We start from the raw sequence: 72,089 nt of genomic DNA, 5'->3' as shown, positions 1-72,089 counted from the left end.
TAGAGGCAGATGACGGGATCTTGTGAGAATTAGGGTGTGCAGACCTACCCTATGTGTCAGACCTATGGGAGACGACATCTAGGAGAGTGCCGAGCTGGAAGAGACGTTTGTTATCATTATGGGAGACCCAGCCACCTGGGTCGAGCATGCATAGGACCACCGATCCAGGCCCCAGCTCCTAGACCCTACCGAAGAGGTCACCAAGCACCTCGGGGAAGCCAGTAGAGGAATGTAGCTCTGGCAAGGTTATATTCATTAACGTCAGGAAATGCTGAGGCAGTTGGAGATGTTGTTACAGGTATCTTTACTACTTTTCCATATCAAGTTTTTGTTTTATTTGAGACAGGTGCCACCCATTCTTTTGTCTCATCGGGGTATCCTAAGTTAGCTAGGATTGAAGTATAGTTGTTAGATGTTGAGTTGGGTGTAGCTATGCTGACTAGATCTACTGTGAGATATAGGAAGGCACTTAGGAATTTTCCAGTGGCCATTCAAGGAAAAGTATTACCAGCTGATCTTGTGATATTAGATATGTAGGGGTTTGATGTAATATCTGGTATGGATTGGCTGGTAGCTAATCATGCTAGTATTGATTACCATTAGAAAGAAGTAATTTTTAGACTCCTTGGTGAGCAAGAATACAGATTTTTTTGTTCACTTGTGCGTGCTTCGCCACAGTTAGTGTCAGCCATGCAAGCAAGTAGACTGCCCCTGGATGGAGGTGAGGGGTTTATGTCTTTTGTAAAGGAGGTGTTAGAAAGTGAATCGAAGCTTGAAAGTACACTAGTGGTAAGGGAATTTTCATATGTTTTTCCAGAAGAGCTACTTAGGTTGCCTCCCGATGGCGAGGTAGATTTTTCTATAGTTTTACCTCCAAGGATAGCGCCGATCTCTAAGGCTCCTTACCGTATGGATCCAGCTAAATTGGGAGAATTAAAGGACCAGTTGCAGGATCTATTGAATAAAGAGTTTATCTGACCCAGTGTGTCGCTATGGGGAGCACCAATGCTATTCGTAAGGAAGAAAGACGGGTCTTTGAGGATGTGCATAGATTACAGGGAGATAAACAAGGTAACCATTAATAACATATATCTTCTACGTCATATAGATGATTTATTTGATCAGATTCAGGATACGAGAGTCTATTCTAAGATCGACCTCAGTTTAAGCTATCATCAGGTGAAGGTTAAGGTAACGGACATATCAAAGAAAGCTTTTAGAACCAAATACGGGCACTACGAGTTTTTGGTGATGTCATTTAAATTGACTAATGCACCAATAGTATTTATGGATTTAATCCCAAGAATTAAAATAGCGGTTCATCACTGCACCAGTACTGACGATTCCATCTGGAGGTGATGGTTATGTAATTTACAGTGACGCATCTTTGAAGGGGCTTGGTTGCGTGTTGATGTAGTATGGTAGGGTTGTAGCCTATGCTTCACGATAGTTAAAAGAATATAAAAAGAACTACCCTACCCAAAATCTGGAATTGGCCGCAATGGTACACGCACTAAATATTTGGAGGCATTACTTGTATGGTGAGATATGTGAGATATTCTCTGGTCACAAAAGTTTAAAATACTTCTTCACGCAAAAAGAGTTGAATATGCAGCAAAGGAGATGGTTAGAGCTCATCAAGGATTATGATTGCACCATCAGCTACCACCTAGAAAATGTGGTGGCTGAAGCTTTGAGTCGTAAATTAGGAGGTACAGTGCAGTTAGCAGCAATAATTCAGCACCCAATTCAGATGGGCTTGGAAAGGCTCAACGTGGAGCTAGTGGAGGAGGATCCTCAGGCATTTATTGCTAGCCTGGTTATGTAGCATGCGCTATATGAAAATATTAAAGCCACTTAGGGAGATGACCCAGAGTTAGCAGAGGTAATAGCCAGAGTACAGGATGGTCAGGGAGAGTAGTTCAGCATTTCTAATGACGAGGCTTTGAGGTTCCGTTCCAAGTTGTGTGTGCTTGCAGATGATGATATTAGGAAAACGGTTTTAGAGGAGGCTCATAAATCTCTATACAGGATTCATTTAGGTAGTACTAAAATGTATAGGGATCTGCGAGAGTATTTTTGGTGGAGTGGCATGAAGAGGGAGATTGCCGAATTTGTGCAGCAATGCCCGATATGCCAGCAGGTTAAGGCTAAGAACCAAAAGTCGGTAGAGCAGTTGTAGCCATTATACATTCCTGAGTGGAAGTAGGATCACATATCCATGGATTTCATCACTGAACTACCCCCAGCGCCACATGGTCAGAATGCCATCTAGGTAGTCATTGACCGGCTAACAAAAATAGCAAATTTTCTACCTATTAAAGTTAGCTACCCTATGAACCGGTTAGCAGAGATTTACATTCAGGAAATTGTTCAACCCTATGGAGTGTCGGTATCTATAGTCTCAAATCATGACCCATGCTTTACATCATGGTTTTGGAAGAGCTTGTAGAAGGCTTTGGGGTCTCAGTTAGCATTCAGCACCGCTTTCCATCCTCAAACAGATGGTCAAACAGAGAGAACAATTCAGGTACTTAAGGATATGCTACGAGCTTGTGTATTGGATTTCGGGGATAGCTGGACTCAGTATTTGCTGCTGGTTGAATTTGCGTACAATAACAACTATCAAGCTAGCATTGGCATGACACCGTATGAGGCGCTTTATGGTAGGAGGTGTCGTTCTCCTTTATACTAGGATGAGCTTGGTGAAAGGCGAGTATTGAGGCTAGAAATAGTGCAGTAGGCGTACGATAAAGTCTGATTTATTTGATATAGAATCAGTGCAGCACAGAGTCGGCAAAAAAGCTATGTAGATACTCACCACAAGGAATTGGAATTTAAAGTGGGTGACAATGTTTTTTTGAAAATAGCACTACTGAAGGGAGTCATGAGGTTTGGGAAAAAGGGTAAATTGAGCCCAAGTTTTATTGGCCTGTTTGATATACTAGAGAAGATAGGGTCATTTGCCTATCGGCTAGCTTTACCACCAGCTTTGTTCAAAATACATAACGTATTTCATCTTTCTATGTTAAGAAAATACGTCTCAGATCCTTCTCATATCATCAGTTATGTAGAATTAGAATTTAGTGATGCTCTAACTTATAAGGAAATTTCAATGCAGATCTTGGACAGGAAAGAACAGGAATTACGTAGTAAGAAATATCACTAGTAAAAGTCCTGTGGTGGAATCACGTTGTGGAAAAAGCTTCTTGGGAGCTTGAAGAGGAAATCAGACAGAAATACCCATATTTGTTTAGTGGGGTACAATAGTGATTTGTTAAGTTAAATAATAACAGTTTTATTTTTTTTAGTACATGGTAATGAATGTGTAATTGTAATTTAGAATATAGGATAGGTAGTGTTTTGGTTTTGGGAGAATTTTCTTTTATGAGTATATATGTAATCTCCCAGGACCCTGAATGTAACGACTTGCTTATTTTACCATTTTTTTCATAATAATATCCAATATAATAATTATGGTAAATCATAATCAACCTGAATCCATGAGTACCAAGAAAATACCTGAAACACAACACAGATTTCTAAGCAGCAAAAAACGTAAAATCATATACATATCAAATTGTCCAACCAACACAATACCAGAGTCTTACTACAACTGTCATATACATATACATATCCCAAAAAATCCAAAAGTGGCCCAGGGTCGCCACCTAAAAATCTATCAGACTCTAGCAACAAGATTTACCCTTCAGACAGGGTAAAACAGGTGAACTCTAATGCTGTGGAGTTTAATCCGCTCTTCTATCTGGGGCTCCTGAAATATTTAGATAACAGGGGTGAGACACCTCTCGGTAAGGGAAATAAACTAATATCAGTGTGTGGCAACATGAGTAATTCCATGATATACATATAATAGTATAAAAATCATACTTAGTGAATCTACCAATATCATATCTATGGAAAACATATTTTATCATATCATGGTATAACATACTAGATTTCTAGACATATAAATTATCTCATATAACTATACATAGAAAACGCCCTAGATGGATAGCTAGCTGGTGTCATGTCTTACCCCCAAATGACTGGGTTGTGCGGCCCGAAGGCGGGACCTAGCAATGGCTGGCTGACTACACTAGATTAAACAAAAGTCTGTAAGTACGATGGGTCTGCCCCTCCTGGTTCGGACACCAGAGGGACTCCTGCGCTACAATAAACCACATCAACTGCCAATCTCCCACTGCCCTTTATGAAAAGCGGTGACACTAACATAATCATGATCGTGATCATATAGCTACGGTACCATGTTTCGTGAAAGTTTAAACCAAGCCAACCAGGTTCTGATAGCATAAAACATATTTCGAAATAATGATACATGGCTATTTCATAATAATAACTGTCAAGTTAACATCTTCATATAATTTTGCATAACATATCATAAAAATCTTCGGCCTTACACCGGTATTTCATATAAACGACCCATACACCGACATATCATATAAAAACCTCAAACTGTACGCCGACATATCATATAAAAACCTTGCCCCGTACGCCAACATATCATATAAAATCCTTGGCTCGTACGCCAATATATCATATAAAATCCTTGGTTTGAAAAAAATCCCCGTATCATTTAACATTTTCCCGGAAGCAGTAAAAACATACTTATTTTGTAAACATAATATTCCATCATAAAAATTTTCCATAGTAAATTTTACTCATGCCACACAAAATAGGTATTAACCATATTTCTGATCAACAGCATTATTTCCAGTATAATTCTACAACATACATATTTATCTGAAATTAAATGTTGTAAAATAATAAATACATTTTCATGAAATCCTGACTTAGTTTACCCCCTTACCTGATTTCTGGAGAGCCCCTAAAATAACCAGTCCTGCACCCGCAAGATTCCTCGTTCAACACCCTATAAACAACATCACCCCAAACAAAACTTCAATATTTCTTCAAGTAATACCTATTCTATAACTGTAGGAAAGTCAAAAACTAAATAAAAAGTCTTACCCTTAGCCCCACCGACGATCCACTTCAGCAAACTTAAAGAAAATTTCCCCAAGAGTGTCGTGGCTGCTCCAGATTGTCAATCCGGTGAAGAATAGACCTAGAATCTTAAAGAGAAGGGGGAGGGGATGAACAGGAGAGAGAAAGAGAGAGAGAGAGAGAGAGAGAGAGAGAGAGAGAGAGAGAGAGAGATAGACAGACAGAGGGAAATTCTGCGTGAAAATTCTGCACTAAAATCAAGTTTGAGCTATTTATACACTTGCACTCATCGACGAGCCACGTCACTTCGTTGATGAGGCCATGAAGGAAGTTCATCGACGAATGCTTATTTCTCGTCGACAAAATTCAGGGCTGAAAATAGTCTCTTGATAACTTCTCGTCGATGAGACACGTGTTCACGTCGACGATCCCAATAAGCTACTTCGTCGAAGAACGTTGCTATGACCCCCTTTACAATTTTCTTTTTTTTCCCTCTTTTATTATTTAAATACCGTAATTCTTTGGGTCTCTACACTGAATTTAACCAAGGTATTCCTCCGCCATAAGTGAGGGATAATAATAAAATAAGTAGCCTATTTTATGCTAAGGATAGTGTACAATACAGATAGTAAATTTTGAGGATGAAATTTTTATAAGGAAGGGAGAATGCAGAGACCCAAAGAATTATAGTAATAAAATAATAAAGAAAACAGAGAAATCGGAAAATTTTTAAAGGGAATTTACAGGGTTTCGTCGATGAATATAGGGAGCTCGTCGACGAGCATCCTTCTTGGGTTCGTCGATGGGGACATTCATCTCGTCGTCGAGAAGTTACGGAGAGGGCATTTTCAGGGCCTAAATGTCATCGACGAGAAGTAAGCATTCATCAACAAGACTACAACTTGGACTCGTCGATGAGCCGTCACCTTGTCGATGAGGCCACGTGGACAGCATTTTATATATAGCCCTAAAACGGATTTTTGACAGAAAAATCATTTTATAATTTCTATCTCTCTCTCTCTCTCTCTCTCTCTCTAAAATGATTTCTCTGACTTCTCTTTAAGATTCCGGCTCCGTCTCTCCTTGGTTTGACAATCAGAAACTACCACAGTGATCCTAGGGAAATTCTCTACAACATAGTCGTAGCGAAATGTTGATTTGAGAAGTTTGGGAACCATCCCAAAATCAGGATAAGTATATTATGTGAGTATTTTTCAGTATTACCCAGTTCATTTGAGACCAGATTTTGTATTATATGCGAATATACTAGGGTTTTGTGAAATAAAATCAAGGTATTATATTTCCAAGAATAGGGTATTTTGGGAACCCTGCAGGAATGGGTTGAAGACCCCAAAGAATATTTCAGAACCCAGGTAAAATGATATATGGATTATAACTTAGTAGGTAAGCATATGTGGATTTGGGGAAATATGTATGCGATAATTTGATTGGGGTATTACATGTGTTATTTTAATATGTTGAAATTATGAATGCTGCACACGTGGGACTGTAAATAGTGGCTAGTATTCAGATAGTTAGGTAAGGGAAATATGCTATGCTAGGAATTTTAGCATGATTATCAGTAGAAATTTTATGTTTTACCAGATTATTATTACTTAGATTATAAAATATTTGTATAGCAGAAAATACAGATTTTAGAGCATGTGAATTTATTTATTTAAATCGTGTGGCATGATCTTAAAGCAAATTAGCACAATATTTATGCAGTTACAAATACCATGTTTTACTATATATTAGTAGAAAATATCATGAGATATATATGTTTTATAGAATGATGAATTTTCAGTATATATACAGACGAAAATTATATAGTATATTCCGAAACATGATTTATAGCATATGTATAGAAACATATATTTTTAGCAATTTCAGAATACCATGATTTCAGAACCATAACACCCAAATACTCAAATATTCAGTTATATAGATATTAAATATTCAGTCAGTTATTCATATTCTCAGATTCTCAGATCAGCTTTATAGGGTTATTGTTATTTCAAAATCATGGAAAAAAAATATTTTAGAACTATCAATTACATATATAGTTTCAGACCCTAAAGGACCAGATTCAGTCAACAGAGTACGGTACTGTAGTTATATTCAGTTCAGAGTGCAACCACATAACTCATATAGTATGTGGAATCAACAGTCGATCGTGCCTATGTTATAGATAGACTCCCCCTTAGTTAGGGTTGAGGAGGTCAATCAGACTTTCGGAGTTTAGTTAACTTATCTTGGTCGGCCAGCCAAGATATGTCTCGCCTACGAGCCGCACAACCCTATCATGAGGGGTTAAATCATGACTTTCAGATATCCATCCAAGGAAGTTTTCTCAGTTATTATATATATGTATATTCAAAATTTTAGAAACCATAGAAATACTTATAAATCCTAGAAGTATTATGAATAGAATATTCAAAAAATCAGTTTATGTTAAGCAACTTAGGTATGAGCTATATTGTAATCTTTATAGGTGTTTTCTCAAACTCAATTAATTATGGTAATTCTAAATCAGTTTTTTTTTTTTTTTTTTCCAAATATGTAAACTCACCTGCCACACACTAGTAACGGCATATTTCATCTTACTGAGCGTTGTCTCATCCCAGTGATTTAATATTTTTCAGGTGATCCAGTTAGGCGAGCAGATCAGGCTCGCAGATAGAGGGGACTACAGTATGGCCCTATTCGTAGGGTGAGTGTTTTGGGGTGTTATTTTTTAGTAGTCCTTAGGTTCAGATGGGGTGCTAAGGTAGTTTATTGTGTTCTGATTCCACGGTCTTCATCTAGTTCGTGATGATGGTTTGGTTTATATTAGAAGGTATTAGAGTGGTGAAATTTTACAGTTTTTTTTTTTAAAAATGGCATGAAAAATCAGGTCATTACAAGACATGTGTATTATGTGAGTTTCATTGATGATTGCGCTCATGAAAGGTCTGGGTTTACTTCATGCGTCACAAATCTAGTACGTTTGTCAAGTTTAAGATTTGGAAGGCTGAAGTGAAAAACCTGACAGAGAGGAGAATCAAATACTTAAGGTCAGATAATGGGACCGAGTACGCTGATTCTTGATTTATGAAGTTTTTTGCGAAGCAGGGCATCAAGAGACATTTTACAGTTCTCCAAACACCTCAACAAAATGGTGTGGTAGAACATATGAACCAAACTCTTGCTAATAGGGCTTGATGTCTCAAATTGAATGCAGGGCTACCAAAGAACTTCTGGGCCGACGCAGTTAGTATAACTTGTTTTCTGGTTAACCGATTATCAAGCGCATCACTAGCAAGTAAAGTAGCGGAAGAGGTTTGGAGAGGAAATGCAGTAGATTACTTCGAATTGAAGGTATTCGGGTGTCTAGCCTATGTCTACATGTCTAGTGAGGAGAGATCTAAGCTTGACCCGAAGTCTCATCCCTACATCTTCTTGGGATATCTAGAGGGTGTGAAGGGGTATAAGTTATGGACTCAGTGGCAAACAAGGTTGTGATCAGTAGAGATGTAGTCTTTGATGAGAAGGCTATGGTGAAGCATACTCAAGAGTTTGATGAATAGAAACAGAAGCTAGAAAGCTGGGGCAATGATGAACATATCGTGCATATGGAGTTGAAAGTTCAGGGCAACGGAAATGATCTTAGTCCCATGGTTGCAGGGAGCTCTAGCTTGGAAAGCCAACAAGTCGAAGATATTCCGTTAAGAAGATCCAGATGCACTATTTGGCCTCCGCCAAGGTATGGGTTTAAAGAGTTAGTGTCTTATGCTTTTCTTACTAGTTGCAACGATCCAATTACATTTCAATAGGCAGTGCACGGCCAGGAGAAAGATAGATGGATAGGAGCAATGATTGAGTAAATTGAGTCACTACATAAAAATCAAACATGGGAGTTGGTGAAGCTTCCAGATGGAAAGAGACCGATTGGGTGCAAATGAGTGTACAGGAAAAAAGAGGCAATATCAGAAAAGGAAGGTGAGAAGTTCAAGGTACGGTTGGTGGGATAAGGATACTCACAAAAGAAGGGGATAGATTATGATGAGATCTTTTCTCTAGTGGTCTGACATACTTCTATCAGAGTTGTGTTGGGGTTGGTAGCTCATTTCGACCTTCACTTAGAACAAATGGATGTGAAGATAGCATTTCTTCATGGTGACTTGGAGAAACAAATCTACATGGTACAACAAGAGGGATTCATTGAACCAGGAAAAGAAAATTTTGTTTGCAGGTTGAAGAAATCTCTTTATGTGCTGAAACAGTCTCCAAGGCATTAGTATAAACGGTTTGATTCATAGATGATGAAGATTGGTTACAAATGATGTGAGTATGACTGCTGCGTATATGTGAAAAAACTTGATGATGGCTCACTTATTTTCGTGTTATTTTATGTCGATGATATGTTGATAGCTGCAAGAGATTTAACTGAGGTGAAACAGTTAAAGGACTTGTTGTATAAGGAATTTGACATGACAGATCTTGGTTCAGCCAAGAAAATACTTGGGAGAGAGATTCTTCGAGACAGGACTGTAAGGAGATTATGGCTATCTCAGGGTAGTCATGTGCAGAAGGTGTTTGATAGGTTTAGCATGGCTGATGCTAGACCGGTGTGTATACCTCTAGAGAATCATTTCAAGTTGTCTACTATAGATTACCCAAGTTCGGATGAGGAAATCCAGGACATGTCAAAGGTTCCCTACGCTAGTACTGTGGGGAGTTTAATGTATGCCATGGTATGTACGAGACCAGATTTAGCTCATGCAGTGAGCGTGGTGAGCAAGTTCCTCTCTAATCCAGGAAGGCAGCATTGGGAAGCTGTAAAATGGATACTTAGATACTTGCGGGGTACATCGAGATATGGCATCATGTTCGGCAAGAAACAGGGTTGCTCTTCAGTTATAGGGTTTGTTGATGCAGATTATGCTGGAGATATGGATGACAAAAGGTCTACAATGGTATATGTGTTTACCCTTGTAGAAGGACCGATATCTTGGAGATCCATGGTATAGTCTCTGGTTGCATTGTCCACAACTGAGGCGAAATATATGGCAGTTGCCGAAGCTGCAAAAGAGGCTTTATGGCTTACTGGTTTAGTTAGAGAGGTGGGGTTACAGTAAGATGGTGTGGTGCTGCATTGGATAGTTAGAGTGTCATTTACTTGGTGAAGAATCAAATATACCATGCTAGGACCAAGCACATTGGCGTGAGGTTTAACAGGGCTTGGGAATTGATTGTTTCGGGTGAACTTGTATTGGAGAAAGTTCACACATTTGATAATGTAGCAAATATTCTGACCAAATCAGTTACTTCGGAGAAGTTCAAGCATTGCTTGGACTTACTTCATGTCTCCAAGTGATAGAAGGGAGACATACCCAACCAAGTGTTTTTAAGTTCAAAGTGAAGCAGTTCATGTTTTGAGATTCTCCTAAGGGGCATATAATCGCCAAGGTGGAGATTGTTATTTGTGGCTCTCATACTTCTATTTTGATAAGAAAAGAAGGAAGGAGGAAAAACATGAAGGGGGCAGCACAGCAGGACTCGTTGACGAAGGGTATATGCTCATCGACGAGGGAACAGCAGAGGTTCATTGACGAAGGCTCTGAAACTCATCGACGAATAATTACCAAGAATAGGAAATTTCAGACTTATGGCATCGTCGAAAAGAGCCCTATATTCATCGACAAAGGTTCTTCTTGGTCTCGTTGACGAAGTCTCTGTGTTCGATGACGAAGGGTGCCTAGGTTGCGATAGTTTTCTGAAATTTTGAATTTTTGATCGTTGGGTGGTTGGGAAAACGAGTGAAAACCTCTGAGGAAACTCTATATATGTCATCTAGGCATATTTTGAGAGAGATAGTGATCATTATTGACGTATATTGTGTACATTGTGATTTCCGTAGTGAAAATTATGTGCCTTTTGCTTCTGTGGATGTAGGCTTTGTCGAACCATGTAAATCTTTATGTTGTTATTCTTATTCGTTGTGTTATTTATTTCTTGTTGTTTATTCCACTATGCTATTTCATTATATGATCCATTTCACAAAAAATTCGTATCAGAGCGATTGTTGTTATGGCATCGAGATCGTCTTCTACAAGATTTGACATTGTCAAATTCAATGGAATTGGAAATTTTGGTTTATGGTAGAGGAGAGTGAAAGACATTCTCGTGCAACAAGGAATGGCTAAGGCTCTACTTGATACTCAACCCGAAGGAATGGATGAGGCAACATGGCTAGATTTGAAAGCCAAGGCAGCGTCGACAATACGCTTGTGTTTGGCCAACAAAGTTCTCTATCGGGTGATGGAGAAGGATTCTCCAACAGCTATCTGGCAAAATTTAGAAAGTCGGTACATGTCTAAATCCCTCAATAACAAAATTTTTCTTAATCAGCATTTATATTGGCTTAAGATGGTAGAAGGATCTAGTCTAGATCAACACATCAATGCATTTAATCAAATCATAAGTGATCTTATGAGAGTTGATGTGAAGTTTGATGAGGATGATAAGGCTTTGATGCAATTAAATTCTTTGCCCTCAACTCATACCTACGAAAATCTTGTGAACACTCTTACGTGGGGAAAAGAAACACTTGTTTTGGAAGAAGTAACAAGTGTTTTGTTAAATTTTCATCAAAGGTTGAAAATATGTGATGAAGAAGAAGGACTTGTGGTAAATGGTTGCAATGAGTAAGGCAAAGGAAAGTTTTAGAATGGGTCTAATCAGAAATCCCAGAAGCAATCCAAGAAGAAGAAAGAAATTCGGTGTTATAAATGCAGTAAAAAGGGGCATGTGAAACCGGTGTTCGGATTGGAAAAAAAGTAATGCTAATAAGCATGAGGGAATTTCTAAATCTGTGAATGTTGTTCAAAAAGAGGATTCGGCGGATGGTGATGTTTGATCAATTTCAGTAGAGTCAGGTAATCTAACGGACTCCTGGATACTTGACTCGGCATGTTCTTATCACATGACTCCAAACAAGGAGTGGTTCAACACTTACAAGTTAGTAAATTCTAGATCAGTTCTTATGGGTAATGATGCTTATTGTAAAATCGTTGACATAGGAAATGTAAAGATAAAAATGTTTGATGGTGCTATAAGAATATTGTGTAATGTAAGACATATACCTGAGTTGAGAAAAAATTTAATATCCCTTGGTACTTTGGATTGTAATAGCTTCAATTACAAGTAAAAAGGTGGAGTCTTGACGATATGGAAAGGTAATCTGACTGTAATAAAAGGGCAGAAATTAGATGTAAATATTTACACATTATAGGGAACTACCGTTGTAGGTTAAGTTGCAACCGTGGATGCTGAATTAGATGAGACTATCTTAGTGCATATGCGTCTTGGGCATATGGGTGAACATGGCATGAAAGAACTACACAAGAGAAAATTGTTGAAAGGTTTGAAAATGTTTAAGTTGGAATTTTGTGGGTTTTGTGTTCTTGGAAAACAAAACAGGACAAAATTCAGATCGGCTACTCACAAGACGAAAGGAATTCTTAACTATGTACATTCAGATGTTTGGGGCACAGTTAGAGTTACATCAAAGGGTGGACATGTGTATTATGTGAGTTTCATTTATGATTACTCACGGAAGGTCTAGGTTTACTTCATGCGCCACAATTCTAGTACATTTGCCAAGTTTAAGATTTGGAAGGTTGAAGTGGAAAACCTGACAGGGAGGAGAATTAAATACTTAAGGTCGGATAATGAACCGAGTACGCTGATTCTTGATTTATGGAGTTTTGTGCGGAGCAGGGCATCAAGAGACATTTTACAGTTCGTCGTACACCTCAGTAAAATGGTGTGGCGGAACGGATAACCAAACTCTTACTAATAGGGCTCGGTGTCTCAAATTGAATGCAGGGCTACTGAAGAACTTCTGGGCCGGCGCAGTTAGTATGACTTGTTTTCTGGTTAACCAATTACGAAGTGCATCACTAGCGGGTAAAGTGGCGGAAGAGGTTTGGATAGGAAATGCAGTAGACTACTCCGAATTAAAGGTATTCGGGTATCCAGCCTATGTCCACATGTCTAGTGAGGAGAGCTCTAAGCTTGACCCAAAGTCTCGTCATTGCATCTTCTTGGGATATCTAGAGGGTGTGAAAGGGTATAAGCTATGGGACCTAGTGGCAAACAAGGTGGTGATCAGTAGAGATGTAGTCTTTGATGAGAAGGCTATGGTGAAGCATACTCAAGACTTTGATTAACAGAAATAAGAGCCAGAAAGCTGGGGCAGTGATGAACATATCATGCAAGTGGAGTTGGAAGCTCAGGGCAATGGAAATAATTATGGTTCCATGATTGTAGGGAGCTCTAGCTTGGAAAGCTAGCAAGTCGATGATATTCCGTTAAGAAGATCCAGATGCACTATTTGGCCTCCGCCAAGGTATGGGTTTAAAGAGTTAGTGTCTTATGCTTTTCTTACTAGTTGCAACAATCCAACTACATTTTAAAAGGCAATGCACAGCCAGGAGAAAGATAGATGGATGGGAGTAATGATTGAGGAAATGGAGTCACTACGTAAAAATCAAACATGGGAGTTCGTGGAGTTTCCAGATAGAAAGAGACCAATTGGGGGCAAATGGGTGTATAGGAAGAAAGAGGCAATATCATAAAAGGAAGGTGAGAAGTTCAAGGCACGGTTGGTGGGAAAAGGATACTCACAAAAAAAAAAAAGATAGATTATGATGAGATTTTTTCTCCAATGGTCTGACATACTTCTATCAGAGTTGTGTTGGGGTTGGTAGCTCATTTCAATCTTCATTTAGAACAAACAGACGTGAAGACAACATTTTTTCACGGTGACTTAGAGGAAAAAATCTACATGGTACAGCCGGAGGGATTCATTAAACCAGGAAAAGAAAATTTTGTTTGCAGGTTGAAGAAATCTCTTTATGGGCTGAAACAGTCTCCAAGGCAATGGTATAAACGATTTGATTCGTACATGATGAAGATTGGCTACAAATAGTGTGAGTATGACTGTTGCATATATGTGAACAAACTTGATGATGACTCACTTATTTTCTTGTTATTGTATGTCGATGATATGTTGATAGCTGCAAGAGATTTAACTGAGAGGAATCAGTTAAAGGACCTGTTGTATAAGGAATTTGACATGAAGTATCTTGGTTCAGCCAAGAAAATACTTTGGATGGACATTCGTCAAGATAGGACTGTAGGGAGATTATGGGTATCTTAGGGAGGTTATATACAGAAGGTGTTGAAGAGGTTTAGCATGGCTAATGCTAGACCGGTGTGTGCACCCGAATCATTTCAAGTTGTCTACTGCAGATTGCCTAAGTTTGGATGAGGAAACTCGAGACATGTCAAAGGTCCCCTATGCTAGTGCCGTGGGGAGTTTAATGTATACCATGGTATGTATAAGACCAGATTTAGCTAATGTAGGGAGCATGGTGAGCAAGTTCCTCTCTAATTCAGGAAGGCGGCATTGGGAAACTGTAAAATGGATACTCAGATACTTGCAAGGTACATCAGGATATGGCATCATGTTCAGCAAGCAACAGGGTTGTCCTTCAATTATGGGGTTTGTTGATGCAGATTATACTGGAAATATGGATGAAAAAAGGTCTACAACGGGATATGTGTTTAACCTTGTAGGAGGACCAATATGTTGGAGATCCATGGTACAGTCTCTGGTTGCCACAACTGAGGTGAAATATATGGCATTTGCCGAAACTGCAAAGGAGGCCTTATGGATTACTGGTTTAGTCAGAGAGGTGGGGTTATAGCAAGATGGTGTGGTGCTGCATTGTGATAATCAGAGAATCATTTACTTGGTGAAGAATCAGATATACCATGCTAAAACTAAGATGTTAAAAAGTTATCCATTTGAAAACCATGTTTGAGTTTAGGATTCATTTAACAAGCTCTTTAAGTTTAACTTTGAAAACCATGAAAGGTGAGTTTGTGTTTATAACTTTAGTGCAATCCTATAAACTCATGTGTCCTAGTATGCATGTGCATTGCTACACTCTTACTCACAAATCATGCAGAAACAAAACACAAGAGTTACAAATTGAACCTACCACTCACACAACCCCTATTACAAATAATTCAACAATTATAAATTCAACATCCGATTATGTTTAGGTCCTTCCGGGTATGTGTCCATTTGATCTTTCCTTATTGATGCCTACTTGGTCTGATCTTTGCCTCTCACTCGATACTTCAAGCATTTGCCACTTGATGATGTCTAATCTATTACTAATTTAGCCAACAAGGTTAACATTTTCCCCCCTTTTGATGATGTCTAATCTATTACTAATTTACTTAATCTTCGTGAAAGTGGAATAGTGATCCCAAGAGGGGGGGTGAATTGGGTTATTAAAATCTTTAAGTTTCTTTTACAAATTTTTACTTGCTTGTTTAATACACACAACAAAACTTAAGTAAACCAATCAATTCACAATTAAAACTCAAACAATCCACTAATTAACTGAAAACTTAAACAACCAATCAATTTAAAAGTAACCAACCACAAATACCAAACCAATTACAATTTGAAGACCTTTGTGGAATTTCAGCTTTTGCTTTTGTAAGAAGCCATGTAAGTAAATTGCAAGCCCTATTTTTGAATTGATTTTATTGCATTCTTTTAATTAAGATTTCTGCAAATTAATCAACGTACTCCCTTGTGGATTTCCGCAAACGGTTAATTGAAACGTACTCTCGTTAAATTAAGAGTCTTCTTTTTAATTCAACGTTTGAGCCCTGCAACTTGCACTAAGCATATACACACACAATATATGAAGTACTTAAATTTAAAAAAATAGGGAAAGAAGAACACTGCGTTTTTACGAGGTTCAGCTTAACGCCTACGTCCTCACCTTTGGTCAATACCACCAAACGATTCCACTATGAACGCTCCTTTTTGGGTGGAGCAAACCTTTTACAAAAATCCCTCTTTTTCACAAAGAGAAACCTCTCCAAGCAATCAACCCATGCTTGGTTTAACGATCCAAATCAGCCTTGAACCATCAAAGTACAACAAGAAAGGTACAAGAATTTGTGTACAAGATAACTCTCAAAATAGAGCAAATTTTTACAAGTTAGAGCTCTTAAATATACTTCAATCAAATATAAAGATAGAAAGTATGAAATTCAAGATTAGAGATCACCAACGGTTCTTTAGAGATTGAGAAAACTCAGTATTAGAACCATAGGCTTATGAATCAGCAACAATTTAGATGAATTCTCCCAGATGGAGTGTGAGCGAGAAAGAGCTTTGTGAGAGATAGAGAGTTGAATGCTTGAATGTTGTGTGATTGCTTGGTAATTTGATTTCTTGGGTTTAAAGGAGTATTTATAGACTTTTTAAGATAAGTTTTTTTTTGTTTCCCAAGTTACTTGGAGTGTCCACTAAGTTTTTATAACGTTCATATTTGAAAAACTAATTTTTAGAATTTTCCCATTAAAGTTCAAAATTTAAAATCTCATAGAGTCAGTCGGCTGGACAGGTAACTAAGTAGGTATTTTTACAGGGTCTGTCAGCTGGATAGGCGACTGAGACCCTTCTATCTGCCAAAATAAATTCCAGGAAATTGTCAGTCGGCGGACTAAACTTAGTTCAAAAATGTCAGTCGGCTATCGGATTACAGTTTAAAAGTGTCAGTCGACTGGACAGATATTCAACCTGATGTTTTTGTCAGTCGGATGAGCAAATATAGCCTGTTTAGGTCAGGAGGCTAACCAATTTCATTTTATGAAAAACTTTCATTTTTTTTAAACCCTTGTTATTTGAAAGACTCAAATGCAATTTTTCAAAATCATTTTCCAGGATTTTTAAAAACTTGTCTCTAAGTCTATGATGCATCCTAATGAGCTTCATAATATTAAATTATATTTGAACTGAAGTACTTACAAATGACTTTCTAAACATAAACTCTTTAAGCACTAAGTCTTCAAGCTTTTTGTGCATCTCGTGAGGTTCAACTTGACTTCAAGTCCCAATTGCCTTCAAGCTTTAAGTTTGACATGTACTACTTCTATACTCCGGTAAGCTTTCATTTGATTGGCTTTAATTGCTAAGCTTCCTTCCATGATAACTTTGTTCAATCCTGAAACATTATCACTTAACAACAAATGTTAATATATCATTCATTTGTTATCATCAAAAGAAGATTGAAAAGCCAATTTGGCCAACAATCAGAACCATCCTCTTCTTCCATATTTTCCTCATCTTCAGCATCACTCTTTTCCTTAGATTTCTCATCATCACTCCCATCATTACTAGCTGAAGCAGAATTGATGTCCATGGGATCAGTAGAACGGGAGGAGCTTGCTAAGCTTTTCTCAATATGACTTAAGTGGTCATCAAGTGAAGAGTAATTTGTTTGAAGGGAAGAAAAGTTGGTTTGAAGGGATTGGAGCCTTGTTTGCATGGTGTTACTAAAGGTCGTAAACTGTTGATAAAAAGGATTAAACCATGCAAGAGGAGTTGTGAAAAAAGGTTGATGCACTCGGTCTCCACTTCCCTTCAAAATCCCTCCATCCTCATATTTTTCATACCCCATTAGTTTTAGAGTAGTGGAATTGAAAATATCATAATAGGTTCTTATCACAAAGAAATCAGTAGGAGAGGATACTTGCATCTTATAAAAGAGTTGATTCAGGATTCCTCCATAGGGAAGAGTAACTCGTCGTGCTTCCACACGAGATATCATCCATTTGAGCATTAGACTTGGTAAGTCAAGTTTCTTGCCCTTGAGCAAGCAGTGAAGCACGAAGCAATCCAAATAGGAGATATATGTGTGTGAACTAGCTTGAGGAAGTATATTATAAGTGATAATTTTCTGAAGAATTTGAGCTTGAAGGTTCATATGTTTATTTAAGGGTGGATTTTCAAACGAAGCAGGCTCGATGTCCAAGATTAAAGGAAGAAATTCTTCTAGAGTAAAGCCTTGTTCTAGGATCCATGAAGTTCCAAAAGAAGGACATTCAAAATCTCCTTTGGTGATTTTGAAAATTTTGGCTAGGGAATCGGGAGTGAGAGAAATAGTTTTTCCCATAACCTCAGTAGTAAGCCTGGTTTCTTCCTTAACCAAATTTGCATAGAAATTTTTTACGAGTTTTGGGAAGTGTCCCATGACTTGATACAAAATAAATTTTTTCCATCCTAAGGCCTCAAACAATAGAAGAATGTGAGGGAAATCGGATGTGAAAAATGAAGTGTCAAGAATTTTACCGAGTAATGGATCCGTCGTGCATAAGTGATTTCGGTAGAAATTATTGCCATGCAAAGCTACTAGCCATTGCTCAATAGAAGAATCCTCAGTATTTTGAGAGGAGGTGGAGGGTTTCTTACTTCCAACTGATTTTGTTCTCAGCATTTTTGAATTTCCTTTGGAAACCTAAGGTGAAAAACCTAAGAATTACGTATGGAATGGAAGATGGATGATTAGGTTTTGGTAGATTTGGAGAAGGAAGGACTGAGGAATAGGAGAGAATGAGAGCACGAGTGGAGTACAAACCCTAGGTCAGTTGACTGACCACTCGAAGGACTAAGGTTTTATAAACGAGTTTTGAAGATTTTTGTCAGTCATTTGGTTGACTCCATGGTCAGTTGGCTGACTACATGGTTTGGGCCTTTGGTCAGTCGGCTAGCTGTAACCCTATTAACACACATTTGTTCAGTCAAACTGCTGGGCCTTTGGTCATTCGGCTGACTGTTGATCTTTTCTAAATTTTGATTCTTTACACAATTCCTCTGCTATGTAATAGACCAAGTTCTCTTCTAATGGTTATGAATCTGTCTTCTGAGAGAGGTTCAGTAAAAATATCAACCCATTGATCATTTGTATTGATAAATTCAAAATTTTTATCTTCCTTTTGAATATGATCTCTCAAAAAGTGATGTCTGACATCAATATGTTTTGTTCTAGAGTGTGATATATGATTTTTAGATATATTTATTGCACTGGTATTATCACACTTGATTGGCATTATTTGATATTCTAGATTAAAATCTTATCTTTTAATTGTTGTTTCATATATAGACTTTGTGCACAGTAGCTCTCGACTGCAATATACTCAGTTTCAGCAGTTGATAAGGCTACTGAGTTTTGTTTCTTTGAAAACCATAATACTAAATAACGTCCTAGGAAGTGACATGTGCCGCTTATGCTTTTTCTATCAATCTTGCATCTGACATAGTCAGCATCCAAATAACTAGTTATTTCAAATTCAGTGTCTTTTGGATACCATAGTCCTAGATCGATGGTTCCTAATAAGTATCTTAGAATTCTTTTTATAGCTATTTGATGGGATTCTTTAGGAGCTGATTAAAATTGAGCACATAAGCATACACTAAACATTATATCCGGTCTACTAACTATTAAGTATAATAAACTTCCTATCATACCTCGATTGTATTTTATATCTACTAGTTTTCCCTTTTCATCTTTGTCAATACTTGTTGAGGTACTCATTGGGGTTCCTATTGGTTTACATCCTTCCATATCGAATTTCTTGAGCATATATTTTATGTATTTTGATTGAATAATGAATGTTCCATTCTTAGCTTGCTTTTAAACCTAGGAAGTAATTCAATTCTCCAATCATACTCATTTCAAACTCATTTTGCATGCATTTTGCAAATTCTTTACATAATTCTTCATTTGTAGAGCCAAATATTATATCATCAACGTAAATTTGAATTACAAGCATATCTTTGTTTTTGGATTTTATGAATAAGGTATTATCTACCTTTCCTCTTGAGAAACCATTATCTAGTAAGAATTTACTCAACCTTTCATACCAAACTCTAGGAGCTTATTTTAAACCATACAAAGCTTTAGTTAATCTAAATACATGATCACGATTTTTTGTGTCTTCAAAACCCGGAGGTTGTTCTATGTAAACTTCTTCATTTATATATCCATTCAAGAAGGCACTTTTAACATCCATTTGGTATAATTTAAATTCTTTGTGGGATGCATAAGCTAAGAGCATTCTAATTGCTTCCATTCTAGCTAAGAGGGCAAAAGTTTAGTCGTAGTCTATTCCTTCTTCTTGATTGTACCCCTTAACTACTATTCTAACTTTGTTTCTAATAACTATACCATTTTCATCCTTTTTATTTCTAAATGTCCATTTAGTTCCTATGATTAAATGATTTTTAGGTTTAAGTACTAATTGTCATAATTTACTTCTCTCAAATTGATTTAATTCCTCTTGCATAGCAATTATCCATGAGTCATCTTTTAAAGCTTCTTCAATATTTTTAGGTTCCTCTTTAGATAAAAATGTGTAGTGATTACATAGATTTTTCAAGGATGACCTAGTGGTTATACCTCTTGATGGTTCTCCAACTATTTGATCTTTTGGGTGATTTCTAACATATCTCCATTCTTTTGGTAATTCACTAGTTCTTTTAGTGTCATTTTCTAGAGTTAATTATTTTTGCTTCTTCTTTAGCTTAAACTATATCTAAGTCTTCTGATTTTTGAGTGGGTTGTCCTTCTTCTGCTTTTGATGTTTTTTTGAAAGGATTTTCTTCATCGAAATTTACATTTATTGATTCAAAAATAGTAAAAGTCCTTTTATTGTATATCCTAAAAGCTTTACTTTTTAATGAATACCCTAAAAATATTCTTTCATCAGCTTTTGCATCGAATTTTCCTAACTCATCTTTATCGTTCAATACGAAGCATTTACATCCAAACACATGAAAGTATGAAATATTTGGCATTCTACCTTTCCAAAGTTCATATGGTGTCTTATTTAACTTTGATCTTATAGATACTCTATTGATTACATAGCATGCGGTATTTACCACTTCAGCCCAAAAATATTTCAGTAGATTTAGTTCATTTAACATAGTTCTAGCCATTTCTTGTAGTGTTTGGCTCTTTCTTTCTACAAATCCATTTTGTTGTGGAGTTCTAGATACTAAAAAATTATGATTAATACCATGTTCATTACAAAATTTTTCAACATCCTTATCGTTGAATTCTCTACCTTAATCACTCCTTATGTTTAACACATTATATCCTTTTTCATTTTCAAGTTTCTTACATAAATTTATTAGTAAGTTACAAGCTTTGTCTTTGGAGGCTAAAAATAATACCTAAGTGAACCTAGAATAGTCATCTACTATTACAAAGGCATATTTCTTACCTCCTAAGCTTTGGGTTCAAGTAGGACCAAACAAGTCTAGATGGATGAGTTCTAAGGGTCTGCTAGAAGAGATATGTTTCTTCTTTTTAAAACTTGTTTTAATTTGTTTTCCTAGTTGACACGCATCACAAATTTTTTCCTTCATAAATTTTGAATTAGGTAATCCCTTGACCAAATTCTTTTTAGATAATTTTGATAGTAAGTTCATGCTTGCATGACCTAATATTCTATGCCAAAGCCAACTGGCTTCATTTATGGCAGCCAAGCATGTTACACTTTGATCAACTAGATTGTCAAAGTTTATGCAATATACATTATTAACCCTATAAGCTGTGAATAGGATTTCTTATTTATAAGGATTTTGATCTAAACATTTATCTTACTTAAAGATTATGTCAAAACCTTTGTCACTAAGTTGACTTATACTTAAAAGATAATGTTTTAGTCCATCTACTAACAACACATCGTCAATAGTGAGTGAGGGTTCTTAGCCTATTTTATTGATTCCAATAATTTTACCTTTAGCATTGTCGCCAAAGGTTACATATCCCCCATCTTTTTGTGCTAATGTAGTGAACTTGAATCTATCTCCGGTCATATGTCTTGAACATCCGTTGTCCAAGTACCACTTTTCCTTTGATGGTGTTGTCCCAAAGCATACCTACAATGAAGGATTCACGGTGTTACTTTTGAAATCCAAACTTTCTTAATTTTCTTTAAATGGTATCTAGTTCTATTGTTTACTTTCCATTCATTTTTAACTTTGACGTACTTCTTTTTAAAAGGATAATTAAACATGATATGCCCCTTGTTTTTACGCAAGTAGCATGTGGTATGTTCATGTATGTTAGTTGAGGATGTACTAGCATAGTGTTTTGCCTCTTTTATAAATTACCCCATGAACAACTTCTTCTTTCTTTTATTTGTGATTCCATTAAAACCGATTCCTTATTTATTACCATTCATTCTTTGTTGTCCAACCATCTTCTCAAAATTTTCTTTACCTTTAGTGAAATTGTAAATAATCTTCCTTTATCTACAATTGTCTTTTTAAGATCAATTATTTCTAAATCTTTCTTGCTTTGATCATTTACTTGTAACTTGACTAATTCTTGTGACATATTATTTATTTTCTCCATTAGATTATCAATATGTGATTCTTTTTATTTTTCAACGGATTTAGAAGATTCTAGTTGGCTTTGAAGATTTTCATTTTGTTACTTCAAGGCTATATTCCTTTTAGTAACTTTTATAAATCTATTGTGACAAGCAAATAACTCAGCTTGAAGTTCTTTCTATGATGACATGCTATCACTAGAGTCACTACATGAACTATCACTAGATTCATTAGATGAATAGTAGGAGTTTACCTCATCTTCGTGCGCCATGAAGCATATGTTAGTCACTTTTTGATCACTTGATTCGTTTTATGATTCACTCGAGCTTGTGTCATCCCATGTGACTTTCATCACTGTTTTCTTCTTCTTCTTTTCCTTCTTGAGCTGAGGATAGTCCGGTTTGATGTGTCCTACCTTTTTGCAGTGATAACAAGTCGATGGATCATTCCTGTTTTTGTTCTCCTTCTTACTTGTTTCATCTTTTTCAATTTTTGATCCTTTGAATTTTTTAGAGAACTTCTTGTTTCTTTTATAGATTTTTCCAAGTCTTTTAGTAATAAAGGCCAATTCATTTTGATCTAAGTCACTTAATTTACTATCTTCATCATTTGAGCTTTCTTTTGATGCTTTAAGAACTCTGGATTTCTTACTCTTATTTTTAGGGTTTCTTTCTTTTATAGCCATTTTATAAATGAATAGTGATCCTATGAGTTCATCTAGAGATGTGGTTTTAAGGTTTCTTCCTTTGGTAATGGTCGTAACCTTTGGTTCCCATATGGATGGAAGACCCCTGAGTATTTTTCAGATCATCTCATAGGTGGAATAAGTTTTTCTTAAAGCATTTAAGGAGTTTATTATGTGGGTGAATCTATTATACATACTAGTGATGGATTCATCGAGATTCATCTTGAAGGACTCATACTCACTAGTTAGCATATCTATTCGATTATCTCTTACATCTTCGGTTCCTTCATAGTTTACTTTAAGTTTGTCCCATATTTCCTTAGCTGTCTTGCAAGTCATGACTATTAAATTCATTGATATTTTGTGCACAATATAGGGCACTAATTGCACTTGCATTTACTCGAAGCATTTTATGATCAAGTTCAGCTATGTCTCTTTCTTCTTTTGAGACTTGTTTTCCGTCTACCAACTTAGTAGGAATTAAGTCACCATCCGTGACAACCTTCCAAGCCTTCCAATCCATAGTTTGAAGGTAGATTCTTATACGTTATTTCCAAAAGGTATAATTTGGTCCACAAAAGATAGGTGGTCGTGTTAAGAATTGACCCTCTTTGAAGGGAGCTACTCCTATATTTTTCATGTAGATCTTTGTGTAACTACTGTTTAGGATTTGTTACTACTTAGCTCTTATACCAATTGAAAGTGGAATAGTGATCCCAAGAGGGGGGTGAATTGGGTTATTAAAATCTTTAAGTTCCTTTTACAAATTTTTACTTACTTGTTTAATACACATAACAAAACTTTAGTAAATCAATCAATTCACAATTAAAACTCAAACAATCCACAAATTAACTGAAAACTTAAACAACCAATCAATTTAAGAGTAACCAACCACAAATACCAAACCAATCACAATTTGAACACCTTTGTGGAATTTTAGCTTTTGCTTTTGTAAGCAGCCCTGTAAGTAAATTGCAAGCCCTGTTTTTTAATTGATTTTATTGCATTCTCTTAATTAAGATTTCCACAAATTAACCAACGTACTCCCTTTTGGGTTTCTGCAAATGGTTAATTGAAACGTACTTTCATTAAATTAAGAGTCTTCTTTTTAATTCAACATTTGAGCCCTACAAATTGCATTTAGCATATACACACACAATATATGAAGTACTGAAATTTAAAAGAATAGGGAAAGAAGAACACCGCATTTTTATGAGGTTCAACTTATCCCTAGCCTACGTCATCGCTTTTAGCCAATACCACCAAACGATTCCACTATGAACGCTCATTTTTGGGTGGAGCAAACCTTTTATAAAAATCCCTCTTTTTCACAAAGAGAAACCTTTCCAAGCGATCAACCCATGCTTGGTTTAACGATCCAAATCAGTCTTGAACTGTCAAAGTACAACAAGAAAGGTACAAGAATCTATGCACAAGATAACTCTCAAAACAGAGCAAATTTGTACAAGTTAGAGCTCTTAAATATACTTCAATCAAATATAAAGATAGAAAGTATGAAACTCAAGATTAGAGATCACCAAGGGTTCTTTAGTGATTGAGAAAACTCAGTATTAGAACCGTAGGCTTATGAATCAGTAGCAATTCAGATGAATTCTCCCAAATGGAGTGTGAGCAAGAAAGAGCTTTGTGAGAGATTGAGAGTTAAATGCTTGAATGTTGTGTGATTGCTTAGTGATTTGATTTCTTGGGTTTAAAGGAGTATTTATAGAGTTTTTAGGATGATTTTCCTTGTTTCCCAAGTTACTTGGAGTGTCCACCAAGTTTTTATAACGTTTATATTTGAAAAACTAATTTTTAGAATTTTGCCGTTAAAGTTCAAAATTTAAAATCCCATAGAGTCAGTCGGCTGGGCAGGTGGTTGACTGAACTTAGTTCAAAAATGTCAGTCGACTGGATAGGCCCTCATGTCAGTCGGCTGGATAGGCCCTTATATCAATCGGCTGACGGATTATAGTTAAAAAGTGTCAGTTAGCTGGACAGATATTCAACCCGATGTTTTTGTTAGACGATTGAGCAAATATAGCCTATTTAGGTTAGTCAGCTGACCAGTTCCATTTTTTGAAAAACTTCCATTTTTTTTTATTTTTTTTTTTAAACTTTTGTTATTTGAAAGACTCAAATGTAATTTTTTAAAATCATTTTCCAAGGTTTTTAAAAACTGGTCTCTAAGTCTATGATGCATCCTAATAAGCTTCATAATTCTAAATTATATTTGAACTGAAGTACGTACAAATGACTTTCTAAACATAAACTCTTTAGGCACTAAGTCTTCAAGCTTTTTGTCCATCTCTTGAGGTTCAGCTTGACTTCAAGTCCCAATTGCCTTAAAGCTTTAAGTTTGACATATACTACTTCTATACTCTAGTAAGCTTTCATTTGATTGGCTTTAATTGCTAAGCTTCCTTCCATGATAACTTTGTTCAATCCTGAAACATTTTCACTTAACAACACATATTAATATATCTTTCATTTGTTATCATCAAAATAAGATTGAAAAACCTAGTTAGGCCAACACTTTGCATTTGAGTTTGGCTTACCATAGCTTATTATGCAAAGATAAGCTAACCTAAAACCATTAATGAGTTGTTATCATCAAAACAATGCAATTAAGCTCTCATAGTCTTTAAGGCTAACATTCTCCCCCTGTTTTGATGATGGCAAACTATTGGTGTTCTCCTAAACGATATATATTAAAACTCCCCTCTCAAAATATGCATATTGTTAAATGATTAACATTTGCTCTCCCTTACTATTTGCATATAAGGCACAATAAAAGCATTTCATATTCATGGAGCTTTAACATGCAATTCATAAGATAGAAAGTTTATGTAAGATAAAACAAGTAATAAGCAAGTTGAACTTTTCATGCAACCATATGCATTCTACCTCAAATGCAATTCACTTCTCCCCCTCACCTTCACATAACACCACATATCATTCTTTTAACAAAGAGGACATCAAATATCTTCTTCCCCTTTGATCATCATCAAAAAGAGAGGTACCATTCATTTTACCTAAAAATGATTTCTCCCCCTTAATCTAAGATTCCATGGTGGTGAGATGAGTGTGTGCTAAACACATATACCAAAAGTTTGGGTGCTAAACGATAATATTAGAAAAAGTCTAGATTAGATTCCTTCCAAACTCATGAATGATGATTCATAAGTTAAATCATTTGTTGTAGATCAATCATTCAAGGGCACTCACCTTACTCAGAAAGACCTAATACAGTTTGCATTCTTACTCGATTAACTGAGGTTTGATTACAACGAATACTTATCAAGGCATCCACCTTACTTAGTAAGCCCTCAGGCGGAGTGTTTTAGTTTGCTCTAGTTATTTATGTAATTAACTCACACTCTTTCATTTCCTATTTACATCTCATTATCCAACCCATGAGTGTTATTAGGAAACAGTGCATATCGCATCTGTAACTCATGGCTACCCTGAGGATATATCTCCACCCCCCATGGTCAGGATTGTGCAGTCCGAAGGCTGGATCTAACCACGATTGGCTTACCCGGTTAAATCAAAATAGGAAAACCATTAATGCGTCTGTAGTACGATTGGCCTGTCATATACTCTGGTCCGGACCCAGAAGGCAAAACTACCCTTCTCACTAGCTCAATCAACTATCACGCCACATGCTCTACGAGTCCGTGTGGTTGCACGTAATTACCACTAGCAATGGTACCGTGCTCAATATCACAATCGATCCATCAGAGTTTTCATTTCCACATTTCATCATTCGCATTCCTCAAATCACATTCCAGTATTCACATTGCATTTTTCACATTTTCAGTATTCTCATTTCAATATTCACATTTCGCATTCATATTGCAGTATTTTCATTTTCTGCATTCACAACTCATTTCATCATTTCAATTATATTTCATCAATTCAATAATCATTTCTTCTCATAATGACATATTCATATCTCATTTCATGTTATTCAACATTTCTCAATAAAACAATTCCACATTTCATATTTCATCATTCTTCAGAAGATACTTTTCAATACATATCACTTTTCATCATTTTCCACATTTCAATATTTCATATTTCAATACACATTTCATAATTCTCATAATTCTCAATGTAAATCATTTAACCCAGTTTCAAATATATTTCAATAAAAATCATTAGCCACACAATTTTCATCTAATATTCATATCATAATAATTTCAGGTAAAATATCTTATTTCCATTTCTCATATTTCTCAACCAATAATTTTTAAAAAATACTACTATAATTTATTTCTCTTACCTAACTTATTGAGAGATTCACTAACACCCTTAAATCATACACTCCTCAACGTTCGTGGCTCAAAAGCTAGAAATTCACATTTACCCCAAATTATTCAACTCAACTCCCAAAATAATTTCTATTTAACACTTCCTAAGTTTCGTATACTTCTAATTAACATTAAAACTCTAAAATACTTCACTTACCCTGATTTTGGGATGGTGCTCCAAAATCCTAAACTGAAAATATGCTCCACCTAAGTTACAGAGAATCTTTTCAGGACCCTCGTGGTGGTTCATGATCATTGATTCAAACTATGATCAAAGCGAGAAAGGGGAGAGAGTTATGGGTTTGGGGGAGAGAGAGAGAGAGAAAGAGAGAGAGAAAGAACTTGTTTTGATTTCAGAAAATGACTTGCGAGATTCCCTTATATGGCTCACTGTAGAGAAAACCGTCAACAATTTTCTACACTGTTCACAAAATCGTTGACGATTTGGACTTTAACCCGCCCCTTTTCACCATTTTACCTGTTATCGATCCGCGGTAAAAAGAAAACCGTCAACTGTTTTCTACAACCCCCACCAAACCATCGACGGTTTGGGCTCCCCAAACCAAATTTTCCTCATTTTTCTTATTTTTCTTTTTTTTTTTTTTTTTTTTTTTTTTGAGTCTCTACAATGTGAATTTAAACATACAATAAAAAATAAATAAATAAATAAAAATATAAATAAAAAAATTGCAATTTTTGGGAGCTTAAGCCTTGAACCTTGAAATTGGAGTTGTGTTAATTTCAATAAATACACAATACAAGACATTTATTTTTGTTGAATTTTGCACAACCCTTTTATGCTCACAAACACAGCTTTGAGATTCTTTGCATGCTGACTATAACATGGAGAAGCCAACTTGTGCTAGGATTTGTCTTTATACTAATAGCACCTTCAACCCAAATCAAAGAACTTCATCAATTTTTTTGAAGAACTATAATTGAAGTTTCATATGTGAACACCGAAAAGCAATGAAGTAGGTTAACTTGGGTCTGAAGTTTTTGACATAAGTAGCTTCTCCTTACTATGGCCAAGTTTCAAGGCAACTCTTCCACTTGTAGCATTCTGAGAGCTTTGCTCCCCAGCCTACTAAATACTAGGAAGCAATGAAGTAGGTTAACTTGGTGCTAAAGTTTTTGACATAAGTAGCTTCTCTTTTTTTTCTTTTTTCTTTTTTCAGTAAAAGAGGACGACACCTCCTTTCTTTATTAGAAAACCCCTCACTTGTGTCGGAGGAATTCCATGATTCCAGCAAAACAAGCTACAAACAGATAAAATCGAAACGTAACAAAATGAAACGACTACAAAACGAAATATTAGACTCTTAAATTAGGAAGACCAATTTGGTGGTAGCATTCTGAGAGCTTTGCTCGCCAAAGACACTTTCACATGAACAAGAAGTGAACATATGGTAAACGTACAAAGAAAAAAGGAAGATTATAAAACAGGTGGCCTGCAACCTTAAAACACAAAAGTTAAGTAAAAAAGCATGGTTGGCTGCATCCTGGAACTAAGCTAGACCTTAAGATTCCAAAAGCATGCAAATGAGAAAAAAAAAATATATACATATATATATATATATATATATATATATATATATAGAAGTATCATGTTTCCATACTCGAGCAATGTCATACCTGTTTCAAAGTAGCATGAGTCCTGTCAGCATATCTCATGTTCCACCAGAAGAAAAGAAAAAACCTCGGTATGGACGGACTGAGTTAAATAATGAAGGGTCAGCAATAATATACACAAATAGACAAATCCTTTTAGTTTTTTCCTCGCCTCATAAGAGCAACATTCACAGAAGCAGTTAACATGGCACAAATAATGCTCCAACATTTGTATGCTGCATTCACCCTCTGCAGGGTTTTCATGGGATGGAACCAGCAAACCCATTCAAATATTGCCACTGTAGATTTCACAATTTTATTTTATTTTTCTGAAGAGGGCTATCTTACTTTTTTATTAAAATTAATTGGCCATCTGATCAGCTCTCTCTCTCTCTCTCATGATGAGCAACTGAATCCATTAGAACGAAAGTAAACAAAAAAAATTTGAACTCCACAAGCATTCCCACGCAGATTGCATGCTATCTTCTTGAAAAGTACGAGTTTTGAACCACCGCCAGATGGTTAAAGCACATCTATAAAAATGAAGCAAATAAACCCCATTATAAATTGGAACGAAAATGTACATTCAAAATATAAAATTTATTCATGTAAATAGATCACCACACTCATTTATAATTTCTAAGCTGAACAGCAGCATAATCAAACTTAAATTCTAACCACAAGTACATTTTAAATTTTCCCATTTTATTTTATGAAGGAAAGGGTAGTTGGACAACTCTATAATTTTCTTCTTTTCCTCTCGTACATTCTTTAGAATACATGGCACTAGCCGAAAAGCAAAGACATTTAAGTCTAATCTAATATTGTAAGACAGGATCAGTTAATTCAGCTTCAAGTTTCAACCCAACCCATACACATCATAACTACACAAACACACACACACACACACACACACACACACACACTGACTTTATAAGAAACGGGGCAGAAGAAGACATACATATGCCAGGTTCCATGGTAATGTGCTTTGTACATGAAGCTATCCAAATGAACAAATTGGTGACGACCAGTAGAAACATACATCCAACAACAAAATCCACCACTCCACAAGACAAAATGTTGCTGAGAAAAATCCCTGATCCATGCTTCCAATTAGACCGAGGCAAATTGCATATGAAGGCACAGATGCACGCACAACATGTTACTGCTTGCCAATGTCTTGAAGAATTATTAGTTACCTGCCAAACAATGTACTAAAGAGGAAGGCAAGGGGTAAGGTTGAAAGCCAAGACACATGAAATAAGTGGGGGAAACATGCCTTCTTTTTCCAAAGTAAACATCAAATCAAATGGCAATTATATAGCAGTATAGTTGAGGCATAACAATGAAACTGTTTCCTTCCCCAAATTAAAATAACAAAGAGCAAAACTCTCTCTCTCTCTCTCTCTCTCTCTCTCTCTCTCTCTCTCTCTCACACACACACACACACACACACACACACAAACAAAGAAAATGCAACACCCTACTGATAACAAGACATCAATTGGCTATTTCCATTTAAGAAAATGTCTTCAAATGATAGCATTGAAATGATGACTAGCAGAGCCTTGCATTAATGTAAAAGCCAGTAGTCAATCGTGTTTCTGACTATTGCGATCTAAGATTGGTCTGCGTATTGAGCAATTAGAAATGTAGCCTTTGTGAACCATGGGTATACATGAGCAACATCATCAATGATGCTACCAAGTATCATAAATCCCTACTACATCAATTAACAGATACTGAAATGCAGTAACTAAAGCCATATACATGTCTTATGCTTTCTAAATAGTCAACTAGTTATAATGCCAAATCAAAGCCTCTTTTCTGAACAAAAATTCAGCATAAAAACGTCTTGCCTATTCACCAAATACAAAGGAGCACTTGCTAGAAGCTTCCTGTCAAACTATAGCATTTTAGTTATATTGAAATCGTACTTGTATGTAAGTGTACAGGAAATCTCAACGCTGTTTCTTGGTATCAATCTGCAAAACCTCTACATTTATTCTTTTGAAGGCTCAGTTCCATTTCTGGTTGATCTGCAAATTATAGCAGGATCAGTCTTAGCAAATTGCAGTTTTGATCAAACAATTTGATAAAATTAACCATAATGCAAACTTCTATATTCAGTCAAACAACAACAAAATGAGATTATTACAGAATTTCTTCCTTCTGAGAACTGAAGGAAAAGTAGTGCTCCTATTCACTACGAACTACACTGAAACAAGCCTGATAATAGAAAAATCAACAACCACAAGACAAATCAATGGATATCTCAATTCATCTATAACTAATCTAATTTCAAGTTTCTCATTGCTATGGTTTGGTAAGTGAGTTACAACTGTGTAGCTTCCTTCTTCATTCTTGCTAGTTTGACTCCTGTATATTTTTCGGTCGCAAAGTGGTACTCTGGCTATGGATAATTGCTACTGCAATTGAGAATGACTGCAAAGCGGACAAACTTGATTGGAAATGAATAAAATACAAACCCTGATGGATATTCACCATTCTCAAGGTGGGTACAGTTAGCTCTGAACCCTGCAAAATTGACGTTTAACATCATCCCATCAGTTATTTGAGTAAGAGATGAAAACTGCTTCATAAGATGATTGAAAATTTCAAATAACATCAGAAGGCATCTAATATTATCCCCAAGTTCACATAATGGCAACTGTGACATGATGGAAGAAGAGAAAAGAATTCTAGATTTATGTTACAGAAACTTGCAAAAGTATGATGGACGCATAAACTGGGAGTACAAAGTCGTACAGCAAGAAAACAAAGCATATTGATATTGTTCATGCAACCTCTTTTGTGAGCATGACTCTAGTGACACAAGAATGTCATTTTTTCAATTTTGTCTCATCACAATATTCATGAGGCCATTAACTGACCAGCCCCAGCCATGCAAGTGAAGTCTTAAGGATGGTCTGGAATCAGGATTCAGTTGTAAACATAACTTTAATAGGACAAAACAGACAGACATGTAAGCATGTGCCGTTGTGTGGGTGTCGTCATAAGTATTCAAGGATAGACATGTACCCGTGAGAATAGATCAAAGGACTTGCACTCGCTCTGTGCATCTTCTTGAGGTATAACCACCTCTTTGCTCGATCTGGTGTTGAGTATTGTAAGCGGACACCCCAGGTCCCAGCCACCACAGTCACAGCAGCCTCCAGATCTCCATCTTTCAGTGAGACCAGAAGGGCCACCATTCCTTGTTCTTGGCCCACCATGAATACCTGCTGGAACAAGAATATCCATATTTGTTGAGCAGTCACCAGTACTTTGTAGACAACATCCAGAGGATACTGATGCCTCTAGACGAGGGTTGGTCTGCTTAACCCCAAATTTCTTGAGGAATTTCAAGCCCCAACCTCCAACCTCAGCCTTCTGATGATTGTTGTGGACATGATCTCTCACAATAATGGCAGCCAATTCAAGATTTGGTGGAAGATCATTATTTATAAGATTAGCACCACTTAAACGATTGAGATTCTTACTGGCATCTTGGCATGGATCCCAAGATTGATTTTCAAGAATAGTACTAGTTCCATCAAATTTGGAGGTTGTTCTGTGCCTGGATAAGTGACTGGTCCTAAATGCTTTTGTTATCTTCTTTGAAAAACCCTTGTTCTTCTTAAGGTTATGGGTTGAAGTAGGCACCTCTCCCACAGGATTTTCAGCAGCACCAAATAAAACAAACTCAGTCTCCATGATTTTTGAATCATTTGGGCAGAGTCTAAAAGAACTTGATACCTTCATTTTACCAACAATCTCTGATTCATTACTATGGGCCTCGTGTTCCTTTTGGCCTCTCGTTCCTGAATGAAACAAATAAATGTAGTCAAGAGATTTATCATCTGGTGGTTCAACCTTCCACAAGTTAGCAATATAGATCTCTCTCTGATCATCTATAGAGAAAACAAAATGTGGGATCCCACCCTTCCATGTGCATTGAAGCATACCCTGCGAAACAGTTGCCTGAGCAAATGAAGAAGAAGAACTAGACGACTGATCAGAACATGAAGAGTTTGTGCTTGACATAGAAACTAGCCTTTTATGTCCCATCTCAGTTACATATCTTTGGTTTCCCAAAATTGCTGCCTTCTTTTGAAGCGTCTGTGATGAACTGACAGTTGAACCACCAGGAGAGCTTATAACATCAGAGCATACTGATTCTTTAGCATCAATCAATCTCCTTTCGAAGTTCACATTGCCATCTAAGGTGGCACAGTGACGAAACAAAGGGCTCTTTAGTATGTTACTCATACTCTTGCTCCCTGTGATTGTGCCTACAATCCACTGCCCTGCTGGGTTTATTACTACAGTTTCAGTTCCAGGAGCTCGTGGGCACTCAATAACAAATCTAGACAGATCACATGTACTTCTATCTCTAATTTTAGTTGAATTCATGCTGTCAGACAAAAAACCCATCTTTGATGAGCTCAAGCTCACAGATATACTGCATGAGATAGCTTTTGATGCGCTGTTATGAATCAATTCCAAGCAACGCCGGAGATATTTTTCATCTAGGCTCACAATGTGCTTTGGAATGCTATTGTTTAATCCATGAATACTTTGAAGAAATGACTCCTGAATACAACTTCTCCGATTTTGCAATTTCTTGGAATTCAGTATCAGTTTATATTTGGGCTTCACCCTTCTTACCAAAGTATTGAATTTAGATTCAGAAAGACCCACACAATTGTCTTCAAATAACTTCATGCTCTTGCTCAAACTACACAAAGAATCATCTTCCACCTGACCATTGTTCTTTGCACTGATTACTTTATTTTCCATCTTCCGCCTTGAGATAAACAAAGCACATTAATCACTACAAATTTATTCTCCCTTGGCTCTCACCTTAATAAAATGCATTCAAGGCCAGCGTGGATAATCAAGAGCTCTGCTTGTCTCAGTTGCGTGACACAAGTAATCTGGAAAGCAAAATAAAATATAAACAGCAAATCCATGCAGTAAAAAATATAAATGGGACAAAGCTTGCAGTAGTACTAGTACTTTCCAATTCAGGAATTGATATGAAACAGCTCTTAGTTAGAAGAGTCGAAAAGTAGAACCACAAAACAGCAGAAATGTTTAGCAATCGTGATGGAAAGTTTGGCCTTCAAAAAGTGAAGACCAGAAAGTTAAAATTTTCACTTCAATCCTTCACTAAATTTTAACTCATTTTTAAATGGCAATTGCATTAAAATCAAAAGCTATAACATCTTATAGAAAAGTGTATCCACTGATCCAAATAATTAGACAACTTCAAATAAAAGTCACACAATTGCATGGAGCATATCAGTATTTGAAACTAAGAGAAATTACAAAGAAACAACATTCATGACAACTATAACAAATTTGGATTATTAATAAATTACAGTAAGTATGCCAAAAATTGATACTTTTGGTTGCAAATCTGGGTCATATGAAACCGATAAACTCATAAACGAAAGGATAAAGGTAAACAAGACAGAACTGAAGTTGCAGAGGGAATATATGACAAATAGCAAGAGCTAATTTGATGAAACAGAGATGTTCAAGAGAATTAATCAGAAAAAAAAAAAATTGGATTAGCAAAATTAAGAGAGAGAGAGAGAGAGAGAGAGAGAGAGAGAGAGAGAGAGAGAGAGCACAAATCACATACGCTTCCTAGGAAAAAAATAATCAAGCTATTGCGCTCCTTGAAACATAAAATTGTATAACATAAGCTCTGCTTACATCGATCCACCCAACTCAGCTCAACTCAAAGAACTCGTCTCCAGATACTTGGGATTCGGGAAGAACTGCTTCGCAAGCGAAAAAAGCTTGATGATACCAGACTTAAAAAGAAAAAATTCGATCTTTCTACCCCCAAGTACTTCTCACCATTTATATAAAAACCCAAATAAGAAATTTTTACATAAATATATATTTTATGTGTATGTACAACAACACAACAATTCAGGTTCCAAGGAAAAAATGCGCAAAGTGCTTAAATAATAAAATAAAAAAAGACTGAGCAAAAAGGGCATACCAAAATAAATAAAAAAATTATTTGAGTTCAACTCGTTTTCAGGCCAGAACAGAAAATAAATGGATCGAAGAAATCAAGGCAGCCAAATAATGAACGACAGGACCAGCTTGACCGAAGGCAGCCGATTATCAAAGCAAGAAAAACCCTTTAATCCCTAGCTCCAAACAGAGGAAGGCAGCGAATTGAAAGGGGAAGGGAGGAAAGAAGCTTTACCAAGTTTGCAAGTGGAAGAAGGATAGATGCCAGCGCCTCCAACGAGCTCCAAGCTTTGTCAATTCAAAAGCATACCCCCTTTCTCGAACTGTTCTAATGAAGAAGAAGAAGAAGAAGAAGAATCTCTTCTAGAGAAAGAGAGAAAAAGTAAAGAAGAGAGAGAGAGAGAGAGAGAGAGAGAGAGAGAGAGAGAGAGAGAAGAGTCCAAGTAACTGAAAGTGGGCAAGTTGGGGGTAGCGTAATGGATGTGAAATAACATCAGCGGCCACGTTTGTTGAAATCGTTAGCCCCGAAAGCTCGAAGAACAGAGGTTTGGCGAGGGACCCACTTGATATTTTCTCGCATTTTCTCAGTCGAGAAAGCCCGGAGCCATTGCCACCGAGAAAAGGGACGGATAAGGAAAACTGGGAGAGAAAAGGGACAAGGACGGCAGAGAGAGAGAGAGAGAGGAGAGAGAGGGTGCGCGCGATATAAGCTGGTGCGCACGATAGGCACCAGTGCGTCCACTATCGCGACGAAGACCCTGTGATTCCCATTTCCACTCAGCGAGGGAGAGGGAGAGAGAGAGAGAGAGAGAGAGCCCAACCCAAAGACGCAGGCTAAGGCTCACCTGTCAAAATGGATCGTGTGCGGGGGTGCGGCGTTGTGTTGTGTTGTGTTGTGTTGTGTTGTGATAGTTCGTTTAATGTTGCCATCAATGAGCTCATATTCTGCTTTCCCAATTCTTTATGACAGGGGCGGCACCAATTAAACCATGTTTCGTCTCGTAAATGCCTAATATTAATCCATGGGGTATGTTTGTTTCTGACAACTTTCGGTGACTAAAATTTGCAAGCTTAAATTCTTTTAAATAGTAATTAATTTGCAAGCTAAAATATTCTTTCGAGTAGTTTAGATTTTGATAAATAATAATAATAATAATAATAATAATAATAATTTATATTTTCTCTTTTCATTCAATATTGTCAAAAATTAAAATTTATTTTTAATACAATCAAAATTAAGAAAAAATGAGATGCTAATAAAGTGTAAAATTAAAAAAATTAAATTTGCTATATATATTCAATATTTTTCTCATTTTTCTCAATAAGAATTCATTTATTTTTATTTTTATTTTTTCATATTTTTCAAGTTCAAAACAAGTTCTTATAAAAAATAATATTTTTTCTTAGTTATTGAAATTTTTTACTCTTCATTTATCGGTGGAGAAAACCTGTCAATTTTATATTACATAAATATGTTTGCATTCTCATTCAAGTGATGAATTTATGACTTATGAATAATGGAGATTTAATCATTCGTATCGAGAAACGAGGATACCTTCTAACTTTTTTTTATTTTATAAGATATGAACCTTTACAACTATTAAATGATTAATATAATTTATTACATTATTAGTTTAAGCATAATATTGGGCTACTAATCAAAATGAATAAAAAATAAATGAATTTTCACTATATTCATTCAAACAGAAGATAAACCTTTTCGTTAACCTCACAAGTTTTTTTATTTTGGAATTGCACCATAATCAATTTATTTGAATGGTATTGAAAATCTCTCTTTCAATATAATCCAATAGTTTTCTTACCTTGTTCTTGACCACTTTTGTCTCACACTATATTACATTAAATATAATCTAAGGGTGCTTAGTATTAAGAAAATTTGTCGAAAATCCTAACAGTTGAAGATTTGCGAATATCCAAATGTATGCGGCAATTTGGGATTCTTCATATTATATTACTTGAATATCTGTTTGTATTTGACAATCCAGAATCTCCTTATTTTAGTATTTAAATACTTTTGAATTTGTAATTGAATTTGATAGTCTAGAATCTCTTTGATTTAATATTTAAATACTTTTGAATTTGTATTTGAATCTGTAACAAACTATACCTTGTACAAGTCTTATATATAGGACATCTCTACACCAATGAAAGTGTCCTACATTTTCTATATAGTATCAGAGCTCTTTCTCTAATGAGCATTTTTTTTCTTCTTTTTCTTTTCTTTTTCCCCTCTCTTTCCTAATGGCCGTTTCTTCTGAATCCATTGTTGTCACCACCCTAGACACTCTCGCCAACGACAACTCTTCTCTTATTGCCATCAATGTCGGCTCCCAACTTCCCTTGAAGCTTACCCCTTCCAACTTCCCTTCTTGGCGCACCCAACTAACGTCATTGCTCATTGGCTATGACCTTTTAGCTCTATCTTAATGGTACAACCGTTTTTTCGTCATGAACCATTTCTCCCAACACCTCTTCTGTCAATTCATCTTCTGCAGGTGTCTTCAATCCAATTTTCTAGCGTTGGCTTTGACAAAATAAGCTAATCCTCCACACCATCCTTGCATTTGTCTCCGAGCCGGTCATGCCGCTCATTGCCACTTCCACCACTGCTCATGATGCTTGGTCCAAGTTGCAACGATTCTATGCCAATCGTTTATGCACTTGTGTTATGCAACTTAAAGAGGAGTTGACTCTCATTCAACGAAAGTCTCGTTCAGTCTTAGAGTATCTCCATGCCATCAAGGTATTTGTTAGCTTTATCGTGATCCCAAGAGGAGGGGTGAATTGGTATTTTTAAAATTTAAGCCCTAAGTCAATCTCCTAATACCAGTATATTTACAACCCTATGGTCAATCTAGTGCAAGTAATGTAAATGTTTACTATAAAGTAAATAAAGCAATTTAATCAAACACACATGTACCAGAAAGCAAGAAAGTAAGGGTGACACACAGAAATGTTATCGAGGTTCGGCCAATTGCCTACGTCCCCGCCTTGACTAACAAGCACAAAGATTACTACTATAACTTGCTCACTTAAACGGGTGGAGCGGCACCTCAACAAACTAGGTCAATTAGCACAGGGCTGACCTCAACCTTTACAACAATCCTTACTAGGCTAGATTGCCGCCCCCTCAGGCTACGCCTGGAAACACTCAGATTTTACAATGAAACAGTACAGAAATAGTGCTTTCACGTAAAGCAGATTTGTAGCCTAATACACACAATCACATACACATCAATAGCATGGATATAGTGTAAGCTCAGTGATACAAGATTTGTTCAATCAATACTCTACACAGTATAATCAATATGAAGCTCAAGGGTATTCAACACAGTACAATCAGTATGATGCACAGGAGAAATCAACACAAGCAATATCTTGGAATCTAAATAGGATATTTCAGTAGTGCATCAATATTCCAAGCATACCAAACAGATAATCAAACTAGTTCCAAAATGATTTTCCTCAATGAAATATGCACAATACTAATTTGAAAAGATTACTTGCTTGTTTGAAAAATCTTTGCACATCAAAACATAGTTATTGGATACTTGCAATGGAGTGCAAATATCCTAAGCTTCCTTGGTTTAATCCCACACAAGATTTATAATGGAGAAATCCGTGGGACAAACCCAAGCTAAGCTCCCAAAGAAATAATCTCAAGTACACATACAAGTGGGAGTATTAGCAAGGAACAACAATCCCATAAACACAAGAGAGACTCACAATCTCAGATTTTATCAAATGGATGCAAGTTTGAGAGTATTTTGAGCAAAGGATGATTTTTCAGTAGAGAGAGTTTTTGGCTTAATCACTTTTCTAATCCTTACCCTAATCATGCAAATGAAGGCATATTTATAGTCAGGTGAAAAATTATAACCGTTCGGGACAAAATAACTATTATTAAAAAGGTCCCAAATGATTAAAAGCTAATTAGCCCTATTTAACCCAGTTATACCGCAGTTAATTTAATTTTAACTGACTGAGGATCGGGTGACAGAACCTAGGTTTGGTCACCCGACAAGACTTAGCCTAAAAAGATGTTTAACTAAGTTCGGTCACTTGTATTATCCTTCGGCAGGCTGAATCAAAGTCAGTAGCAAAGCTACGTAACTTCGAGTGCCCGGTCAAGTGTTCAGTGGCCTAAATCCCTGTGTTCGGTCGCCCGAGTCTATTTTTGAACTAAATGGCTTGGTCGCCCGAGTTGGTGGAATGCCCCTTTCAAAGGGTTCGGGTGCCTGGAGAAGATACATGCATTTTAGGTTTGGTCACCCGAGGGCTGGTCAACATTTTGACTTGTCTAAGTTCAAGCGCCCGAGGAGTTTTGTACTCCAAGGGTTCGGTCGCCTGAGCCCTCTTCACTTGCTTAGATTTGTTCAATTTTAAGCACAATTATAACACACTCATATATTTTATGCTATGTGTGTGAGTGTTGGAGCCCAGAGTCTTGTTATGGTCTAATTGAGCTTATGCTATATCCTGTATGCATGATGTGCAGGTGATAAACATACAACCACAGCCTAGGTTACTATTACATACCCATATAAATTATTATAGACCGATATGAATTACAATTACAAATTACAAGTCTTTACGGTCTTCTTGTTTTCTTCAAGTGTCCTTTCTTGGAATATTTATTTGATCCTGCACAAGCACTTAACAATTATCAAATATCAGTATTTGTCATTATCAAAATCGGGTGCGACCTATAAGGTCAACATTTTCCCCCTTTTTGATGATGACAAATACATCATTCAAAAATGGGTGTAGCCTTAAGAGGCTCCCCCTAACAATATGCATCATGCTTTTAACCCACCCAATTTTTGCCCCTACATCTCCCCCTGTTGGCAACAACAAAAAGGGTCATAGGAGTTAACATTATAGGTAATGGGTAAGTATTACATTAATACATTATGAATTTTGGAAATATTTTAAAAAATTTCGGCAGAGTGTTGTTTGTAAATCAGACTTTCCAAAATAAATCCTGTATAAAATGTAACCTTTTTGAGTTTGTATATCCTAATAGTTTATCCACAACTACTCAAACAGTTCAGTATGGTCCAACAATCAAGTAAAAATTTCAATATCATCATGAAGTGGACAAAGGAAGTGGCCATCACAAGTCATAATCAATATTCACTGCATCTAATATTATCATGCTATATATATATATATATATATATATATATATATATATATATATATGACATGTGCACACAAGTAATAATCAAAATTCACAAAGTCTAAAGCAAGAAGGAAAATCAACAATAATATTAGCTGCTAAGACTTGTTAAATTTCACTTGAAAGCCCCCCTTTAATTTATGCAATTTATGAAACATCTAAGAAACTTCTCTGCTATGCATTAAGCCTAATTCACGTCTAATTTGTATGAACCTATCCTCGGGAAGTGGTTTAATAAATATATCCACCACTGTTCATTGGTGCATACAAATTCAAAAGTCACATCTCCTTTTTGCACATGATCACGAAGGAAATGATGTATAATCTCAATGTGTTTAGTTCGTGAATGTGAGATAGGATTTTTAGAGATGTTGATTGCACTAGTATTATCACATTTAATCAATATTGTTTGACAGTGCAATCCAAAATCCACAAGTTATTGTTTCATATAAAGAGTTTGGACACAACAACTTCCAGCCACAATATATTCTGTTTTGGTTATGGATAAGGCAATCGAGTTTTGCTTCTTGGAGAACCAAGAAACAAGAGATTGTCCTAAATAATGACAAATGTCGCTAGTACTTTTTCTATCAACCTTACTACCGGCAAAGTCAGCATCAGTATAACTAGCAATCTTAAAAGTAGTATGCTTAGGGTACCACAAGTCTAACTCTACAGTCCCCACTAGATACCTAAGGATTCCTTTAACAGCTTTTAGGTGAGATTCCTTAGGGGCAGCCTGAAACCTAGCACACATACACACACTAAACATAATATCATGCCTACTAGCAGTGAGATATAGGAAACTCCCAATCATGCCACGATACAATTTTACGTCAACAGGGATTCCTTACTCGTCTTTATTAATCTTAATGGAAGAGTTCATAGGTGTACCAAGAATTTTGCAATCTTTCATATTAAATTTCGTTAGCAAGTCCCTAATATATTTAGATTGGCATATGAAAGTTCCATGATTAGCTTGCTTAATTTGCAGCCCTAAAAAGAATCTAAGTTCACCCATCATGCTCATTTCAAACTCACTTTGCATGCATTTGGCAAACTCATTACACAACTCATCATTAGTTGCTCCAAAAATGATATCGTCTACATAAATTTGAACACGGAGCATGTCATCATTTTTGGATTTGATGAAGAGTGTAGTGTCAATTTTGCCATGGGTAAACCCATTTTCTAATAGAAAACCACTAAACCTCTCATACCAAGCTCTAGGAGCTTGTTTCAATCCATACAAGGTTTTAGATTACCGGTAAACATGATATGGATATTTATGATTTTCAAAACTGGGGTGGTTGTTTTACATATACTTCTTCATTAATAAAGCCATTTCGAAAAGCACTTTTAACATCCATTTAAAATAATTTAAATTTTTTAAAAACAAAAAAAGCAAGTAGCATACGAATGACTTTTAATCTAGCAATAGGAGCATATATTTCATCAAAGTCAATCCCTTCCTGTTGGTTATATCCTTGGGCAACTAGTCTAACTTTATTTCTAGTTACTACCTCATTCTCATCTTTCTTATTTCTATATACCCATTTTGTTAGAATTGGTGTATTCCCAAGAGGGGGGGGGGTGAATTGGAAATTTAAAATTTTGTCCCAAGTTGAGTCAAAAGTCAATATGATTTGGTAACCTAGGGTCTTTCTACACAATTCCAAATGTGCCAATAAATAAAATATGCTGAATTTAAATCATGCACATCATTCATACTATGACATATACGTGCGGTAAATATAAAGTGCGGAAATGTAAACAGACACACGATATGTTATCGGGGTTCGGCCAACTGTGTCTACGTCCCTGCCTCTAGCTCGCAAGTCCGAGGATTTCACTAATAGCTCACTTAAGGGTAGAGCGGTATCGATTACAACCAGGTCAATTACCACATGGCTAATCTCAACCTTAACCAGGTCAATTAGCGGGGTTGACCTCAACCTACACGCCTTAACAGGATGGCACACCTAACTTTCCTAACTGGGTCTAAGCCAATCCGGGACTATTCCAGGGCTAGTCTCCCTCTATAGGTTCGTTCCTAGAATACAACAAGTTTTGCTCAATCAAATTATATCGGTACAATGATTGTGCTTTCGTATAAAGCAGATATGTACTCAAATACGCGCAAGTATATACACCACAATAAGATTTAATATGTAGGTTCAGTGTGGTCCAATATTTCAACTCTCAAAATATTTGCTATCAGTGTAATGAGGACGTGAGAGTGTCAACCAATATGATCTTTGTATCATAATATGTGTTCAATCTAATAGCTCACACAAAGATACTACCCATACAATATATATGTATATTTCAATCAGCAATTTTTTTCAATCGTTTGATGTTCTAGTAAAGTATATATTCGGTTTGCAAAAGAATATTTGATCTTTGTATTCAGCAAAGATCAATATATCAAACACAAATATCTTTTCACAAATATATCAATATAAATCACACAAGATATTTGAGTATGTTTTTAAAATGATTTTACAACCCAAAGACAAATACAAGCTTCCTAAGATATTGCAACACAAGTGCAATACTCAGAAGCTTAAGCAAGTCTTCTTAGGATAGACTTATTAGCAAAAGCCCCCTAAGAACTCTTAGGTTTAGCTCTCGTAAAAATCTGAATCAATCAATCAAGAGTGGGAGAGCAAACCTATTTAGACTAACATTCAATCAACTTACTGAGGGTTTAATCAGTATGAGAAGATAAGTATGAGTGTAGGAGGATAAAAAATGAGTATTATAGGTTTTTGGATTTTCAAAGAATTCTCCCTAATCAAATCTGCTAATTTCTTGCTAATCTTAACAAATGATGGGCTATATATAGACATTGGAAGAATCATAACCGTTAGGACATGTAGGGTATTATTAATATTGTTTAAGATCATTTTAACCCTTATTAACCCTGTTTAAAAATGTAAAAATCAGGGCAACCCGAAAGGTCTGATCAACCAGAACCATTTCGGTCAACCGAAGTTTATATGGTTCGGTCGACCAGGACACTTTTGAACTGGAGACTCGGTCGACCGAAAGTGCCTATCCAAAGGGCGATTTTCCATTTCTCCGAGGTTCGGTCAATCAGGCCATTTTGAACTGAATGGTTCGGTCAACCAGACCGTTGGGATTTCTCCCGAGGACCCTCGGTCAACCAGAGTTGGTATACATTTTTGGCTCAGTCGACCAAATGGTCAATTTGTTGACCTTAGGAGGTTTTGGTCGATCGGAGGATTTGAACTACACTGGTTTGGTCGACCGGGATCTTGGTCAACTGTTGACCCAGACCTGTTTTAGTTGACCAAGGTAGAATGAATTGCCAAGATCGATCTATCAAAAGTGCACAATGTGTGCATTTAAGTCCTATTATGATCCACTCAAACCCTAATCAAGTGTCTAACATTAATAGGTGCAATGGTGAGTGTCCTAAGGTCATTTTTGGGTCCTTTTGAAGACACCGAAAAAATCTGGTGTCAACCGAACGAAGGGAAAGCCCTAAGGTCATTCTAAGGTCATTTTCATTTTGTGCATTGTGAGCTTATATAGTAAAACATGCATATGGGTGTGTGATTATTACAAGCCAAAGACCCTAATTACTATTACAGACCTTTGAATAAAAATGCAATACAAATAGAAATTAGGTCTTTAACTTCACTTTCTCTTTGTGCTCATCTCGATCTTGGCAATTTTAAGGTTCCTGCACAAAGTTTCTAACACTCATTAGATACAACAAGTATTTGTCATAGTCAAAACCGGACGTGACCTATAAGGTCAACACATTTAGTTCCAATAATTGTGTGATCATTAGGCCTAAGAACTAGAGTCCACACTTTGCTTCTTTCAAATTAATTAAGTTCTTCTTGCATGGACATCACCCAAGACTCATCCTCTATGGCTTCTTTAATAATTTTAGGTTCTTCTTAGGATAAGAAAGCAGAATGATTCACTAGATTTCTCAAGGAGGATCTTGTGGCTACAACACAGGACGATTCACCTATGATTTGATCTATAGGATGATTCCTAACGAATTTCCAATCTCTAAACAATTTCTGATTTTCATTTTCATTATCTTCAAATGATTTTTCATTTACTTCTTGATTTTCACTTGTATTGTTTTCAATAGACATTTTCTCTAAGCATTTTCTAATATCAATATCTTCTTCATCATCTTTATTAGAAAATAGATTAGATTCATCAAATACAGCATGAATAGATTCAATGACAGTCAATGTTCTCTTATTGAAAATCCTATATGCTTTACTATTGAGTGCATAACGTAGGAAAATACCTTCATTTGATTTAGAGTCAAATTTTCCTAAGTTTTCATTGTCTCTGAGCACAAAACATTTACAACCAAACACATGAAAATAGGAAATATTAGGCTTATGGTTGCTCCATAATTCATAAAGGGTTTTATTAATTGATGGTCTAATCAATACCCTATTCATAACATAACATGTAGTATTAATGGCCTTGGCCCAAAAATATTTAGGTAAATTATGTTCATTTAGCATAATTCTACCCATTTCTTGCAGTGACCTATTCTTTCTTTCTACCACACCATTTTGTTGAGGTGTCCTAGATGCAAAGAAGTTATGTGATATGCCTTCTAAGTCACAATATTTTTCTATGCTTTCATTTTTGAATTTGATGCGTCTATCACTTCTTATATGAGTTATCTTGTATCTTTTTTCATTCTGAATTCTCCTAGAGAGCTTGGTAAATTGTTCACATGATTCATTTTTGTGTGCAAGAAATAATACCCATGTGAATCTAGAAAAGTTATCTACAATTACAAAAGCACACGATTTACCATCAAGACTTTGCACAGAATTAAGACCAAACAAATCTAAATGGAGCATCTCAAGTGGTCTAGTAGTATATATGAATTTCTTTTTCTTGAAATTAGATTTTGTTTGCTTACCCATTTGACATGCATCACAAATTTTATCTTTTACAAAAGACATTTTAGGCAAGCCTTTTACGAGTTCTTTTCTACAAAGTTTTGACAATAAATCTATGCTTGCATGTCCTAACCGTCTATGTCACAGTCAACTAGCTTCATTTATAGCAGAAAAGCATGTTACTTGTTGTGAAGCTAAAATATTAAGAGAAGTAGTATACACATTTTCATGGCAATCGGTGGTAAAAAGTACTTTGTGATCTGTTTTATTTTCTACTATGCATTTATCATTTTCAAAAGATACTTTATATCCTATGTCACACAATTGACTTGTGCTAAGTAGATTATGCTTCAGTCCATCAACCAAAAAAACATTATCAATAGTAAGAGATGAATTTTTACCAACCTTACCTACTCCGATGACGCGACCTTTTGCATTGTCGCCAAATGTTACATAACCTCCATCCTTTGAAACAATTGAAGTGAATTTTCCCTTGTCACCGGTCATGTACAGTGAGCATCCACTATCTAAGTACCACCGGTCCTTGGAGGAGGATGATCTTAGGCATACCTGCAACATAAGCTAAACTGATGCTGGTCCCCAAATTGTGTTGGGTCCACAGGGGTTAGTAATAGGATCTCCCTTAACTACCCATACTTTCCTATTTCTTGCACGCTTATTCCTAAGTGGACAATCAAATTGAATGTGACCAATTTGTTTACATTTAAAGCATCTTATTCTACACTTAGGATCTTTAGGAGGAATATGAGACTTTGACTCACGTGTAAAATGTTCTAAGTAAAGATCAGGTCGTCTAACATTTTCAATACCATTAAAACCAAGACCCTCTTTGCTTAAGGAGTTTCTTTGGGCACCAAGTAGTTTTTCAAAGTTGTGTTTGCCTTCTGTGAATTTAAAAATGATTTTGGAGCTATCCTCCAATTTTCTCTCAAGCTCAACAATTTTAGCATCTCTTTCTTTTAAAATGGAAGCATAAGAGGTTTTTACCATATTAAACAATTTTAACCAATTTTCACATTTCTTTTTCAAATCATTATTTTCTTTGGTCATTTTGCCTAACAGTTTAGACACACGATTATATTCAAATTGCAACTCTTTAAATGTAGGCATGCAATCAGAATCACAATCAACTGATGAATAATAAGAAGACAATGAGTTAGAAGAAGATACCTCATCCTCGTGTGCCATCAAGCACAAATTAGCAACCTCTGAGTCGCTGTGATCTGACTCTGAGTCGCTATTGCTAAGTTTGTCCCATGATGTTCCAACTTTCATGGCTTTCTTCTTTTTTTTTTACCCTCCTTTTTCAGCAGTGGGCAGTCGGGTTTAGTGTGCCCGACCTTGTTGCAGTTATAGCACGTAGGAACGTTCAATTTTTTTTTTTTTTTTTTTACTGGACTCTCCTTTATCAATAGTAGACTCTCTATATTTTTTATACGACTTCTGGTTCTTCCTGAAGAATCAGCTAAATTTTATGGTTAGCATAGTCATTTCATCATCCGTGTCAGATTCACTACACTCACTAGATGTGTTAGTTGAAACTTTCAATGCAGTTACTTTCTTAACCCTATTATGTTCATTAAGTCTCTTATTTATGGTCAATTCATAAGTAATCAGGGAACCTATCAATTCATCTAGAGTCATGGCCTTAAGGTCTCTACCCTCAGCAATGGTCATAGCCTTGGCTTCCCAAACAGGAGGTAAGCTTCTAAGGATCTTCCTATTCATCTCATGTGTGGGATAGGTCTTTCCTAATGCATGCAGCGAGTTTATGATGTGTGTAAATCTAGTGTACATACTCTGAATGGACTCACCTACATTCATCCTAAAGACCTCATACTCACTGGTCAACATGTCTATCCTATTGTCTTTCACATCCCTAGTACCCTCATATGTGACTTCTAACTTATCCCATATTTCTTTAGCAGTAGAGCATGCCATTATTTTGTTAAATTCATTTACATCAAGACTACAATACAAAATATTCATGGTAGTAGCATTTAAACTAACCGCTTTCGTATCATCATCATTATATTATTCTTCAGTCTTAGGAACTCTAGTAGTGCCCTCAGTTTTCATAGGGACATAATTTCCATTAAAGACAATCCTACACACCTTCCTATCAGTATTCTAAAGGTAGATATGCATCCTCTGTTTCCAAAAGTTGTAATTAACACCACTGAAAATAGGAGGTTGTGTGGAACATGGTCCCTCAGGGAATTGGGTCACGAAGCTATAAGTCATATGTGATTTTTTGTAGAATAACAACTAGTCTATGCAACGTGACTCTGATACCAATTGTTAGCTTTATCATGATCCCAAGAGGGGTGCGAATTGGTATTTTTAAAATTTAAACCTTAGGTCAATCTCCTAACACCAGTATATTCACAACCCTATGGTCAATCTAGTGCAAGTAATGTAAATGTTTACCATAAATTAAATAAAACAATTTAATCAAACACACATGCACCAGAAAGCAGTAAACTAAGGGTGACACACAGAAATGTTATCGAGGTTCGGCCAATTGCCTACGTCCCCGCTTTAGCTAACAAGCACAAAGATTACTACTATAACTTGCTCACTTAAACGGGTGGAGTAGCACCTAAACAAACCAGGTCAATTAGAATAGGGCTGACCTCAACCTTTACAATAATTTTTACTAAGTTGGATTACCGCCTCCTTAGACCACGCCTGGAAACACTCGGATTTTACAATCAAACGGTACATAAATAGTGCTTTCACGTATAGAGGATTTTTACCCTAATACGCACAATCACATACACATCAATAGCATGGATATAGTGTAAGCTCAGTGATGCAAGATTTGTTCAATCAATACTCTACACAGTATAATCAATATGAAACTCAAGAGTATTCAACACAGTACAATTAGTATGATGCACAGGAGTAATCAACACAAGCAATATCTTGGAATCTAAACACTATATTTCAGTAGCGCATCAATATTCCAAGCATACCAAATAGATAATCAAACTAGTTCCAAAATTATTTTCCTCAATGAAATAAGTGCAATACTAGTTTGAAAAGATTACTTGCTTGTTTGAAAAATATTTGCACACCAAAAACAAAAGCTATTGGATACTTGCAATGGAGTGCAAATATCCTAAGCTTCCTTGGTTTAACCCCACACAAGATTTATAATGGAGAAATCCGTGGGACAAACCCAAGCTAAGCTCCCAAAGAAATAATCTCAAGTACACATACAAGTGGGAGCATTAGCAAGGAACAACAATCACATAAACACAAGAGTGACTCTCACAATCTCATATTTTATCAAATGGATACAAGTTTGAGAGTATTTTGAGCAAAGGATGATTTTTCAATAGAGAGAGTTTTTGGCTTAATCACTTTTCTTATCCTTACCCTAATCATGCAAATGAAGGAATATTTATAGCAAGGTGAAAAATTGTAACCGTTCGGGAAAAAACGGGTATTATTAAAAAGGTCCCAAATGATTAAAATCTAATTAGCCCTATTTAACCCAGTTTTACCGCAGTTAATTTAATTTTAACCGACTGGGGTTCAGGTGATTGAACCTAGGTTCGGTTGCCTGACAAGACTCGGCCTAAAAATATGTTCAACTATTTTCGGTCGCCCGTATTATCCTTCGACAGCCTGAATCAAAGTCAGTAGCAAAATTACGTAACTTTGGGTGCCCGGTCAATTGTTCGATTGCCTGAATTCCTATGTTCGGTCGCCCGAGGCTATTTTTGAACTAAATGGCTCAGTCGCTTGAGTTGGTGGGATGTCCCTTTCAAAGGGTTCGGGCACCCAGAGAAGATACATGCATTTGAGGTTCAGTCATCCGAGGGCTAGTCAACATTTTGACTTGTCTAAGTTCGGGCACCCGAGGAGTTTTGTACTCCAAGGGTTCGGTCGCCCGAACCCTCTTAACTTGCTTAGATTTGTTCAATTTTAAGCACAATTATAACACACTCATATATTTTATGCTATGTGTGTGAGTTTTGGAGCCTAGGGTCTTGCTTTGGTCTAATTGAACTTATGATATATCATGTATGCATGATGTGCAGGTGATAAACATACAACCACAGCCTAGGTTACTATTACAGACCCGTATAAATTATTACAACTGATATAAATTACAATTACAAATTACAAGTCTTCGTGGTCTTCTTGTTTCTTCAAGTGTCCTTCCTTGGAATATTTATTTGAACCTTCACAAGCACTTGACAATTATCAAATATCAATATTTGTCATTATCAAAACCGGGTGCGACCTATAAGGTCAACAGTATTAGTTAATGAACTCGCTGTAATTGACTCTCTCGTCTTAGCGAATGACATTACTTTGTATGTCCTCAACAGTTTTGGCCCTGAGTACCGTGAGATTGCAGTGCCTATTCGGGCACATGAGACTTCTCTTGCATTTGAGGAACTTCATGATATGTTGGTTACCCACAAAAGTTACTTACGATGTGTTGATACGTCCAATGATGTTTTGTTTGCCACTTTGAACTCCACTCAGCGCCGCACTTCTACTTCCACTTTCAATCGCAACCAACGTTCCAACCCTGGTTCCTCTGGTCAGCATCACTCCAACTCTGGTTGCAATAATTGCAAGGAGCAGTTTGGTAAGCCCTAGATCATTTGTCAGTTGTGTGACAAAGTCAAACACTCGGCCAAGACTTGTTACTCAGCTTTAGGAGTGAAGTATGTTAATTGTTCCGCTACAAATGTGTCCACCGACAAAAAGTGGCTTATGGATTCCGTTGCAGCTCACAACATTACCTTCGATCTTTCCAATCTCTCTGTTCACTTGGAGTATGATGGCACAGATGAGGTTGTTGTTGTTTTTAGTGTAATCCCAAGAGGGGAGTGAATTGGAAATTTTAAAAAATTCTAGGTCAAATTTCCAGCAAGCAATATTTCACAAACCTAGAGTCAATCTAAAGCTCGTATGAAATAAACAGATAAATGAATTCACAAATACTATGCTCCAGATAAATTTAATCAAGCATCCACAAAGACAATAAAGAAGATAAAGTAAAGATGACACCAGATGTGTTATCAAGGTTCGACAACTGTGCCTACATTCCCGCCTTTAACTCGCAAGCCCAAGGATTTCATAAAAGCTCACTTACGGATGGAGCGACACCAATTACAAAGTCTCTCCTTACTGGGCAAGGAATAGCTCAAGTAAAATTTCTAAGGCTGACCCCAACCTTTACAACCTTTCCTTAAAGGGGCGGAGAAGACCCACCTCAGGCCACGTTTGGAATACAATCAATCAATATAAATTTCGTGTACAACATGTTGATATTTTTTAGCATACATGATGAAATGATGAATTTATAAAATGTTGATAAGCATGATGACATTTTAAGTTATGAAATGAATGCTATAATGAAATCATGAAAAATATGCAATTGTGCTACAATGCAACTTTGAAGTTTACTCCTATGCTTATTAAGGGGGAGCCTTTTAATGGTTCACCTATTTTTGCTTCTTATTTGTCATCATCAAAAAGGGGGAGATTGTTGACCTAAACAAGACTTACGACTCTTAATTTTGATAATAACAAAGTAAGGTTATTTAATATTCTTCAAAGTTGTGATATTTCAGGACAAACAATATTAAAGTCAAGCATACTTTATATGGTCAAGTGATCAAATTTTGAAAGCTCATATCAAATTCAAGATCACTATTGGAAGCTTAAGGAAAAATGAAGCTCAGGATTTACAAGAACTCAAAGCAACGATCTCATGAAGATTCTCAAAGAGCTCAAAAAATGAAGAGAGACAATAGGACATGTATTGTAAGTACTTCAAGTATATTCAAAGTATGAAATTTTATTTTCAAGCTCATTAGGCATAAAGAAACTTAGAGACCTTAATTGTAAAACTTGGAACATGTTTTTCAAAGAGAACAAATTGATATTCCAAGAATTGAGAAGCAAAGAGAGTGAATACAAAAATATTTTAAAAACTAGATTTTTTACCTAACAGTAGCCTGACTGAATATTGTCAGTAGGCTGACACTTTAAAGGTTTTTAAAATACACAGACACAAGGTCGTCAGGCTACTGTCTAGACCTTGATAGGTGCCTGACGGTGCAAATTGAGAAGCCTGTCTAGGTTTCATCAGACTGCTGTCACCCTTCTGCCTATTTTTTAAAACATGAAATTTTAGTGACAGGCGCCTGACTACAAGGTGACAGGGGACTGCCACCCTACTACCTATGAAAATTAACTGTATAATTTATTAATAGGCGCCTGACTAAAAGCTCTCAGGTTACTACCACACGGCAAATTTTAAATTTTATAACGGACATATTTTTGAAAAATAGTTTGCTTGGGGCTCAAACCTGTTCAAAATTTGGACACTACTCCAAGTAAACTTGGGGATCAAGTTAGACACTTTTCTAAATCTCTAAATACCCCCAAGACCAATGAATTTATACACCAAGAATCAATTACAGCTCTCATACTCTCTCAATTGTTCTCAAGCTCTCAAAGGCTCTCTCATTCTCATATTGTGCACGAATCCTACTGAAGTATTGCTATTTTTCATCACTAAAATTGTGCATTAAGTTCTAAATCTTTCATCCATTGAAAGAACCATTCGAATAATTGATGGTTCAGGTACTTGAATCGTTGGACCGAACGAGGGGATATCGTTTGGAGAGGCACACTCTAGCCTAATTAAAGCAGTGGTTGTAACAGTGTTGTTCCATCTGAAAAGGAACTAATATAGTGGAATCCGTTGGTGGTTTGCCAAAGGCGAGGACGTAGGCTGGGGATAAGTCAAACCTCGTAAAAACTTGGTGTTCTTCTCTACCTTACTCTTTACTTTCTGCACTATATTTCTATGTGTGGATGCTAAGTGCAAGTTGCAGGGCTTAAATACTAAATTCAGAGAAGACTCTTAAGTTTTAGAAAGTACGTTTCAATTAACCTTTTGCGAAAACTCACAAAGGAGTACGTTGGTTAATTTGCAAAAATCTTGGTTAAGAGAATGCATTATAAACCAAAATCAAAACAGTGCTTGCATATAAAATATAGGGTTGTTCTAAGTGCAAGTTGCAAGGCTTAAATACTAAATTCAGAGAAGACTCTTAAGTTTTAGAAAGTACGTTTCAATTAACCTTTTGCGAAAACTCACAAGGGAGTACGTTGGTTAATTTGCAAAAATCTTGGTTAAGAGAGCGCATTATAAACCAAAATCAAAACAGTGCTTGCAAATAAAATATAGGGCTGTTACCAAAAGCTGAAAGCATCAAGTTACAAATTCTTGGTTATCTTGGTTGTTGGTTTTAATATTATGTGGTTGATTGGATTGTTTAATTTTTCAATAATTTGTGGAATGTTTTTGTTATGATTATAAATTTATTGATTTACTTAAGATTTTGTTGTAAGTACTAAAACAAGTAAGTAAAAAGTTGACAAAGAACTTAAAAATTTTAATTAACCCAATTCACCCCCCCCCCCCTCTTGGGAACGTTATTCGACTTTCACAATCTATCGACTGTTTGATCCTACAACTAGCCTCCTTGTTCTTTGCATCACTAAGCTCTCCCTAGTGCATGCATTTCATTCATAAATGAGTCACATCTCCAACACTTTTATGTATGTGTACGTGTTCTTGTATGATTGTGTGTGTGTGCATACACCCCTATGAGGAGGAATTCAATAAAACGAAGTTATGTAGTATTCAATCATCTCCTAGGAGTGAAAATATAATAGAATCACTTTGAGCTTGCTCGATGATGATTCTGTTAGACTCTCTGATTTCTATACTCATCTTTCGTGTATATGTTACATGCATGTTTGTATGTATGCTTGTATCTATATTTTGCATGTAAGATTTATATGTTTATTTGCAATTATGTTTGCGTATATGTCAGTTTAGTATGTTTGCTTGCTTGACCTTTTTTATCTTTGCATGTGCTTGTGCGCTATCATGATATGTTCTATAATTAACTTTCTCTGGTGTTAGGAGTTATGTTTTCGAATGCCTTTGAGAAACTGGAGGCGAGGAGAGTTTTTTTTTTCTTTTGTAAGCTCTCTCAGTATTTAAGGCCAAGTAAATAAGGCATTTAAAATGGAGAAAATAATAAACTATTAATCCTCGTTGAGGATTGTGTCTTCGCACACCCTTAGGGATCCTAAGGTGAGGGTAGTTTTCGCCTTTTGCGGGGCTATCCAATATTTAAAATTTTAATAATTGATTAAAATGAAAGAAATTAAGTCTTCATCTGTTGATTTCAAAGGTAATCATAGGCGGGATTGTTCGCTAGATAGATGTGAAAGGGAGCTAGTACCTTCCTTTCACATAACTATACTCCCGAATCGTACCTAACAATGCAAACTATTGACTAATGGTTTCCTTTGACTTATGTGTGACATAGGCGTCAATGAATAGTATATTAAATAGGTATTCTAACCTCACTTAAAGTAAAACATGTTAGTGGTGACTTTATTGGATTATGAATTTGACCCATTTCTCACCCCATGTATTATGCCTTTCATTTAATTTGGAGATTCACCCCCATATTGTAGGAGGTGGTCTTCCACGACGTTGCGACAAATAAAACAACGCTATTACGAACATCTTCTATAATTATTCTTGATGAAATTTCATATTCAGCAACATTTAAGTGATTTGTTCATTATCAACATTCTCAAATGCCTTTTTTTTTTTTTTTTGGCAATACATGGAATCAATCAATATGTCATTTTATTTTATAGAGTACATCCCAATAGTTAAAGTTTGAGACTATAGTCTGTAATGTTAGAGATCGTAGGGACATGAAATGAGAGATGGACAGCTCACATTATGTAACTCAAACTTAGTGAAAGTCTTAAACGAAAAAAAAAAAATACTTTCAAAAAAAAAAAAATTTGAGAGCAAAATTTGAATTCAGTCTTAAGTTTTCTAAACATGACATTGCATTCTTTAAATTTTAATATAATTATAAGAATCCTATTAAAACTATTTGTATAACGAAAAAAAAAATGAAGTAAAGAATGAGTGCTTTTTTAAAAAATAATTTCAAGAAATTCTATTTTAGTCATAAAAAACTCATGAGGGTGTTTGATAGTTATTAAAATTTCAGAAAATACAGTTTCACATTCATGGATGCCAAAAGAAATTTACCTAAAACTTAAATAGGCAGCCAAACGCAACCCTTTTAATTTATTTCCAAATTCATGGTTGGTTGTAGTGTGATGTGTTTGAATGCATTTTTCAGAACACACAATTCCGGATGCATTAAATGCCTTAAATATCAGGTGGAGCAGATGAATCTACAAACGGAATTGGGCGAGATTTAGTTTGAAATTTCCTCAGCCATAGTTGAAGAACTGTTTGTAATTGTGTTCGTAGGAACCGCCCTGACCAACAGCCCATCGACTTGGGCACCATGTTTGGTAGGCTGAAATGAAATAAAACGGTTTCTCCTCTCCCTGACCACAAATACAATGAGTAGACTTTGTTGCACGTCCGATGCGATGGAGGATTAGAGTTGTGAGTTACATACAGTTTCTATTTTCCCGAAGGTCATCTACTTTTGAAATGTGATGTGCTTGTTGGATCTTTCTACTCTCTACTCATTAGTCAACCATGCCAATGTCCAGCGTGCGTGTAATTTTTCTGCCTCACCTACCTGGCTTAGAATAAATAAATGAATAAGCCCCTACGGGCATGGCGCGATGAAAAGATATCAGCACGTATGGAGCATCGGAAATTCAATTTTAGGTAGATACACTCACGGAACCAGCGATATCTGTGGACGATGAGAATTTACTCTGTGAGACAACGGAAACCGTGGATGGTGAGTGTTTGCTCTGTGAGCTAACGGAGAGCGTGAATGGTAAGAGTTTTCTATAAGCCAACGGAGAGCGTGGATGGTAATGAAAATGTGTCCCGGGGGTCAGGTTGGTCGAACGTTCAACTGATGTACGGCTCTCGTGTCCGCATTCTGAACTTTACCTAATCAGCAAGACCTAGAGAGAGAATGCTGATCTGTAAGTTTGTTGCTGCACCAGGGGATCCAAAGGGCTTGTTGGTGGTCGGAGTTCTTATGTAATAAAAACTAAATAAATAAATAAAATAAAAATATTATGTGACGATTATAAAAATTAATTTTATTTATTTTATTTCATTTTTGCGCACTAAATAAATTATGAAACTTTTTAAGAACCGTTGTCGGTTCTTTTGCTTGCTTAAAGTTTGGATGTAAAGCCATGGATCTAAGTTGGTGTGTTGTTTATAAGTGAACAAATTTTTTTTAAAAAAAATTAATTACTAAACCAAACGGTATGATTGAAGTAAATGGAATCTAAAATGGATTGACTGTTTTTTTTTTTTTTTACTTGAAAATTTTAATTTTTTCATTTATTGATTTGATTTTAGTTCGGGTCTTTGAGTAACCACGTTGATAAAAGTGAAACGATATATTATAAATAAATATATTATATATTTTTAGTATCGGATTTTGTGGAGCCTAGTTGCGTTTGATCTAGATGATGACCCGACCTAAATTAATATTGCGTGGTTTTTTAATGAGATTTTAATCTTAAGGCCTAGTCCATGGAGCGAAGGATTAGGCCAATCGTACTCATGGGGGTCCGGGGGCAATGCCCTCGGGAAAAATGTTTGAGCCCGTTTTCTAGTCCATTATTGTGGGCAATATATAAACTTATTGTTTTTAGTGACGAGGGTTGATTGCCATTTTTTGTTTTTGTTTTTTTATATATGTGAGAGAGACAGTTTCTGAGAGAGAGCCGTACTCTGTAATATTTTCATGATAATAATGAAATCCCTACAATCTTGTGGATGTAGAGAAATTACCGAATCGCATAAATACTGTCTTGTGTGTGTGATTGATTCTTCTTTGGCGTATACTTTTTCTATTTTATTTCTCACAGGATTTGGAAATTTCGTGTTAATTCTCTACAGTTAGATTACCACTTTACCTAAAAATTTAAGCTATTAGGTTGTGGGTCAATGATGTATATTAAGTTTTAACACTCCCCCGCACATGCAATCCGATAGCATATGGCGATATAAACATATAATAATTTTTTTAATTCCACACAGAAAACACGAATAACAAGACTAGAACTTAGAACCTTCTGGTAACCGGCTCTGATAATATGTTAGATTACCATTTTACCTAAAAATTTAAACTAATAGGTTGTGTTAATAACATTGTATATCATGTTTTAACATATATAATATTATAGATAATGTTAACAATTCAAATAGAAAAATAGTAGCATGTTGAATATTAAAATTTACATGTTGATTCTTATGGAAGAAAACAGTAAATTATAATTACCTTTAAATTTTAAATTGGATTCAATGGATTTGATTAACTGTTGGATATTGATGTAAAAACTAGTTAAGTGGATTTCAATTTATTGTTTGAAACGATTTAATTTTGACTTGCATTTTTTTTTTTATCAACCAATCTATTCAGTTAGTGATCTATTTTTGGTGTCGGGGGAGGTGGAGAAAACCTAAATCAAGCAAAACGGGTTTCGAAGTCATAGGTGTTGACAATTTTTTTTTTTTTTTGGTTAAACAAAATTATGCCAACCCTATTTATAACTTGTATTCAAAGTGGATTTTGGAGCTATAGGTGGAGCTATACTTATCTAAATCTTGAATGTCTACCAAAGATTGAATTAAATTTTAGTTAATTTCTTTCGCTCCCGTTTATCTCTTTCTCAACTTTAGATTTTTTTATTTTTTTTAACCTTAATCAACATAATCAAAACCAATAAAATAATGATCAGCAACCAATCAAAAACTAAAAAACTAAACAACTATAAAGTGAAAGACAAACAAAACTCCGAAAGATAAACATCAAATATTACGAACGCAGAGAAGAAAATTCCAACAAATCCAAACGAATCATTCCTTTGACTTGTTATAGAAAATCATCCTGACAACTATATAATCGAGAAATACCAAATTCACCCTATTTGGTAAAGAAATCTGCATTTTTATTCGCCTCCCTGTAAATATGATCCACTTTAAATTGTATGCCTCTCAATGCCCGCATAAGCTCTTCCCACAAATCCCATAATTTCCAAAACAAGCACTTCCCAGAATTTTTGCCTCTCAACTTTAGCTTTTGTTTTGAGTTTGAATTAAAATAATTATATAGCTTTTTAACAAACAAGGCATATCAGATTACAAGTGGTATGACAAACCGGACAAAAGAGGAAAAAAATAACATAAATATAAAAACAGCTCCCATCTATTGTCCTTCCTTCTCGCTTCAAATCATACAAAGAATTTTCAATTGTTATCTTGAAAAATCTATTTGTTTAGTAACGAATCCAATTCTCATAGCTTACATCCTTAACTTGTGTTATAAGTTTTCAATCAAATTTAGGAAAAAAAATACAAATTTTCTTAAGATTTAACTTTTAAAAATCTCATACATCTCTTAAATTAGATTTGATCAAAATTTCTCAACAAAAAAGATAAATCAATGAGGAATATAAATATTTCAATAATCAACTATCAGCTAAAATCAATTAAAAATTTTGGAATGTCAAAATAAACTTATATTTTTTTTACTAATTTTTTTTAAAATTATATATATATATACTAAACCTAAGAAATAATGGGGCTCAATTCCCACCACAACATGAGGACGAAAACCACCAGTCCCCTTCCCTCCTCCACCACCACCACCACCACCCTATCAGCTGCCGTCCAAGATAGGAATGAGTTTACTTTGACTAGACCCATTTTCTTAGAAGTATGGCTAAGCACATGACGTTACTTTGACTAGACCCATTTTCTTAGAAGTATGGCTAAGCACATGACGTTAAAGTGCATCATTAACACATTTACTAGTGCTGGCTTGAACTACGACCCAGCAGAGTTGCTTTGCTCCCAAAAGTTCTGAGGATTAATTCCCCAGTACTATTCAGGCAGCACCAGATCGCGCAAAAACATGATCAATTGCAGAACTCTATCCTGATAAATTAAGAATTATTTAATGTCCATTGCATGGAATGGAACCTAAGACCTTTCACTTGAGCTAACCTTTTGAGGCTAGTGTATTATTATTCATTAATAGCATAGAATTAGCAATTAGGGATCAATATTGCTCTAGATTATTTAGTTATTTTTTAAAATATTTATACGAATAAATAACACATAATAAAAAGATAATTGTTGAGTTTTTATATAAATAAATAAAAAATAATAAAAATATATTTTCTGAATTTGTATATAAATATTAAAATTTTCTTAAAAAACTGGTAGTATATTAACCCATGCCATGAAGAGACAGGAGCATAAATTAGAGTGTCCTTGTATCTATCATTATCATTATAATAAATACAAATATTTATTTTTCAAAATTAAAGATTGAAAGTTTTAAAATAGAAACAAATAGTTGGCTAAAGTTTTCATGTTTTTCTTTCCAAACTTGCAATAGAATGTATGTTCCCAATTGTTCCTTTAAAAATCTTACCAAATCAAAGTAATAATAAAAGTTTGGTGGAAATATATGAAAGCATGTTGACCCTTCCATTTAAAGAAAATCCTCTTAAAAACAAAATGTGATGTCCTTTACATTGATTTTTTTTTTTTTTTAAGTTTGGTGGAAATACGCCAAACATGCCAAGCTTTCCATTAAAGAAAAACCTCCTTAAAAACAAAATGCGACATTGATTCGTCTGCATTAACTTTTAAATTTTTGATTCACGATACTGAAAATTAGAATTGAAATATTGGAAACTAGAAAAGATCAAAATGTTGGTGGTTTGGTCACTCCTGTTAGATTATCACTTTACTTAAAAGTTTAAACTGCGAGATTGTGGGCCAACAATATATATCAGACTTTAACACTCCATGCACGTGCAGCCCAACAGCACGTGGAGAGATAAACACACAATAAATCTTTAAATACCACATAATAAATGTGGACAGCGAGACTAGAACTCAAGACCTCCTAGTAACCTGTTTAAGCTTTTAGGTAAAGTGGTCATCTAACAACTCCAAGCCCAATAATACATAACTAAGGAGGAGGGAGTGAGTTAATATTATTGGCAGGGATAAACATAAAATAAATTTGAATGAGATAGTGATAACAATTCAATAATCCATCTTTTGTTAGAGGGTATTGTGCATGATCATATAGTTTGATCGGAAAAGACTCAATAGCTCATTACATCTGATGTATATAATTTTAGGACCGGAGGAGCTCATGGGTGGGCTTGATACATATTGGTGAACACCAACTTAACCCAAAAGCTTAAGCCTATAGGATTTTGGGCCTAACCATGTATATAAGCACCCATCATCCATTCTAATTTTTCAATGTGGGACAAACTCACAAGTGGAATTCTCAACATATAAAAAGTCACGCATGGTTGTATTTAAAAAAAAAAAAAAACTATTTTTCTAAAATTAAACATATCCTTATCCCGTGTTTAGGGAGCGTAGATGGACCTTAGATTTGGATTTGAATTCATTTGGATAAATTATTTTATAAAATTATAATGATTTTTTTTTTTCAAATTCACACATTTCAATTAACCCTCGACTTGGAGGAGGACTTAGATTTGAATTTCTATAGATTTGCCCAAATTCATAAAATTTAAATTTAAAACTCAAAATCACACTCTAAACATATATTTCTAGAACTACTCATATTCAAATAAGAGTGGTGATAGTGGTCGAATGGGAGCCATAAAAAAAATAAATAAATAAATATTTAAATCTCAATTTTTTTTTTTTTCTTTTAAGATAGTACAAATTCGTCAGTTGTAATGCTCCTTGTTTTTTCTTGGTGGAAACTGGAAAGTCACATGTTGCATCTCAATTTGAAATTGTCACCATCACTCCGCACTCATATCCTTTGGCTCATTAGCAATTTGATTCAAATTAAAGTTATATGCCTATCTGAATTCATTCAAAGTAGTGTGAGCAATGAGATTGGTTCAGAAAATTCTAACAAAAAATGTTATTTATTGGGAAATAGAAATAAAAAACAGGGATAGGTTCATAGTGGGGAGGACTATTGGGCTCCAATAGGTCTTCAAAAGTCTTTGCCTAACCATTTTGATGGCACATGGTGTGTGGACCTCTTTTCCAAACCGTGAAGGAACAAAAATGCACCCAGATAATAATAATAATAATAATAATAATAATAATAATAATAATAATAATAATAATAATAATAATTCATGCACAAAAAAATGTTGTGGATGTTCATGGTTGATTGTCACCAACTCCTTTATTAAGGGTTGATGAGAATATAATTAAACTTGATTATGCATAATCTAATGAATGTCAATAAAATTGATACTATTGTAACTTTCCCTAGTCATTTAGCAAGAGTGACTAACAAATTATTAGAGTGCAAATTAAATCCATGCGTCGTACCTTAATTTGAATTGTTGTGATATGTGACTCATATTATGAGTGGAAGGTGTTAGCTTTGATGTATTCTCAAGAAGGAGTGAATTAGGTATTTAAAATTTTTTTCCTAAGTTCAACTAATCTAACAACAGTATTACTCAACCTAAGGTCTATCTATGTAATTATAAATCCATTCATTCACAATAGTAAAGTACAAACATTCATGTGCTGAAATTTAAAATGCGAAAATTAAAAGTACGCACAAGAAATATTATCAGGGTTCAGCCAGTTATGTCTACGTCCCCGCCTCTAACTCGCAAGTCCGAAGATTCCACTAAAACTCACTTAATGGGTGGAGTGACACCAGTTACAACCAGGTCAATTAGCACAGAACTGACCTCAATCTTTACAAACAGGTCAATTAGCGGGGCTGACCTCAACCTACACCTTACCAGGATGGTGCACTTACCTTTTTTAATCGGATTTAAGTCAATCCGAGACTGTTCAATAGGGCTAGTCTCCCTCTTCAGGCCTACGTCTGGAATGTAAAGAATATGAAAATTTTCGTACAAACAAACACTTCTTACACAAGCAGATATGTACTACAATATGCACAATATAATTAATGCACACCAAACATGTAGGAATCATAAGCTCAAGGGTGTATATGTGTGTAATCTACATTTAGTGCAATGATAATCTCAAGTATGCACAAGAATGTTTAAACAAGTTAATCTTTGAAAGCAAAGTATATCAAATCACAATATCATATTAGTGTTTCAAAGATACTAGCAATAATATTCAAACGAACTCAAAAAATATTTTCTCAAATTGTATTAAACACTAGAGTTGTTTGAAATCATGCTATGTAAAATATTTTGCACACAAAAATACGGGCGAAGGTACCTTGCAATATCTATGCAAGAACCACAAGCCTCAAAGTCTTTCCACACAAGATTTATCAAATAAAATTAGTTGGAGAACTTTAAGCTTTACTCTTAATAATAAAATCAAACAATAAGCACAACAGATGAGAGTATGAGCAAATGAGGATTAAGCACAAGCACTCTAAATATACTCACAACACTTGAAAGATCAAGGAAAATTAAGTTCTAGAGTGTTTGGAAGTAGTATAGAATAAAATAAGATTTTTTTGATTTTGAGAGAATTTGGCCTTACCTAACTGTTGCTCGCGTGTTCTTGGAGCCGTCGTCACCGGATGTTAACTCGTCGCTTACGTGTTCTAGCCTGCCGCCTTCACCGGTCTGTTGCTCGCGTGTTCTTGGGAGCCGCCGTCGCCGGACGTCTCTGTCGCTCGCGTCTCCTGGCCTGCCGTCTTCGCCAGACTGTTGCTCCCGTTTCTTGCGAGCCGCCGTCGCCGGACGTAATCTCTGTCGCACACGTGGCCTCGTTCACCAGTCGTCTCGTTTGGATCTCCGAACGGAGATTAGGGTGGGACTGCCTTGCGTCGCCAATGGGCCTTGCAGCAGCGGCATCCCGCGACCATCTGTGGAGTGCCCGCGTCGATCACGGATTTGGCCTTGCAGCAGCGGCTTTCCGCGTCTCCTAGCAACCAAGTTCCAACACGCAGTGGTAGCGTTTTTGCCTCCGGCGTTGGCAGCGATTGGCTCTGGCATTGTTGCGAGGAGTGTTGGGGAAAAGACTTAGCCGGCGAATCTGCACAAGATACATACGGGGACGGCAGACATAGATTTACGGGACTGCAGGTTTGGTTTTTTATTTTTATTTTTATTTGTTATTTTTTATTTATTATTTCTATCGCTTTTCGGTGGTCAATATGGAAAACAGGTAACTTATTTTTTAGACATGACTGAACCATCTTCGGTAACTATTACCGGAGGATTGACGGGAGGTGTCGATGCTAGTATACAGGAGACAGGGAGTGGTTCGGGGGATGTTAATATCGAAAAGGGGGAAGGTTTCGTTGGGGGAAAATCGTTTGCGGAAGCCTTGAAGAGGCCAATTCTATCTTCAAAATTCAAAATCCCATTGAGGAAACCGGAACTAATTAATGGAGAATTAGGTTTTGTTTTCTCAGATGTGGAGATGGAAAAGGCTACGGAGGATTTGAAGTTTGCATTAGTGCTTAAATTTCTTTCTACAAGGCCGTCTATTGATGTCCTTTGAAGACATATTATCCAATCCTGGGGTCTCTCTGAAGTCCCCATGATAAGTTTCATGGATAACTACCATGTTCTGTTGCATTTGGTAAACGAAAAGGATTACATTCATGCATTGGCACGAAAAGGAAGATGGGTGGCAGGATGCCAATTTCGGCTTTTTAATTGGTCCGTGAATTTTGATGTCAACAAGGAGCCATCAATCGCACCTCAATGGATTTTCTTACCAGGTCTGCCTTTACATTTATATAGAATGGACTGTTTACAGAATTTGGCCACAAGATTTGGTAGATTCTTGGGAACGGATAATGCCACGTTATATAGAACACGAGCCACGGGTCCGAGATTATGTGTTGAAGTGGATTTGCAGAAGGATCCTGTGGAGGGTTTTCCGTTGGTGGTAGGACAAAAACAAAATTGGCAAAGGGTAATATATGAGAAGAGGGGTTTCTATTGTAACAAATGTTGTAGACAAGGTCACACTGAAGTAGTATGCCGATTTGGAGTTAAGTCTAAGGATAAAAGGAAGGTAGGTATGAGAAAGGAGGTAGATGAGATGGTTTGGAAAAAAGTGAATAGAAAAGAGAATATGATAGTTGAAGAGGAAGATCCTATTTTGAAGAGTCAGGAACAACGGATGGAGGAGAAGAAGGATGGAAACGTGAATGGTCCGTCGAAGGTGATTGAGAAAAATAAAGAAATTGTGAATGAGGTTAATAATGTGGGTACTAAAAAAGTGGAGGAAGTTAATTTGGTAGAGAAAAATAGTAGAGAGAAAGTCGATCGTTGTAAAGACCAGAAGGCAGGGGTGCAGGTAGAACAGGGAGATTGTTCTAGGTCTATTTAGGAAATCGGAGTTGTTCATAAAGGGGGGAGGGGAAAAATTGAAAAGGATAAGGATGAAGAGTTGATTTTAGTGGAGGAGGTGGATGAGAGAGAGGGTGAAGTGGAGGGTGGATTGTCGAGGGATAATTATGATGTGGTATCTGAGGGAGATTTGGAGGTTTGCATTGATACTCAAAAAGAATATTATTCTGATCCAGGTAATGTGACAGTGGGTGAATCAGAAGGAAGAAAGAAAGATGATGGACAAGTGAGAAAGTCTAAGAGGTCTAAGGGAGTACCTCAAAAGTTGAACCTATAATTGAAAAAATTATGTTTTGGAATATAAGAGGGTTGGGCACGTCGAAGAGAAGATTGAAACAAATCGTGAAGGATTAGAAAGTTTCGATTTTGACAGTCTCAGAACCTTTTCAAGATATAGAAAAGATACAAAGGTGGGCGATGTATTTGCAATTTACTAACTTTTGCTCTAATGTAGAGGAAGGTAGAAAGATTTGGTTGTTCTGGAAAGATGATGTTCAAGTGGATTGGGTGGGTACCTTAAATCAATGTGTGACAGTTTTGGTAATAGATGATAGAGACTCCTTGCTTCTTACGTTTGTATATGCTAAATGTTATCATATTGAGAGAAGAGATTTATGGGAACAGCTTCAGGGGATGTCGAGTGTTGACGTGGCTTGGGTTGTTATGGGAGATTTTAATGTAATTCGGTCAGATGAGGAAAGGGTGGGAGGTAGACCTCGCTTGGGTTCGTCTATGGCTGAATTCAATGGTTGTATTAATAGTTGTGGGTTATTGGACCTCAAATTCGAAGGAAGTCAATTTTCATGGTGTAATGGCCAACAAGGTTTGAGAAGAAGTTGGGCGAAACTGGACAGGGTGTTGATTAATAATGTTTTTTCTATAAAATATGGTGAAGTTAAGACTTCTTTGTTGAAAAGAAATACTTCAGATCATTCTCCTATCTTATTACAGCTGTGTGCGAGTATGGAGAGGTATGGGCCAGCGCCGTTTAGGTTTCAGAACATGTGGACGTCACATAGGGATTTTTTGGAAATGGTTGAATCATCTTGGAGAGAACACATTGTGGCAGATTCAGGATTGTGTAAATTGGCAGGTAAATTAAAAAGGCTAAAACAAAGGCTTAGGGTGTGGAACAAACAGATCTTCGGTCGTGTTGGTAGTTTTATTCGAGAGTTGGAGGTGGAAAATTATGAGAATTTACTGCAGACAGAATACTCGGAATCAGTTGAAGAAGAGTTCCTTGTGTCTAAAACTGAATTGGAGGTTTGGTATAGAAGGGAAGAAGTTCGATTGGCACAACAAGCAAAGGTAAAATGGTTGATAGACGGGGATCAAAATTCAAAGTTTTTCCATGCTATGATGACGCAAAAGAGACAAAATTCTTGTGTAAATTCAATAACGCTTCCTGATGGTTCGGTGTTAGAAAATATGCAGATGGTTCATGATGAGGCTGTGAAGTATTTTGAGCAATTCTTAGGGCAAAATAGTTCGATGCAAAGGTCAAACCTAGAAGAGATTATCCAGTCGGTAGTTTCTAAGGAGTCTATAGGTCAGCTAAGTGAAGACTCGACCGAGGAGGAGGTTTATGAAGCTGTTTCGTCTATTTCTGTGAATAGTAGCCCGGGACCTGATGGGTTTGGGTCTTCTTTTTATATTACCTGTTGGAAGATTATTAAAAATGATGTGATGGATGCGGTAAAAGAATTCTTCAAAGGTGATATGTTGCCTCGGTATTTTTGTTCCTTTTACATAGTGCTTATTTCTAAGGTAAAAGATCCTCAGTCTTGTGATAAATTTCGGCCAATAAGCCTTTGTAATGTAATCTATAAAATTTTCTCCAAAATCCTTGTTGGTAAGCTTTCGTTGGTGATGAGTGATTTAATTTCTTTAGAACAGGGTGCTTTTGTGAAAGGGAGGAGTATTTTTGAAAATATAACGCTTACTCAAGAGATGACAAAATTATTACATAGGTGGGTGAGAGGAGGTAATATAATGCTAAAGATTGATATGAGCAAAGCGTATGATCGAGTGGAGTGGCAGGTGGTAGATCAGATTTTTAAGGCTCTTGGTTTTCCAAACTGGTTTTGTAAGTTGATTCAGAATTATATTTCCACTCCATGGTTTTCCGTCATGATGCATGGCATTTATAGAGGTTTCTTCAAGTCAAAAAGGGGTTTGAGGCAAGGGGATCCATTGTCGCCGTATATTTTCATCATCATGGAAGAAATTCTTTCTAAATTAATTCAAAAAAAGTTGTCTGAGAAGCGGATTTTACCATTTGCACACCCATGTGGTGCACCTATTATATCGAATTTAATGTACGCGGATGATGTTGTTATTTTTGCTAATGCTGGAAAAAAATCTGTTAGTCAGTTAATGGAGGTGATTAAGGAGTATGAAAACTGGACTGGCCAAATATGTGAAAGGAGGACATATTGCTCTTTGCAGATCGCATGGATCAGATTCTTCCTTTTGGAGGAAAGTTCTGCAGGGTATGCCTGATCTGTTAAGTAAATCTAAGTGGAAGGTTAGAGAAGGAGATGTAAAATTGCGGTATGATAAGTTTCTAGATTCGGGACCTTTGTATGCAAATTGTCCAAATGATGCACAATCTCATATCAAATTAAAAGATTTGGTTATCAACAATGCGTGGGATGTGGAAAATTTGCAGAGGATTCTGGGGTTTAATAAAGCGGATGAAGTGATGGAAAAGGTGGGAAATCTTAGAAATTTTTCGGACATTCTGTTATGGCTCTCGGAAAAGGATGGCTGCTTTAATACAAAATTCGCATGGGATGTTATCAGAGTTAGAGCTCCAAAATTTGATTGGGCTAAGTGGGTTTGGAACAAATGGTTACCGAAAAAAATTTCTATTTGTATGTGGAAGGCTGCTTTTGAGTGCCTAAGTGTTGATGAAAAGGTGAGAAGGGTGGGGGTTTCTCTGGTTTCGGCATGTAATTGTTGTGAGATGAGGCAATCCGAAGATTTGGAGCATGTGTTAAATAATGGAGACCTTGCTTCTGAGGTTTGGAGGAAGGTTTCGGTGGAGGTAGGTGTTCCTTTCCTTAGGCAACAAAGTTGGAAAGAAAGAGTCCAATGTGGTTTAATAGGGCTTCTAGGTTCTCTCAACTGGGTTCATTGATGGGTTTGATTCCTTGTTTAGTAGTTTGGAGGCTGTGGAGAAGGAGATGTGTGGCTAGAATGGGAGGAAAATTAGAGAGTAGTACTGATGTGTGGCTCTCCATTAAGTATTAGGTGGGGGTTTTGAGTAGGAACATGACAGAAATGGTTCAGTTAAAGGATGCTGATTTTCGGGTTTTGCAGAATCTAGAAGTGCAAATTGTGAATAAAAGAATTAAAACTATGCAAAGTGTAAGATGGCTAAAACCGAGGCAAGGGAGGTTGAAACTAAACTTGGATGGGAGCAGCATGGGGAACCTAGGGCCGGCGGGTGGTGGTGGCATCCTTAGAGACCATACAGGTTCTTTTGTATTTGGTTTTTCAAAATATTTTGGTTCTTATTCAAATAATGAAGCTGAATTGAGAGCTGTGTTGGAAGGAATAAAGATTTGCAAACAGTTGGGTCATACCTGTATCGATATTGAATGTGATTCGAATATTGTAGTTAATTGGATTAGAGTCAGGAAGTGCTCATTGTGGTATTTGTGGGATTTTTGGGAGTAGCTTATTGGTTTATTGGAGGGAGTGGATTTTTTGATAAATCATTCGTATAAAGAAAGGAACAAAGTAGCAGATGCCTTGGCTCGACAAGGTGCTATGGGGAGGAATAGTTTGTTTACATATAGTAGTCAACTCCCTAAAGTTAGCAATGGTTTGTATAAATTGGAGAAGATTGGTATGGCTTATATGAGGTATGTTTAGCTGATTTTCTTTTGGTTTTTGCTCATGCTTTTTGCTGCTCTTCTTTTGTTTTGTTATGTTGTGTGATATTTGTTTTGTAGGTCATGATTTGTTTTGTTTTGTTTGGACTTGTAACCCAGTTTTGGCTGGATGTTGGGTTTGTTCTTTGGGAGATTTTTAACGTTTGTCTTTTGTTATCTCTCATTGATTGTCTTGTAACCACGGTATTCCTCCGCCAAAAGTGAGGGGTTATCAATAAATAAATGGAGGTACCGCCCTTCTTAAAAAAAAAAGAAAAAAAGAAAAAAAAAGAAGAGAATTTGGCCTTAATTATTTTTGTTAATCCTTACTAATTATTACAAATGAGCATATATATATATAGGCAAGGGGAATTTTTTGACTGTTGGGGACTCAATGGGGATAATTAGAAAAGTTTAAAAGAAGTTTATAAAAATAAACCCAATTTATCCCTTTTAATTTCAATAAAAATTAATTTAACCCGAGAGATTCGGGTGCCCAGTCTAAGGTTCAGGTGCCCGAATGGACTCACTCAAAAAATCAATTTTTAAAGGTTTGGGTGCTCAATGTTAGGGTCGGTTGGCCGAGGTTTGGGGTGCCCGAAACTAAGTTCAGTAGCCCAAGGTCTTTTTGAACGCAAAGGTTCAGGTGTCCGAGTTGGTGAAAAGTGCTTTGACACTTGTTCAGTTGCTCGTGGACGGTAGGTTCACTTCTGATTCGGTCACCCGAAACTAGGTCAAACCGTTGACTTCCCAACGGTTCGGGCGCCCAAGGTATTTTGAACACTTGACTGCTACCCCGTTAAGTGTAGAATCGGTCTGCATCACCAAAGTCGGGCTCGGGAGTACGATTACGCAAGGGGAAGATATTAGTACCCCCTACGCGCCCGTTCTTACGAATGGTACCAGATTAATCAAAAATTATCCCAAAATAAATCAAATAAGCCTTTTAAAATTACTCCATTTCAAAAATCGAAAGAATGAAAATACTATATAAGTATTCTCTTAGAACCGCGACAATCCAACACTCCGAAGAGCCCATGCCCTTGGTTGCAATCATTGAGAAGGAAAATCAAAAATAAGATACAAAATACGCTCCTAGGGGTTTTGAAAGCTGTTAGGTTTTTTCTAAGTAGGAAAATACTATTTCGGGAGGTTTTTGAAATTTGTTCAAGATGAAAATGATTTTATGTGCCTAATAAACTTTTTTGTGATTTTTTCTAAAGTGTGAAAACATTTTTTTGTGATTTTTCAATATTTTTCCCAAACTTCAAAACAAAACAATACCATGAAAATCAAAGTATGAAAATATTTTTTGAATTTTTTGAGAATTTTTTGAATTTTGTGAATTTTCTGGATATCTAAATAATAATATACAAGTAAAATGGAGAAAATCGGTGTGAACCGGTTTCGGGAATGATGAATCGGCCAAACGTTGACCGGTCTGGGGGAAAACCTAGTTTAAGGTCTTGGTTAAGACCAGTAATGTTTCAGGATTTTTCAATGTTTTTCCGAATACCACAAAATTTAAGATAGAAACCACGAAAATCTGAGCTTGAAAACATGACTTGAAAATTTAAAACATATTTTGTGAAATTTTTGAATATAAGAAAACAATTCTAACTTTGAAAAAAACTTTGGAAACTTTTCTTTATTATATTTTCTTCAAAAAAATTTCAAGTGTAAACAAGTTTCAAAGCTTTAAGATTTTTTGAATTTTTCTGAGAATTTTTCTGAATTTTGCGTGTCTTTTATGATTTTTTTATGATTTTTATGGATTTTTGAGATTTATTAAAATATTTAAACATATATAAGAAAGATAAATACTAAACCGACTTTGAACCAGTTTAGTGGACCTGAATCGGTTTGAAGGAAGACCGGTTTGATGTGGGTCAACCACTTTTAAGGTCTGGGTTAAGACCACTGCGCCATGTGGCACCTTCCGAGTGGCTGGGAGCAAATGGGTTGGATCCTCCAAAGGCTCGATCGTGGCCATCACTAGGGGATGGAGATCCAACGACGAGGAGGGGAGAACTCACGGATCAAGGTTGTGGCTTGATCCTAATCGTATCTAACAAACACAAATCCTACGATTAGGAGGAAAGCTTACAAGGATCGGTGATGTGGCGGCATCTCAGTCGTGCGGAGGAAACACGGATCGTGTGGCCGCAAATTGATCGCATGGGGGGTTTGAGTGAGTGGAGCGGATGGCGCCACGTGTCACTCCCTGATTGTCCCGCAGCCAAGAATACAAAAACTCAATTTTTTGTTCTCTCCTCATTTCTACTCTCCCATTCTGGTGTGCTTTCTCTTCCCTTTCTCCCTTTCCTTCGTTTTCTCTTCTCTTCTTTGACCTATAAGCTCTAGCCTGAAAGCCCCCTTCTTCTATTCTTAGGAACAGAACCTTAGTCGCACCTTCTTATGCTATCGCCACCACTACAGGCAAAGACCATCTCCGGCGGCTCTCCCTAACATTTAGGACTCCCAGATAATTCATTTTTCAATTTCGTCATCTACTGTTCGCCATCCTCTGATAGACTCGAAGTATTGCATTTCGGAAGCATTGAAATCCTCAACAGATGGATCAAATAGTGAGTCGAGAAGAACATCTACTAGGAAATCATTGCAAAATTGGGGGTTAAGAAACTCGTGGTAGCCATCATCATCCTTTATCAGCAAGTGTCCGACCTTGCCAATCCACGGGGGCAACGAATCCAGAGAGGGATCTGCACATATCGCATCACCAGAAGCTTCAGGTGATAAATCAGAAGGGGGGAGAAAGAGATTCGTCACCAAAAAAATCAGCCATAACCATGTTTTCCACCTAAATCGTGCTCTCCTTCAACAACTACCGAAATTGAATCCTCCATGACCGGAGAAGAAGAAGAAGATTATCAGAGAATCCAGAAAATAATATTTACATCAACTGACTTCAATGAACAGAAATTGAACATTTCAAAAACTCATTCTCGTTTCAGCTCTTTCATCTCCTCTCTTTCATCCTCGTTCCCTCTATAAGCTACTACTCAGTGAAGTTCGACTTGGTGGTGGATCAGACCTTAGTGGCCGTGAGGGTTTCAAGAGCTAAGTGCTTCTTTTCTCCCCTTATTATTTGTTGATTTTTGTTGTCTGGTTATTTTATTGTGAAACCCGATTAGGTGAGTATGTGATGTTGCAAATACTAGCTTATGATGAATGGGTATTGGATGTTCTGATGTCTCAGGTGAGGGATTGGAATTCTTGGTTAGTTTTTCAGGATTAGGGTTTGAGCTCGTGTTAGTGGTAGAGACAAGGGGAGGAAGACAAGTTAATCTCGTCTTGTCCCTAGTGAGTGAGACAGGGTTGACTCGCATGAGTCAACTCGAGGATCAACTCAATTAAACCAGAGTCAGGCTTAATGGGCTTGTTGGAATGGGCTAGTTTAGATGGGCCTGGGGTTGGTTTAAAAATGGATGGGCTTCAGGTGAAACTTTTAAAACAAGGCTAGGGTGGGGGTTAAATTTTTTTTAAAACAAGGCCCGGGCACATTTTTGAAAAATGGGTTTGGGGTATTTTGAAAGCAAATGTGATGATGGTCAAAATGAATTGTGGGTTTTTACTAAAAGCGGGCTGGAATGTCTCTGAAGGGGCCTTGGAATTTGGGTTTAAAACAGGCTATGGGCTAAGGTCCCAAAGGGTAAATGGGTCAGGGATTCCGGGTTAGTTGGGTGTACGGGTATGAAAGGGGAAACAGATCAGGGTTTCAGGCTAGCTGTATGGTTTGAGTGGTTGGACCTGAATTTGGATTCAAGTTTTGGGAACGCATCTGGAACTGAGCTCAGGTTCGAAGCCTTAGAAGATTGGGGGGAGCACCTCCATTCACTTTGCATTCATTTCACAATCAATATAAGGATTGAACGATTTTAGTGGGTTTTGGGATTACCTTCCTCTCCTTACTCCTTTTTTTCTTCTCCTCTTCTGTATCGATGTGAGGATTCTCTGGTCTGTTTCTCTAATCTGGTACTTTGCTTCTTCCTCCTTTAGCTCCTCTTGTCCCTCTGAATGTGCCTCAATTTCACAAAAAAATTCATGTTCTCTGCTCTCTTCTTTTTCAAATGGGTAGAACTTCCCCTCTCTTTCTAATTTCTTTCTCTCCCAATTCCCGCAGGGTTTCTATGCTCTCTAGGGGGGTTGCTTCCTGAATTTTACAAAGTTTTCCAAAGCTCCTTTTCCCCTTTCTTTCTATTTCCCCAACATTTCTTTGTGCCCCCCCTCCCTAATTTCTGCAGAGTATCTCTATGCTCTCTGCCCACAACTCCCTTCTCTAACTCACTTTCTTCTCCATTTTGACAGGGTATCGCTGCCTTTTGAGAGGAGTCTTCTATTTTCTCAGTATTTCCTTACCATCCCTTTTGTGTGTCCTTGTGCAGTGTGTGAGCCCTCTTATTTATAGGGAGGCCGTGGGATGATTTTGGAGCCAATATTTCCTTTGTTAACTGATTTCCCCAACTTATTCCCTGCGCTGGCAGGGAATATTTCTCCAACTGATTTCAATTTTCTATTCATTTGTTTTATTTTTGATTTTCAGCTGCTAACTAACTCTGCCCATTCTCCCTTTTTCATGCGCAGGTAAACTTTGGGGAACCCAGGTGGCATGTAGGGACAGGAGGGCTTGGAATTTTGGCCAGGTGGCACTTCGGGGATGGAGGGCAAAACATCTTCTTTTAGCATTTGGATTTTTATTTTGTATTTATTTTTGTTATTTTTTTTTTGGCTTATGTATTCGGTATGTACCTCGGGAACTCTCTTCTGTAACATTAACTTGTACATCTTATTATGCATTTTTCACTTTTTCAGATGTAATT

The 72,089-nt window shown here is 36.3% G+C and overlaps 1 protein-coding gene across 4 annotated transcripts; it reads right to left on the bottom strand.

Moving 5' to 3' along the window:
* Positions 1–30,813: 30,813 nt before the first annotated feature.
* On the bottom strand, positions 30,814–35,798 carry LOC131151755 (uncharacterized). 4 transcript variants are annotated; one of them, XR_009135757.1, is made up of 5 exons: positions 35,079–35,728; positions 31,886–33,783; positions 31,183–31,381; positions 31,002–31,072; positions 30,814–30,882 (listed from the first exon to the last, which is right to left on the bottom strand). XR_009135757.1 is itself a non-coding variant. In XM_058103156.1 (4 exons), the coding sequence occupies exons 2-3, from the start codon at positions 33,644–33,646 to the stop codon at positions 31,211–31,213; spliced, it is 1,932 nt and encodes a 643-aa protein (XP_057959139.1). In that variant the 5' UTR covers positions 33,647–33,783; positions 35,079–35,727; the 3' UTR covers positions 30,814–30,882; positions 31,183–31,210. The 4 variants fall into 4 exon arrangements, 2 of the variants coding, with proteins under 2 accessions (XP_057959139.1, XP_057959138.1); XR_009135756.1 differs by having other exon boundaries at positions 31,002–31,381; positions 35,079–35,726; XM_058103156.1 differs by lacking the exon at positions 31,002–31,072 and having other exon boundaries at positions 35,079–35,727.
* Positions 35,799–72,089: the final 36,291 nt, after the last annotated feature.

This window comes from Malania oleifera, chromosome 3, assembly GCF_029873635.1.
Source record: "Malania oleifera isolate guangnan ecotype guangnan chromosome 3, ASM2987363v1, whole genome shotgun sequence".
NCBI lineage: Eukaryota > Viridiplantae > Streptophyta > Magnoliopsida > Santalales > Ximeniaceae > Malania > Malania oleifera.
Note: the sequence above shows the minus strand (reverse complement) of the source record. Positions and strands in the feature narration are given on the sequence as shown.

Coding starts and splice junctions, on each gene's coding strand:
- LOC131151755 (XM_058103155.1), bottom strand. CDS start 33,646: ATGGAAAATAAAGTAATCAGTGCAAAGAACAATGGTCAGGTGGAAGAT. Junction 31,382..31,885: donor CCTTTGATCTATTCTCACGG/GTACATGTCTAT, acceptor TCAATTTTGCAG/GGTTCAGAGCTAACTGTACC.